The 72,089-nt window shown below is 35.1% G+C and overlaps 3 protein-coding genes and 1 long non-coding RNA gene across 4 annotated transcripts; all 4 read right to left on the bottom strand.

The window, feature by feature from the left end:
- Positions 1–17,117: 17,117 nt before the first annotated feature.
- On the bottom strand, positions 17,118–20,747 carry LOC112766169 (uncharacterized). Its single transcript, XM_025812041.3, has 2 exons — positions 19,860–20,747; positions 17,118–17,672 (listed from the first exon to the last, which is right to left on the bottom strand). Exons 1-2 carry the CDS (start codon positions 20,330–20,332, stop codon positions 17,435–17,437), a joined length of 711 nt encoding a protein of 236 aa, XP_025667826.1. The 5' UTR covers positions 20,333–20,747; the 3' UTR covers positions 17,118–17,434.
- Positions 20,748–22,241: 1,494 nt separating this feature from the next.
- Positions 22,242–29,051, bottom strand: LOC140180491 (uncharacterized). The gene is made up of 6 exons (XM_072221695.1): positions 28,557–29,051; positions 27,691–28,325; positions 27,226–27,577; positions 26,334–26,473; positions 26,179–26,227; positions 22,242–22,634 (listed from the first exon to the last, which is right to left on the bottom strand). The coding sequence occupies exons 1-6, from the start codon at positions 29,049–29,051 to the stop codon at positions 22,242–22,244; spliced, it is 2,064 nt and encodes a 687-aa protein (XP_072077796.1).
- Positions 29,052–34,876: 5,825 nt separating this feature from the next.
- Positions 34,877–35,638, bottom strand: LOC140180884 (uncharacterized). Its single transcript, XR_011874974.1, has 2 exons — positions 35,306–35,638; positions 34,877–35,214 (listed from the first exon to the last, which is right to left on the bottom strand). It is a non-coding gene; the product is annotated as an uncharacterized lncRNA (long non-coding RNA).
- Positions 35,639–43,629: 7,991 nt separating this feature from the next.
- LOC112766210 (transcription factor MYB25) lies at positions 43,630–47,785 on the bottom strand. The gene is made up of 2 exons (XM_025812104.3): positions 47,144–47,785; positions 43,630–45,032 (listed from the first exon to the last, which is right to left on the bottom strand). Exons 1-2 carry the CDS (start codon positions 47,493–47,495, stop codon positions 44,092–44,094), a joined length of 1,293 nt encoding a protein of 430 aa, XP_025667889.1. The 5' UTR covers positions 47,496–47,785; the 3' UTR covers positions 43,630–44,091.
- Positions 47,786–72,089: the final 24,304 nt, after the last annotated feature.

Genomic DNA, 72,089 nt, shown 5'->3' with positions numbered 1-72,089 from the left:
AATTGATTACTAGCTTTGTTAATAGTATGTTTCTTAATAATATGCAGTGATTATTTGAAAATGGAAAAAGATCCAGATATTAAGATGCCGCGAAGAAGTACAACTACAAAAAAATCTGAAACAGGAACTAGAAGAAAAATGCAGCAAAAAACTCTTGAAGAACTAGAATCTCGGGTATGAACCAATTTAAAAAGGGATTTTGCACACTTTACTCAGGACACTTTGCACCCATCTGAATGAAATTTTGCACACATGAATAAGATAGTTTACACCCACTTTAATGAGAATTTGCACACCTTATTCAGCATAGTTTGCACTCAATATAATTGTTTTTGCACACATTTTTTGGGCAGTTTGTACCCACTTTAATTGGATTTTGCACACATCAATTTGACAATTTGCATCCACTTTAGTCAAGTTTTGCACACCTTACTTGCACAGTTTGCAACCAGTTTAATAAGATTTTCCACATATCACTTAGCATAGTTTGCACCCAGTTTAATAAGATTTTTTACTTTATGTTTGCAGAAAGTGATAGAATGTCGTTGTTCTCCCGTTTTGGTTTTAACAACGATAAATTCTCTTACAAAAGAGCAAAAACTTGAAGCTGATAAAATGGGATTCTCATCCATGAAGGCTATTCAAGATTGGAAAATTGATAAGCGGTTATTCCTTGCACTTGCTAAAGCATATAACACAACAACAAGCAAACTGAAATTAGTGGTGGGGGATATCGATGTGACAACAGACAAAATTGGATTAGCTCTAGGATTACCTTCAATTGGTAAAAAATTTTCAGAAGAAGAAGATTGGACTTCAGAACAAAAAAGATTAGTTGCCCCGTTCAAGTCTGTGACAAGCCCATGGTTACAAGAAGTATTACATTCAAGAGAATGTAATGTTTCAACATCCAAATGGAGAGATTATTTTAGGAGAGCATTTACAATGTTCATTATTAGCTCATTTTTGGCACCAACAAGTAGCGCTGTCACATCCCAAAGTACTTACGTGCCATTGTTGATGTAGAGAATATCACAAGATACAATTGTGCAAGATTTGTGCATGATGAGCTTATGAAAGGGGTTCAAAAATTCAAGAAAAAAAAATACATTAAGTATTTATTTGATGGTTGTCTTTATGTTTTGATGGTAATCAATCTAATGTACTTATTCTTTTTTCCTTTTTTGATGATAATCTTTACATTTATTATTTTGCTTGTAGATTATCTATTACCACAAAGACACATTCGGAGATAAGGAAAATTATATGGGGCCTCCACCATCATAGATTGCTTATTGGGATAAAGAAAAACTTGCAAAGAAGTTAACACAAAAGTCATCGAAGCAAAGGCCAACGGTTTGTTTTATTTATTTTATCTTGTTAATTTAATATAGCTTCTTCTTTTTTAAAATTGATGATTGGGGTAAAAAATACAAATAAACCAATGGAGGATAGTTATTACATGAATAAGCCAAATTGAAGATTGATTCACGAATGAGCCAAAGCATACTTATATGTAATTCGAACCTATTTGGTTCGAACTCCAATTGCATATAAATCGAACCTATTTGGTTCGAACTAGACACATATAATTCGAACCTAATTGGTTCGAATTACACACGAATTGGGCTATCACATAATTTGAACCTAATTTGTTCGAATTACTAAGGAATAAGTGTGAATATGTTACGTGCATGGAATTGTAATTGAAATGAAACAAATTTAAAATGTTGTAACATATACAGAAAAATTATTTATTATATAAAGTTTATAAAAAATATCTTTAAAATTAATTCTAAACTTTTTTAAATTATAATTAATGTACTCTTTTAATTTCTAAGATTACTTATATTTTACTTATTATTTATTGTAAAAAAATAAGTTTTTTTTAATATATTAGTATCTGCTTGGGTTTAATTGTATGCCTCGTTAAAAAATACTTCTAAAATCAAATCTTTTTTATTTTTTTTTTAATAATTTGATTACAAATTTTTTAAGAAGAAAATATACTTTATATCTTTAATTGTCTTAGTTTTTTAATCTTAAATTTCATTTCGTTTCAATTTACTTTTACATTTTATTTTGTGTTAATTTTATCCTTACTTCAATTTAATTAAAGAACATTAAATCCTAATAAAATAAAATTAAAATTAAATAAAGTTAAATAAAATAAAATTTAAGAATAAAATTAAAATAATCTTCAAATTGCATATATAAAGTGTATTTTTAATTTAATTCTAATATTTAACTATATAATCTCTAGAAACAGCGATGAGCTAAAGAAATATACACGTAAAAGATAAAAATCAAATTTTTTATTGACATTAAAAAATGTTTGTAATAAATTATATATTCATTGAAATGGAACAAATTTAAAATGGTGTAATATATACGAAAAAATTATTTATTATATAAAGTTTATAAAAAATATCTTTAAGATCAATTATAAACTTCTCTAAATTATAGTTAGTGTACTCTTCTGATTTCTAATATAACTTGTACTTTACTTATCACTTATTGTAATAAAAAAATAGGCTTTTTTTTTAAATATATTAGTCTCTGTTTAGTTTTAATTTTCTGCGTTGTTAAAAAATGTTTCTAAAATCAAATCCTTTTTAACTTGTTTTTAATAATTGGTTTACAAATTTTGTAAAAGAAAAATATACTTTATATCTTTAATTGTCTTAATTTTTTAATGTTAAATTTCATTTCGTTTAGATTTACTTTTAACATTTTATTTTGTGTTAATTTTATCCTTATTTCAATTTAATTAAAGAAAATTAAATCCTAATAAAATAAAATTAAAATTAAATAAAGTTAAATAAAATAAAATTTAAGAATAAAATTAAATAATCCTCAAGTTGCATATATAAAGTGTATTTTTAATTTAATTCCAATTTTCAGTTATACAACATTTTAAATTACAACATTTTAAATTTGTTTCATTTCAATTACAATCTCATACACGTAACATATTCACACTTATTCCTTAGTAATTCGAACCAATTAGGTTCGAATTATGTGATAGCCCAATTTATGTATGTCTAGTTCGAACCAAATAGGTTCAATTTATATGCAATTGGAGTTCGAACCAAATAAGTTCGAATTACATATAAGTATGCTTTGGCTCATTCGTGAATCAATCTTCAATTTGGCTTATTCATATAATAACTATCCTCTATTGGTTTATTTGTGTTTTTTACCCGGATGATTGTTTATAATATCCAGAATTCTTTTCACTTCTAGTTATTAGCTGTGTTTTGTTTATCCAAGAAGAAATATATTAATTAAGTTTGATCCTTTATGTGTTCTTGTGTGATGTGTGTGCTGTTTGAGATACATACAACTGTGCTGAATTGGAAGTTGGAGAAAAAGTTCCATTTGGTGTGTGCTAATTGGACATAATTTAGGTGTGCAAATAGCACTTTTACCAAATAAATAATCAGAAGGAAAGGAGAAAGATCATTTCTAAGTTGAGTCTTGTAACACCCTAAGTTTTTATACTATCGTGGGGGTTTTTAGAATAAGGTGCCACACTTGAGCCAAGAAAAAAGAATGATTTAATCGTTACGCGTGGCAGGAGTAAATACGTGTAGAGCGGAGGACGAGTAGCGCTAAAACGTTGGAATTTGAATTAAAGGGAAATAAACATCCTAACCGTGAGTACGTTTCAAGATAAAATTACTTATAGGAAACTGAAACAGGAAAAGAAGCTAACTACGTCCTAAACTAATCTCGTTGAAGAGGCTCCCCTACTTGCATCCTATCCTATCCTTGATCAGGAGTCTTTATTCACGAATCGAGGTACCAGGGGTCTCCCTCCAACACCCTTTCGCGCAGTGAAGACCTGGTTCCATTGCGTGGGATGGACCAAAACTCGACGGGGTGCCGAAGTGGGGGAATAGGGTACGTATTCCACCTTTGGACTTCCGTAAGGGTTCAACTCCTCCTCTGGATCCTCCTCCATGGTGTCTTCCTTCCGGCCAGGGTCATCGGGTCCCTCTTCCTCGGCTTCGGAGTCGGACTCGAGGTGTACCACCTTAGGTGACTGCTTTCGAGATGTTGAAGCATTCCTGTCTAGGAAAGTTATGACGGGCAGCTGGGGTTCTTCTTCCACGGGATCTCGACCTAAGTAGATAGTCTGAAGCACGGTAGTAGTGGTCGCAACTACCCACGCGTGCTTTGAGGGGTCATACTCAGAAGCTACCCTCGGGGGGCACTGCGTCGTCTCTATCCGCTGTGCCATGTTCCTCTGGAGACAGTATGGGAAAAGAAAGGAAGTGAGAACCTAGTGTCTCAGTAGGAGTGCTATGCAACACCTCCATATCCATCTCCAGCCCACGTGCGGGATTTTAAAAACAAGCGTATAACATGGCATGTAATATGCATCATCTTTTTTTTGTAAAACATGTGTGTAGAAGAAAGGGAAAACATATAGGAAAATAGAAGGATAATCATCAACATAATCATAATTAAATCTAAGGAAAACATGGAACTTAAGCTTTCATTCGTGCCTTCTTTCTTTCTTAATTTATAACTTATATGGAAGGTATTGAGCTCAAACCGGTATAAGTGGGAGTCCCCTTCCCTTACCGAAGGTTCTTATCCCAAACGTTTTGGCGATCACCTTCCCTTACCGAAGGATCATCTCGATCGATCACCTTCCCTTACCGAAGGATCATATCGATATCTTGTCTTTGGGGGTCACCTTCCCTTACCGAAGGATCATTCCCTCAGTTTAATTTACAATCAAGGTTATTTAGACATACACAAGAAGAGAGTCATATAAAAAGATATATTATTATATAAAATTGATGGGATAGTCCCCTTCCCTTACCGAAGGTTCTTATCCCAAATGTTTTTCGATCACCTTCCCTTACCGAAGGATCATCTCGATCGATCACCTTCCCTTACCGAAGGATCATATCGATATCTTGTCTTTGGGGGTCACCTTCCCTTACCGAAGGATCATTCCCTCAGTTCTTTAACAAGTACGGTTATTTAGGCATATACAAGAATGAATCATGCGAGAGGAGAGGCATATATCATGATAAAATAAGCATGTTTGAATAAGATTTTATACGAAAGTAGGTACTCTCGTCCCTAGAGGGGTATAAAATAAATGTACATTATAAAAAATAGGATATTAATTAGCTGAATAAAACAATTATAAGAAAACATATACTCTTGACCCTAAGAAGATATTAATGATATAATGTAAAAAGTATAATCTAAGTGCATATAGTAAGAAAGTGAGTATTTGAAATACTTGGATTAGATATTATAAAAAGTATGTACCCTTGATCTTTAAAATAAAGGAGCAATAATGATATAAGGGTTCATTTAGTTGCATATAATAAAATAGGGTTCCTTGAACAAGATATAAAAAGGAGCATGTACTCTCAATATTAAAGGAATAATAATAATGTAACGGTATCAAAGGTCATGTAAGGGCACATAGTAAAATTAGAGAATGTTAAATAATTTAATAAAACGTTATAAAGGGGCATGTACTCTCAACATAAAAGGAATAGTGATTAAAGGGTCATGTAAATGCACATAGAAAGGATATGGGATACATATTAATGGATTCAAGAGGGTATAATTGACAAAATAGATAATCATGCTCAATGTAGATGAGAGATAAGAAAAGAATAATTCATGCCATAAAATACATGAAAGGTGGTAGCCATGCATGGATGGAAGAAAACAAAATAAAACATACTACATGCCAACATAAGTAAGAAAGGCATAATTCCCTACTCTTTTTCCTAACGCTTCTTCGAGCCTGCCTCTTGTGTGTGCACACAGAATATTATTTCTTTGTAGAGAGAGAAGGGAGAGGATTGATATTGAGAGGAGTGATTTTCTACCTATGGGTGCTCCCCTATTTATATACGTCTGGGGATGGGGTGGTTGGGATATTTTAAATTTCAAACTGAGGGCGGTTACTAGGTTCCTATCCAAAATTTCAAAATTCTAATCTTATCTCCTAACCGATTTTCAAACTTTGAAATTTAAATTTTGTTTCTAGAAGGGCGGTTGTTACATTATCACCCCCATAAAAAAAGAATTTGCCCCCAAATTCTACATTCTAATTTGGTCGATAAAGGTCATTCGTAGGATGCATAGCGATTTAGACATGGGTTAGCTAATCTTACTAGTAGCGGAGAGAGATATGAACAAAAGAGAAGCACCAGAATCATCTAGGATGGTTAAAGGATTCTATTAACTGTGTATTTACCCTCGATTCGATCTTCTGACTCGTGGACTTCTTGGCTGCTGAGGGCAAAGACTCGCCCTTGACGCTGTGGTGGATTGGCAGGGGGTGGGAGGACTGCTGGGCATTCCCTGGCGATATGCCCTGGCTGAAAACACCGGAAGCAGACATTTTGTCCGGCAAGGCACCTACCCCTATGTTGCTTCCCACATGTAGCACACTCCTTGAGTTCGGTGGTCTTTGGTGAGGCATCAGTGGGAGTTTCCTGGCGATCCGTGCCCTGTTGAGGTTGCCTTCCTGTAGGTTTCCCAAGAAAGGCCTTCTTCTGCGGTGGCTGCTGAGATGATTCTTGATTTAGTTGCCTTTTCTTGAAAGCCTCGCTTCTTTCCGACGCTAGTTTTTTGGTGCATTCTTCGATCACCTGGCACTTGCTAACGAGGGAGGAGAACTCCCGGATTTCCAGTGGGGCTATAGCGGTTAGGACTTCTGCCCTGAGTCCTCCTTGATACTTCATACACTTCCACTTTTCATCTGGATTAGCCTTATACATGGCGAAAAATTTGCAGAGTCTCTCAAACTTCTCTGTGTACTCTGCAATACTCATCCTGTCTTGCCTCAGCTGAAGAAACTCCATCTCCTTGGACTCTCGAACAGAAAGGGGAAAGTACTTCTTGTAGAAAGCTTCTTTGAAGGTGACCCAACTGATATCTTTTCCAGCATCCTCCAACAATCGTCTTGCTCCATCCCACCAAAACTCGGCATCAGCCTTGAGCATGAAGGTGGCGTAGTTCACTTGCTGCTCCTCAGTGCATGGAAAAATTGTGAATACCTTTTCCATTTCCGTCAGCCATTCTTCTGCCTTATCAGGGTCGAGGGCTCCACGGAACTCAGGCGGACCAATCTTCTTGAAGTCAGCAAAAGTTGTACGGGTCTGTCCCACCTCCAGCCTGGGAATATTGGGATCCTTGTCCCCAGTGGATAGTTGCTGGGCCATCAAAGTGGTGGCTTGGGCCTGCTCCTTCATTGCCTTGGCCATCTCCTTCATGTGCTTTGCTAGGTTTGATGAGTTCGAGCTCGAGCCACGTGGGCGTCCACGACTTGCCATGGGTCCCCTGTTTATGGATAACCATAGGAAGAGGTTTTATTAGTCATATCTCCTAGGATCGACTTTGCTCTGATACCATTAATGTAACACCCTAAGTTCTTATACTATCGTGGGGGTTTTTAGAATAAGGTGCCACACTTGAGCCAAGAAAAAAGAATGATTTAATCGTTACGCGTGGCAGGAGTAAATACGTGTAGAGCGGAGGACGAGTAGCGCTAAAACGTTGGAATTTGAATTAAAGGGAAATAAACATCCTAACCGTGAGTACGTTTCAAGATAAAATTACTTATAGGAAACTGAAACAGGAAAAGAAGCTAACTACGTCCTAAACTAATCTCGTTGAAGAGGCTCCCCTACTTGCATCCTATCCTATCCTTGATCAGGAGTCTTTATTCACGAATCGAGGTACCAGGGGTCTCCCTCCAACACCCTTTCGCGCAGTGAAGACCTGGTTCCATTGCGTGGGATGGACCAAAACTCGACGGGGTGCCGAAGTGGGGGAATAGGGTACGTATTCCACCTTTGGACTTCCGTAAGGGTTCAACTCCTCCTCTGGATCCTCCTCCATGGTGTCTTCCTTCCGGCCAGGGTCATCGGGTCCCTCTTCCTCGGCTTCGGAGTCGGACTCGAGGTGTACCACCTTAGGTGACTGCTTTCGAGATGTTGAAGCATTCCTGTCTAGGAAAGTTATGACGGGCAGCTGGGGTTCTTCTTCCACGGGATCTCGACCTAAGTAGATAGTCTGAAGCACGGTAGTAGTGGTCGCAACTACCCACGCGTGCTTTGAGGGGTCATACTCAGAAGCTACCCTCGGGGGGCACTGCGTCGTCTCTATCCGCTGTGCCATGTTCCTCTGGAGACAGTATGGGAAAAGAAAGGAAGTGAGAACCTAGTGTCTCAGTAGGAGTGCTATGCAACACCTCCATATCCATCTCCAGCCCACGTGCGGGATTTTAAAAACAAGCGTATAACATGGCATGTAATATGCATCTTCTTTTTTTTGTAAAACATGTGTGTAGAAGAAAGGGAAAACATATAGGAAAATAGAAGGATAATCATCAACATAATCATAATTAAATCTAAGGAAAACATGGAACTTAAGCTTTCATTCGTGCCTTCTTTCTTTCTTAATTTATAACTTATATGGAAGGTATTGAGCTCAAACCGGTATAAGTGGGAGTCCCCTTCCCTTACCGAAGGTTCTTATCCCAAACGTTTTGGCGATCACCTTCCCTTACCGAAGGATCATCTCGATCGATCACCTTCCCTTACCGAAGGATTATATCGATATCTTGTCTTTGGGGGTCACCTTCCCTTACCGAAGGATCATTCCCTCAGTTTAATTTACAATCAAGGTTATTTAGACATACACAAGAAGAGAGTCATATAAAAAGATATATTATTATATAAAATTGATGGGATAGTCCCCTTCCCTTACCGAAGGTTCTTATCCCAAATGTTTTTCGATCACCTTCCCTTACCGAAGGATCATCTCGATCGATCACCTTCCCTTACCGAAGGATCATATCGATATCTTGTCTTTGGGGGTCACCTTCCCTTACCGAAGGATCATTCCCTCAGTTCTTTAACAAGTACGGTTATTTAGGCATATACAAGAATGAATCATGCGAGAGGAGAGACATATATCATGATAAAATAAGCATGTTTGAATAAGATTTTATACGAAAGTAGGTACTCTCGTCCCTAGAGGGGTATAAAATAAATGTACATTATAAAAAATAGGATATTAATTAGCTGAATAAAACAATTATAAGAAAACATATACTCTTGACCCTAAGAAGATATTAATGATATAATGTAAAAAGTATAATCTAAGTGCATATAGTAAGAAAGTGAGTATTTGAAATACTTGGATTAGATATTATAAAAAGTATGTACCCTTGATCTTTAAAATAAAGGAGCAATAATGATATAAGGGTTCATTTAGTTGCATATAATAAAATAGGGTTCCTTGAACAAGATATAAAAAGGAGCATGTACTCTCAATATTAAAGGAATAATAATAATGTAACGGTATCAAAGGTCATGTAAGGGCACATAGTAAAATTAGAGAATGTTAAATAATTTAATAAAACGTTATAAAGGGGCATGTACTCTCAACATAAAAGGAATAGTGATTAAAGGGTCATGTAAATGCACATAGAAAGGATATGGGATACATATTAATGGATTCAAGAGGGTATAATTGACAAAATAGATAATCATGCTCAATGTAGATGAGAGATAAGAAAAGAATAATTCATGCCATAAAATACATGAAAGGTGGTAGCCATGCATGGATGGAAGAAAACAAAATAAAACATACTACATGCCAACATAAGTAAGAAAGGCATAATTCCCTACTCTTTTTCCTAACGCTTCTTCGAGCCTGCCTCTTGTGTGTGCACACAGAATATTATTTCTTTGTAGAGAGAGAAGGGAGAGGATTGATATTGAGAGGAGTGATTTTCTACCTATGGGTGCTCCCCTATTTATATACGTCTGGGGATGGGGTGGTTGGGATATTTTAAATTTCAAACTGAGGGCGGTTACTAGGTTCCTATCCAAAATTTCAAAATTCTAATCTTATCTCCTAACCGATTTTCAAACTTTGAAATTTAAATTTTGTTTCTAGAAGGGCGGTTGTTACATTATCACCCCCATAAAAAAAGAATTTGCCCCCAAATTCTACATTCTAATTTGGTCGATAAAGGTCATTCGTAGGATGCATAGCGATTTAGACATGGGTTAGCTAATCTTACTAGTAGCGGAGAGAGATATGAACAAAAGAGAAGCACCAGAATCATCTAGGATGGTTAAAGGATTCTATTAACTGTGTATTTACCCTCGATTCGATCTTCTGACTCGTGGACTTCTTGGCTGCTGAGGGCAAAGACTCGCCCTTGACGCTGTGGTGGATTGGCAGGGGGTGGGAGGACTGCTGGGCATTCCCTGGCGATATGCCCTGGCTGAAAACACCGGAAGCAGACATTTTGTCCGGCAAGGCACCTACCCCTATGTTGCTTCCCACATGTAGCACACTCCTTGAGTTCGGTGGTCTTTGGTGAGGCATCAGTGGGAGTTTCCTGGCGATCCGTGCCCTGTTGAGGTTGCCTTCCTGTAGGTTTCCCAAGAAAGGCCTTCTTCTGCGGTGGCTGCTGAGATGATTCTTGATTTAGTTGCCTTTTCTTGAAAGCCTCGCTTCTTTCCGACGCTAGTTTTTTGGTGCATTCTTCGATCACCTGGCACTTGCTAACGAGGGAGGAGAACTCCCGGATTTCCAGTGGGGCTATAGCGGTTAGGACTTCTGCCCTGAGTCCTCCTTGATACTTCATACACTTCCACTTTTCATCTGGATTAGCCTTATACATGGCGGAAAATTTGCAGAGTCTCTCAAACTTCTCTGTGTACTCTGCAATACTCATCCTGTCTTGCCTCAGCTGAAGAAACTCCATCTCCTTGGACTCTCGAACAGAAAGGGGAAAGTACTTCTTGTAGAAAGCTTCTTTGAAGGTGACCCAACTGATATCTTTTCCAGCATCCTCCAACAATCGTCTTGCTCCATCCCACCAAAACTCGGCATCAGCCTTGAGCATGAAGGTGGCGTAGTTCACTTGCTGCTCCTCAGTGCATGGAAAAATTGTGAATACCTTTTCCATTTCCGTCAGCCATTCTTCTGCCTTATCAGGGTCGAGGGCTCCACGGAACTCAGGCGGACCAATCTTCTTGAAGTCAGCAAAAGTTGTACGGGTCTGTCCCACCTCCAGCCTGGGAATATTAGGATCCTTGTCCCCAGTGGATAGTTGCTGGGCCATCAAAGTGGTGGCTTGGGCCTGCTCCTTCATTGCCTTGGCCATCTCCTTCATGTGCTTTGCTAGGTTTGATGAGTTCGAGCTCGAGCCACGTGGGCGTCCACGACTTGCCATGGGTCCCCTGTTTATGGATAACCATAGGAAGAGGTTTTATTAGTCATATCTCCTAGGATCGACTTTGCTCTGATACCATTAATGTAACACCCTAAGTTCTTATACTATCGTGGGGGTTTTTAGAATAAGGTGCCACACTTGAGCCAAGAAAAAAGAATGATTTAATCGTTACGCGTGGCAGGAGTAAATACGTGTAGAGCGGAGGACGAGTAGCGCTAAAACGTTGGAATTTGAATTAAAGGGAAATAAACATCCTAACCGTGAGTACGTTTCAAGATAAAATTACTTATAGGAAACTGAAACAGGAAAAGAAGCTAACTACGTCCTAAACTAATCTCGTTGAAGAGGCTCCCCTACTTGCATCCTATCCTATCCTTGATCAGGAGTCTTTATTCACGAATCGAGGTACCAGGGGTCTCCCTCCAACACCCTTTCGCGCAGTGAAGACCTGGTTCCATTGCGTGGGATGGACCAAAACTCGACGGGGTGCCGAAGTGGGGGAATAGGGTACGTATTCCACCTTTGGACTTCCGTAAGGGTTCAACTCCTCCTTTGGATCCTCCTCCATGGTGTCTTCCTTCCGGCCAGGGTCATCGGGTCCCTCTTCCTCGGCTTCGGAGTCGGACTCGAGGTGTACCACCTTAGGTGACTGCTTTCGAGATGTTGAAGCATTCCTGTCTAGGAAAGTTATGACGGGCAGCTGGGGTTCTTCTTCCACGGGATCTCGACCTAAGTAGATAGTCTGAAGCACGGTAGTAGTGGTCGCAACTACCCACGCGTGCTTTGAGGGGTCATACTCAGAAGCTACCCTCGGGGGGCACTGCGTCGTCTCTATCCGCTGTGCCATGTTCCTCTGGAGACAGTATGGGAAAAGAAAGGAAGTGAGAACCTAGTGTCTCAGTAGGAGTGCTATGCAACACCTCCATATCCATCTCCAGCCCACGTGCGGGATTTTAAAAACAAGCGTATAACATGGCATGTAATATGCATCTTCTTTTTTTTGTAAAACATGTGTGTAGAAGAAAGGGAAAACATATAGGAAAATAGAAGGATAATCATCAACATAATCATAATTAAATCTAAGGAAAACATGGAACTTAAGCTTTCATTCGTGCCTTCTTTCTTTCTTAATTTATAACTTATATGGAAGGTATTGAGCTCAAACCGGTATAAGTGGGAGTCCCCTTCCCTTACCGAAGGTTCTTATCCCAAACGTTTTGGCGATCACCTTCCCTTACCGAAGGATCATCTCGATCGATCACCTTCCCTTACCGAAGGATTATATCGATATCTTGTCTTTGGGGGTCACCTTCCCTTACCGAAGGATCATTCCCTCAGTTTAATTTACAATCAAGGTTATTTAGACATACACAAGAAGAGAGTCATATAAAAAGATATATTATTATATAAAATTGATGGGATAGTCCCCTTCCCTTACCGAAGGTTCTTATCCCAAATGTTTTTCGATCACCTTCCCTTACCGAAGGATCATCTCGATCGATCACCTTCCCTTACCGAAGGATCATATCGATATCTTGTCTTTGGGGGTCACCTTCCCTTACCGAAGGATCATTCCCTCAGTTCTTTAACAAGTACGGTTATTTAGGCATATACAAGAATGAATCATGCGAGAGGAGAGGCATATATCATGATAAAATAAGCATGTTTGAATAAGATTTTATACGAAAGTAGGTACTCTCGTCCCTAGAGGGGTATAAAATAAATGTACATTATAAAAAATAGGATATTAATTAGCTGAATAAAACAATTATAAGAAAACATATACTCTTGACCCTAAGAAGATATTAATGATATAATGTAAAAAGTATAATCTAAGTGCATATAGTAAGAAAGTGAGTATTTGAAATACTTGGATTAGATATTATAAAAAGTATGTACCCTTGATCTTTAAAATAAAGGAGCAATAATGATATAAGGGTTCATTTAGTTGCATATAATAAAATAGGGTTCCTTGAACAAGATATAAAAAGGAGCATATACTCTCAATATTAAAGGAATAATAATAATGTAACGGTATCAAAGGTCATGTAAGGGCACATAGTAAAATTAGAGAATGTTAAATAATTTAATAAAACGTTATAAAGGGGCATGTACTCTCAACATAAAAGGAATAGTGATTAAAGGGTCATGTAAATGCACATAGAAAGGATATGGGATACATATTAATGGATTCAAGAGGGTATAATTGACAAAATAGATAATCATGCTCAATGTAGATGAGAGATAAGAAAAGAATAATTCATGCCATAAAATACATGAAAGGTGGTAGCCATGCATGGATGGAAGAAAACAAAATAAAACATACTACATGCCAACATAAGTAAGAAAGGCATAATTCCCTACTCTTTTTCCTAACGCTTCTTCGAGCCTGCCTCTTGTGTGTGCACACAGAATATTATTTCTTTGTAGAGAGAGAAGGGAGAGGATTGATATTGAGAGGAGTGATTTTCTACCTATGGGTGCTCCCCTATTTATATACGTCTGGGGATGGGGTGGTTGGGATATTTTAAATTTCAAACTGAGGGCGGTTACTAGGTTCCTATCCAAAATTTCAAAATTCTAATCTTATCTCCTAACCGATTTTCAAACTTTGAAATTTAAATTTTGTTTCTAGAAGGGCGGTTGTTACAAGTCTTCTAATACCCACCCAAAAAAAAAAACTTCTAATACAAAATTCGGTTCAACTAGGTATCCTTTAAAAATAGTACAACATTCAGCCTTTTATTACAATAATTAAAAAAATTAAAATAAACATAACTAAAAATTATGAATAGATTTACTGTCTTTTTAAAATTAAATACACATTCAAAATACAATCTAAAAAAACTGAAATTTAAAATTTAAATTTTAAATTTCTGTTTCAGATTTAATATATTTAATTATTAATATATTATAATTTAAATACATATCTAAAAATCAAATTATTCAAAATTCAAAATTTTGATTTTAAAATTATAAAATAAACCTTAAACTATCAAATTATTAATTAAACTCGTACAAAACACTCAAAGAAGCAGAGAAGTCACATTTGCGCTATGTCGAAAATCCAGATGCGCACATGGAAAACTTGCACATCGAGAAGTCATCCTCCCCTGTCGTTCATCCTGTCACCTTCCTCTTCCGCGCTCATCCTCAACGCTGCCTTCCTCCTTTTCGGCGCTTATTTACAACGCTGTCTTTTTAATGTTTAAATTTAAATTTTAGATTTATGATTTTGGATGTGTTTTAAAAATATTTTCTGTATAACTTCATAATTTTAGATGTGTTACAATTATTTTTTAATATTTAAATTTAGATTTTAGATTCATGATTTTGGATGTGTTTCAAGAATATTTTCTGTATAACTTCATAATTTTAGATGTGTTACAATTATTTTTTAATGTTTAAATTTAGATTTTAGATTTATAATTTTATATTTTTTGTATAACTTCATAATTTTAGATGTGTTACAATTATTTTTTAATGTTTAAATTTAAATTTTAGATTTATGATTTTAGATGTGTTTTAAAAATATTTTTTGTATAACTTAATATTTTAGATGTGTTACAATTGAAAAAGAAACTACAATTAAAAATATTTTAGTTTATGTATATAATTATATTCGACCATTCATAATTGTATTATTAACATTTATATTGTATTATTAAAGTTGACTGATAGTACTTTATTTGCAACAATTTTATTAATAAAATTAAATAAGATCAACCTTGTTCCAATTAAATCAGCAAAGTGTTTTTATGTTTAAATTAAAATATAATTAAAAATATTGAACATGATATTTCTTAACAAATTACATAAACACATGTGTGAAAAATAATGATACCTTTCACCAATGTAAAATGAGAGAGTGCTTCAGCTGGAAGGTGGTGATGGTCTTCACCAATGAAGATGAGATGGAGAATTCAGCTGGCAGCGTCCTTTTTGATTTGGGATTCACTAATGCGTGTGAATGTCCCGTAGAATAAGGAATTTAAAAAACTGTATTTGTTACGTGAAGTTACGAAAGTAAAGCAAAATCACCGTAACCACCAATGAAGTGGGTGGGTTTTAAAATTTAAATTTAAATTAAAATCTAATTATAGATATGTATCTACAAAATAGGAACATGTTACACTAAAAAATAATTAAATATTATTTAAATATGATTAAAGGCTGATTAGTATTGTACAACTACCATTTCCCTACAAAATTATTGCAACTATATAATATAATTACACACTAGGAGAGCAGCATAAACTTTACAAGCGTTTTTCTCAGAGAGACCCTCCTCGAAGTTGTAATGCAAGAGCTTTTTTTTTCTTTTAAGTGTCTTGTGAGTATAATTGTGCTGTTTTGTGGTGTGCTTATTAGTGAATTAGTGTGTAGTTATTTGCGAGCCTTAAATGAAAGGCCACAGCCAGAAAATAAGGAAAGGATTTTGGGTGGAGAATTTGCACATATCTAAAAGTTTTACATGAAAAGTCGAGTTGAAAGTTCAAAAAGCAGGTTTCTTATTGCTAATTATTAAGAACAAATAGTGGATATGTATATGAGAAGCATGTAAACAATTCACATAATCCTTAGCAAGAATGAAGCTACCTATGGAAATTGACAAATCTAAAAGAAAAGATAAAGATTGTGGTGATGTGATTCAGAATCATGAAAGCAGCAATAATAACATCATATCAGAAATTGATGATGTTAGTAATAATAGTAAGAAGAAAAAAGATGGATCAAGAGTGTTTTATGGTAGCAGGGCATTCTTCTAAAACCATTATTCATTACTCAGAAACAACAAACAAGAAACACTAACATTTTTTATATTTTCTGTCTTAGTCATTTCATCAAACAGTTGGTTTGCGTTAATTGTGGATTGTTGCATTATGAAAATCAAAAGCGAATAAAGTATAATTTGGATTCTGTACATTCAATTTAAACTCTATTATGAAAAAGAAAAACAGCATGCTTTGCGAGCTCATAAATTCATAATCATAATCATCATTGTGTTCATTGCTGCACTATGAAAATCATTACAAAAATCATGAAATTAGAAGAGGGAGAAATTCCTTACTTCAATATTCTGTTCTTCTAACACTGATTCCATCATTGACATGGATAGAGAGAGTGAAAATTCTGAGTTGTTCTACAGCTGAGAAGGAATGAGCGACAGAGAAGAAAATTTTATCCAAAAGTAAAAGGTGAAGCTTCAAGCTTTGTCAACGAAACTGCGATCGTAGAAGAGCGTATCCGGCTAGCGGTGCTCTCCGGCTAGTTCCTTGGAGAGGAGTGTGAGAGAAAGCCGTTTGTGATAGCGCGTGAGAGAAAGCTGTTTGTGATAGTGCGTGAGACAGTCCTAGTATAAAAACGCATGCTAGCTGAATGATGGTTAAATATTGATATATTTCCTGGTCCTGAGAGTTTCCCTATATTTTTTCCCTCCATCTTATAATGATTGAAGTGCATGGTGTCACCCCCTATTTACGTTTTTACCCCTATGCCAAATAATTAGGGCCAAGTATAATGCTTTGATTGATTTTTAATTGTTAGTTCTTTGGTCTCCAAATCTAGTTTACTTGTTTTCTTTCTCCCCTTCAATTTCTCTCAGGTCTAAAGTGGCCCATGAAAGTGGCAATGTCAATCAGTTCAACAATGAAAGTTCCTAATTCAAGATCCTTGGTTTTAGTGTTGCTACAAAACAGTTGAAATGAAACCATACTTGATATATTGATATAAATACATACAGGTATTAGTTTAATTTATTTTTAATATATATTTTGTACGGATAGTTAATTTAGTAGCTGATTTTTTGTGTATACCTAACGAGATTGATAGTAATGATGGGTTAATATAGACATCCAACACACACTGAAGACAATCTCAAATAAAAGTATGTTATACCAGGAAAAAAATGTGAATTGAAATGTCCAATACAATTTCTACAATGATATACAAATTCGGGTAATGAAAATAAACTTAACTTTCCATAATACTCTTGAAGGTATCAACAACAATACTACATCAAAAAATACACATAATGAACATCATTCATATATGTAAAAAGCAAAAACACAGCCTCCAAAATCAACAATTTGAGAATGACACAGGTAAATGAGTTTGCTACCTGTGATAATAAGATCCATAGATTGGTTTGATTACACCCTCAATCATCTTAACCTGCTTCATTCATGAGGGCACATTGAAGTGAAAAAGCCAGGATATGACAAATGCAAAGACCATACAAGCTAGTAGGAAATTCAAAAAACGATGTCCCTGCCAGAAGTTTCGAGTTTCGCTGGCCGGGGGTGCAGGCCCGGTTGGTGGAGCAATGGAAGCATCATTGGAGTCATTCCACTGTTCTGTCATTTGAACTTCGATTGTGCCGGCTACATTGTGTGCAATTGATCCACAAATTTCACAAGTTCTGATACAATCATACAAGTCAAATTGTTAATGCAGGGAAGTTCCAATAGTGTGTAAAACACAACCAGAAGTAAATCAACCTGAGTAAAGCTTCCCTTTAATCGTTGATTTTGCGAGCATGATTCATTTTAGTCCTTAACATTCCAAAATGAGAATTTTGATCCCAAAATCGGTTTGTCATTTTAGTCTCATCTAACCAATTAGTTGGGGACAGAAGTATTAACTTTAAAATGTTAAGGACTAAAATGAATCATGCTTACCAAGTCGATGGTCAAAGTGAATCTTTACTCAAATCAAATGCATCATCAATTAACAGGCTGCATAAACAATATGGATCCATCAAAGTGCCTTCAACCATCCCACCCCACAATGAAAAATATTGATCTTGAGAAATATTTTACTGATAAATACATCATATGAACCACAACCATCTCCAAGAATTTCAGAGACACTTTGCACCACTAGGTCTAAGTTTTAGAGTATATTATATCCGAAATTAGAGCAGCCGATCATTCACTTTCTAAGCTGCTGCAAATATTCACTGTTCCGTGTAACGGCTTACAAAGATACGAATATGGCTAAAAGTACATATATATGAATGCTTATGGTATGAAACACCAAAAAATTATCCTGGAAAATATGGACGTGCAGTTCAAGGATCCTGAATTCCCTTTCTACAAAAGTGACAATGCTTAACTTTCTTCTGCGAATTCGTGACTTTAGAACTTTGGATTTTGGAACATAAAGATGGATATAAAGCAGAATAACCAACTCATTGCAAATAATGCCTTACAAGAAAACAAAAAGTGATCTAGAATGCACTAGAAAAGGGCAAGAGATCCAAAACATGATGTTCTTAGCTGACGATATAGTTAAGGAAAACCAAGAAAGTTCAACACTAAGGAATATTCAAGAAAGCCAGAACACATAAAGATCAACTATACATCAGATGAAAGTAACCAACAGATTATTAATCGAAAAACACCACCAAAGCAACTAAAGTCCAGCAAAAGTTCAAAGCTTAGTTATCAGGAGCACTACAATTATCTTCTATAACTGCAAGCCTTATTAAAAGGGGTCAATTTTCAATTTTCCAATGCATTGGAAACTTAAAAAGTTTGTTCTTTCTTATAAAAGTTTACCACTTTTGAAACCTTAACAAGTGTTAGCACAGCACTTGTTAGCAAAAACTATTCCCAAAAATTGCATAGGATGATACTTATTTTTGGGCTTCTGGTTACAAATATCAGAGCAGAGTGTACAACTAGAAACCAAACTGGAATGAACATCACTTTATATTCAGATATTATTTTCTATTGGCCTTTAATTGTCTTTATTCAAACTTGCTCATATGGTATTTATGTTTTCCTTGTTTGTTAATATGAAAACTTCAATTATATGACTCAGTTGGCTTATGAATTTGAGAATGGACAAGCTCATATACTGTGGAAGATGAGAAACGGGTGAAACTACAACTTTTGACATGAAAATGAACGTAGCACACAACTCCTAAGTAAATGGTATTAATACATCTATGCATGATTTTATTTAGTTATTTACCTAACAAGAAGAAAAAGCATAAAGGAACCATAGACAACCTAGTCAATTTAAACACTTTGTGGAAGGTGGAAGTTGACAACAAACACCACTAAGGTTGACTTTCAGTAGTAAAAGTCCAATTTGGTGAGAAAAAACATATCCCTCATATAGAAACAAATATATAGGAACCTTACTTAAAAGTGTATTGATATCTAATCCCTTTTTGCAACAATGTAGCTTAGTTTAGTTTTCCCAACATCCTTCATAAGAAGAATTCTATTTATATATGTTATAGTTGAGTCTCCACTCTCCACTATAAAGTCATTTCATCAAGCACTACCCTTTAGCTTACATTATCACAAGCATAATACAAAAAGGGTAAGCAAGAAATAGACAAGTCAAACATCTCTAGATTTGGCAATGGAGTATCTATCTAATCCTCAAAGAAAACCATAACCACCCAAGTGGCCCTTTCTTTATTTTTTTCTCTCTGAACTTATCCAAAATTTCACAGATTCAGTGTGACACCAAGGAGAATCAAGATCAACACATTGTTCATCAAGAAAGACATAATAACCATTTCAAGAAACAAGGTAATTTTTTTTTCTTTTTTTCTCCCTTTAATTCAGCAATGTACTTAGTTACTTACTTGTTGCCTTTGATCTTGAACCAAGCCTCAGCACATTGTTTATGTGCAGCAGCCAAATCATCCTTACAAGAACAACCAAGTTCAATGGGGGACCCACCAGATTCATGGTTGGTCATATCCATGCTTAGGTGACAAATCCTGCAATCCCTCTCCACCTTATTATTATTATTATTGTTATCATGATCTAAGTGCCGTACCTTATCCACATCACTCTCCAGATCCACAAGCTCCACAGAACACTGATCTGATGAAACTGAAGACCCTCTCTCTTTCTCAATTGCTCCAGCAACAATCTCGGAACCAGAATCATGGGAATTACTTTGTTGTTGTTCCTCACTTGTCTCAGAAGAAGCACAACCTTCATTGCCGACACAGCTACTAGTACTACCTTGAGAGACATTATTGTCTACGTCAACAACAACATGAGGCTTATTATTGTTGTTGTTGTTGTCCTCAGTAACCAACATTGACATTGTAAATTCCCAAGTTGAGAATCTTCATGTAATGGCTCAGGGAGGCAAAGATCATTAATACCCACCAAGCTTTCAAGAAAAAAGTTGGATTTTTTCCCCCTCTCTCTCTCTCTCTGAACCTCCGAGAAGACTGAACAAGAGAGGGTAAGAGTGATGTGAATTGTGTTTAAGGTATTAAGCAACAACTTAACTATGGTGAGGTTGGTTGGTAGGTAATCTCTCTCTGTCTCTCTCTTCTGAGTACTTGAGAGAGAAAGAGACAAGGAGTGTGAAGCAAAGAAGATATGTAATAAGAGAAACAGCAATATCATAATTATCATTATGCCTAGTTGCTTATGCAGTGTTCTGATGAGAAATTTTCTTTTAGGGTAAAAAAAAAATTACCCCATTTTTTCTTTTTGATAAAAGAAAAAGAAAAAATAGTTCTTTGAATTTGGAGATTAGCTGTTTCTCAAAGTTGAGTTTTTTGTTTTCTGATAAGTAAAAGGAACCTTAAACCAGGTGAGATTCTTCAAACAAGGGTCATAGCTACATTAGTCTAATCAGATAAGTTGGACCCACATTTCTTTTTCTTTTGATGAGTTAGCGGAAAAGATATGGTGCTTCTCAAGTTTGCTTCTACCATAGGGCACCAAATAATAATTATGACTTCCATTACTAAAGAGTTGAAAATGGAGCAAAGTTAGCATTAAAAAAAATGTTTACCATCATATGTATGTATATACTAAAAAAATACCAGTTATCAAATCATTTATAAGAATAAATACATATTAAAATATAAAATATATATTAAAATAATTTTAATATAAGATACATATTAATAATTATCATTAAAATAATTTTAAAGACATTTTTATTGTTAAAATACATAAAATAATTTAAATAAATAAAATAAGTAGATCGTAAATTTACAGAAATTGTTCTAAAAAAAATTGCTCTACATATTTATTCTCAAATTTATTATGTAAATCATGAAATTTTGTCATATTTTATATTTTCTTGTAATATTTGAAGAAAAATATCGATTTAGTATAGAGGACATGCAACACTAAAAAATAGGATTTGATGATGATTTAGGTTGAAAGCATAATAGTGTAAATCATGAGTATGTAAACTCTGATTTAAATCCGATGCAAATGAAAGAGATGTCACAAATACTACAGGAGCTGCAATCATAAAAGTTGAGCTCGAAGCTCTCCTAGTACCAATAGAATGAGGTTTTGGAGTAAATTCTCCAAAACTTGCAACCACATCTTCAAAATTTGATATTACTTGCAATTTATCATTGTTATAGAACTCAAAAGAATCATATTTCACAAATCCTTATCTAATTGGAATAGGGATCTTGTACAATAACTAAGTCATTTGTTTTTTTTTTTTTAACACACAAATTTTCTATAAAGTATTATTTGGATAAAATACTATTTTAATTCTTAACGTTTGAGTCAAATTATAATTTGATTCTTATCGGTTTAAACATTTTATTTCTGTTTTAAAAAATTTTAACAAATTTAATATTGTCCTACTGTTAAATTTACACAAATAACTAATAGAGTGAATAATGTAGACATTAACATTTTTTTAGGCAAAGTGGTATTTATTTATTAAAATAAATAAATAAAAGTTGTGGGTCCACATTAGACAACCATACGACAATGTAAGAAAGGGATTTTCAAACAATTAACATATCTTTAACGAAACATGACTAAACATACATATTAAGTCTCATTTCTCTTCTGGACCTCCTCCATGAATTCATGCGCTAAAGTGATAATCAAATTTGGTGAAGTGTTTTTGTTCTCAAAGATAAGAAGGTTTCTCGCGGTCCAAATTTTTCATAGAATAATTGTTGCCAGTGCTGAATTTTTTCTCCAATGATATCTTCGTCATGCTTTTCCATGAACCGGCTCTATCGCACCCAAAATTCTTCTGAGCTGTTTTGTGCCAGGTAAGCTCCCAGGTCTGACTGCTGCCAAACTTCTTGTGACTTTGGACAATCAATTAAGCAGTGATTTACGTTTTTTCCCAAAATTGTTACATCTAGGACAGATTTTTGGGATTGCTGGTAGCTTTTCATGAAGTCGACGACAAACTGGGATGCCATCATGAAGGGTTTTCCACAGGAATATCTTAATCTTCGGCAGACATTGGAGTTCCCACAATGAATTCCAGAGTCTCTTTTCTCTGCACAGATAGAGTAATTGGCTAATCGAAGAATGTACCATTTGAAAAGCTGTTTTGTAGTCAGAAGCCACCATGAACCTGTCGTCCCTCTCACTTCTCCAGGTAAGCCGATCTTCTCCTACTTCCATAATAGCAGTTTGTAAGATTTCTGATGCAATTTCTGAATTAAAATTATTTCTGATTATATCCTCCTTCCACTGTCTATTATGAATGAGTTGATTAACTCAAATCAAATTTAGGTCTGTAACTATTTGTTGTTGTTCGGATATTAACTTCACATTTTTGAGCCACCAATCCTCCGTAATTCCAATCTGACTGCCTCGCCCCACTTACCAACGGATACCTCGTTTGATAATTTTCCTTCCTTCTAGCAGGCTTCTTCAGGCCCAAGAAGGGTTCCGGCCTGTGTCAGCTCGTAGAGAAGAAGAAAATTTAAAATATTTGCTTCTGTAAATTCTGTTGATTAGAGAATTAGGTTTCATGATGATTCTCCAGCCTTGTTTAGCCAACATGGCTAAATTAAAGACTTTCAAGTCTTTAAAACTTAAGCCTCGATACTTCTTTTTTCTGCAAATTATATCCCACCTGATCCATTGTAATCTTTTTTTCGAGTCCCTTTGTGCCACCAAAAATTTATCATCTTTCTCTGAATCTTGTCTAACAGTGTGTCCGGGAGCTTAAAATAGCTCAAAGTGTAGATCGGAACTATCGTAACCACTGCTTTAATTAATACCTCTCTCCCACTGACCGATAATAATGATTGCTTCCAAATCTACAGTTTCTTATCAATTTTCTCCTTTATAAAATTAAAGGTCAAAGTTTTTGATCTATTAACCACTGCTGGCAGTCCCAAATACTTATTTTGTCTGCCTATATGTAGAATCTGAAGTAAATGAGACAAAAATTCTCTGGTCGAACTAGGAGTGTTTTTGTTGTAGAAAATAGATGACTTAGAGAAATTAATTGTATGTCCACTAACATCACCATAGCACTCCAGTATCTTCATCAACTTGTGATATTCTACCTCATTTGCTTTGCAAAAGAGAATAGAATCATCTGCAAAGAATAAGTGGCTGACTATAGGGCATCTACCATTGAATCTTAAACCTGAGATTTTTCTCCTCTGTTCTCCTCTGTGGAGCAGATGGAAAAGTCCTTCTGCACAAAGTAGAAAAAGGTAGGGAGAGAGGGGATCATCTTGTCGCAATCCTTACATGGTTTGAAAAAATCATATGGTTGTCCATCCACGGTAACAGAATAGGACACTGTGGTAACACACTTCTTAATCCAGTTCACTTATTTATTGCAAAAATCAAGCTTCTTCATAATAAAAATTTTTTTGTAACACTTCTTCTCAATCTCCTTATAAAAAAAATCTCAAATCCTATCAATTAATCATCAACATTCCAGAGTCAAAAAAATTTTTTTTACATTAGTGATCATTGGGGAGTTGATTTTACTTATATACTAAAATCAAATGTTATTGGCTCTTAAATATATTAATTGTTCATACCAAATTTAATAACGAGACAATATTGAATTCATTTAAAATATTTTTGAATTGAAATAAAATATTTAAATTTTTTAAAGATTAAAATAAAATATTAAAAATATTATAGACAGAACTAGAATTTGATCCAAATATTAAAGATTAAAATAATAGTTTATCCATATTATTTTGTAACTCTACAAATGTCATAAATGACTATAAAGACATCAGATAACTTTTTTTTACCGATGAAAGTTATCCTTGGTAGCTTCTTTAATTTCTCTCTTGTAATGTACAAGTACTAAAAATTATTGCCCATTTTTCTTGACACGCTACTCTACTCTTATGATAAAACTATTACGCTACTTTGTTATTTATAGAGGCGTAAGATGCTTTAGGATTCCATTAAATAGTGAGAATTTTCCAGGAATTACCAATCATCCTACAAAATCGTTGGCTTCAGCCATTTATTATGTCTCTCCATTGTAAATGGTTGTCTTTCTCCATAATTTACACAATTTCTGCTTTTGAACCTAAATCCTGGATGGAATCTAGGATTTACTAGATTGTGAATATAAATCATGATCAAAGCCCACAAATTACTGTTGCATGCTTCTCAACCTAAATCATCATGAAATCTCATAATTTGGTATTGCATGTCCACCATACTAAATTGTTGGTTTTTGTCCCATTTTATGAGCAAACGAAAAATATGACAATCTCACGATTTACATAATAAATTTGAAGACATTTTGTGTAGGAAAATTTCTTTTAGTACATCTATGAAATTTTGTGATATACTTAATTTTATAATAAGAAGAAGAAGGTGAATTCTATTTTATTATTTTTATGATATACTTATTTTTTATGATATGCCAACTTTTAATTAGATTATATTTTAATCTAATTACTTACTAACTTACTATGTTAATAACTTGTGTTATTTCAATTTAATTAAAATTAACAGTTTAACCATAATAAGACTATTTTGTAATTAAATTATTATTTAAAACGGATGATTATATAATTTTTTAAAATATTAATAACAAATTTTTTTTTCTCAAATCATTTTTTCTTAAAAAAATATTTTTTGTTTTTGTTACTTCAAGCATTCTGTCACTCCTCATTTTGTTGTTTTTATCGTTTCACCGTCGTCCCAAGTATCACCGTTGTCGTCATGACAAGAAGCATCGACATTGTCGCTATCTTTTATTCTCTTACTCGATCTCTCTTCTGCCGTAGATCAATCCTTAACAATGTCGTTAAAATCCCATGTCAATTGTTGTTGTTATCATGGTTTTCCCTGAAACTTCTTTACTTTTTGAGATTAAATTTTGGTTCTATCAATTTTTTTTTATCATCTTGTATATATATTTTAAAGTAATTTTTTAGATGACTTAACAAAAAATTGGATCAAAGACATGCATTATTTGTTATCTATCCATAAAATATGTATTTTGTGAGACTAAAATTAATTAAATTATTATTTCATTTTTTTTTTTGTTATTTTACATTATATTATCACTAATTTAATATGTTTATTTTAATTTTTTTTTAATTTATAATACTATTCTAAAACTATTAGGTTGGTTGGACTTCAATAATAATGGTAACCGATCCTCCAAACCTGGAGCACGAACTTATCTTTATTTTTTAAATTATAAAAATCATCCTTCACTCTATAATGTAGTATAACCATTACTATTTTCCTGTGGTAATAGTTGAAAGATTTAGATATCACTTTATCTATTCTTTTATTTTTTTTAAGATATTTTTACAAAATTATAAATAATGTGAACTTTTAAATTTTTAAATAAATCTAACTATTAATATTAAAATTTTAATTTTTTTTAAGTAAAAAAGTTCAATACAACAAGGTGGAGCAAAAAAAAAGAAACAAAAATTCATAACACTAAAAATAACAATCCGTAGCCATCTCCGACATTACCATCAACAACCATAGGGTTTATCACCAATCCACTCATCGTAACTTATAAAGGATCTGTTAATAATATCCACCACACATGAACCTTGATTTTTGAAGATTCTATCATTTCTTTCTAGCCAAATTGTCAAAATGACCGCAAAAAAAAAAAATCAACCAACCACCGCTTCCGTTCTATCTTTCTCGCTGATATATCCGTCCAACTTTCATAGTGTTGCTTGAGCATACCTGGAATAGTCCATATCCTTCCAAGAGCGAACAACTAAGTACACCACACCTGACAAGTGAGCTCACAACCAATGAACAAGTGAAAAGCAGTTTCAACAGATTTATGACATAAAACACACATGTTATCGTTCTAGCCAATAACACCTAATCTATACAGTCTTTCCCTTGTATTCACCTTACCAACCAGTGCAAACCAAGTAAACAACTCAACCCTTGGTGGGACGAATCCTCTCCAAATAGTACTAGTGAAGCTATAGCTTGTGATTTCCACAGGAAGTACCTCTGCCTGCAATACCTGTACAAATGAGTTAGTAGAATAAACACATTTTTTTATCAAATTTTCAGATCACTCTGTCCTCTCTCTCAGTTGTCAGTTTCACTAATTGCAGAACCGCATGAAGCTGGTTTACTAGTTCTAGCTCCCATTGAAATAACTCTCGTTCTCACTAGAAATTCCAAATCTACTCTAACCCATCCCAGAACCCACAATCCCCTATGACAGATCCTTAAAGATTTGAGACCGAGAAAAGTCTTGGAAAAGTAACTTTCAGAATACCACAAGGTAACTAGCTATCCTCCCAGAAGCGGATTATCCTACCATCCCCTAGAACCATAGCCAAGCCTCTAATCATCTTCTTTCTCACTTGTGGCTCCCTGATTTGTAATTGACAAATATCCTTCGAAGGACCCCCTCTTGTAGGTACAAGTTGATCACAAATCATCTCAGAAGAATTCATGTTATTATAGGAACATACAATTTTCTTCCAAAGTGGACAATCCTCTTTCGAAAATCTCCACCACCACTTGAACAGGAGCGTTGTATTCCGAATTACCACATAACCAACTCCCAAACCTTCTGCCTTTCCCGTCCTCCTTACTCCACAAAAAGCGTCTTTGTAAGAATATTATTTTGTCTGCTACTACCTTCGACATTTTGTATAAGTTGAGATAGTAAATAGGTAGGCTATTAATAACAGATTTAATGAGAACCAGCTTACTCGCTTTATTCAGAGACTTTACTTTCCATAGACTTAGCTTTTCCTATACCTTATCAATCACTGGTTTCTGTGTCTTGACCAGCCTTGGATTCGCCCCCAGAGAAATGCCAAGATATCTGACAGGTAAATACGCCTCTTTACACCCTAACAGTCGACACATCTGTTGTGCCCAACTTTGCTCACAATTAACCGGAATCAAGTTGGACTTGTCAAAATTGATACTTAGCCCTGACATCATCTCAAAGCAGCGCAGCAACCGCTTATAGTTTCTGATCGTCTCTTCTTCAGAAGGACAAAAAAGTATAGTATCATCCGCAAACTGCAAATGTGACAACTCAATGTTATCCCTTCCAACCAACACTGGAGTAATACATCCATTCCGCACCGCCTCTCTAATCATCCTATGTAGAACATCCAGAACAAGCACAAATAGAAAGGGAGAAAGAGGATCTCTTGTCGTAGACCCCTTTCCATTTTGAAGAGCTTAGAGGGAGAGGCATTTATTAGGACCGACATAAACGCAGAACACACACACTCCTTTATCCACTCCCTCCATCTACGGCCAAACCCCATCTTTTGCAAAACAATATCCACAAAACTCCACTTGACTCGATCATAAGCCTTTTGGAAGTCTAGTTTAATAATTGTCGAGCTCTTTTTCCTCAACTTCAGCCACTGCACAGTTTCACATGCAATCAAAATCCCATCATGTATCTTCCTACCCTGCACAAACGCACTATGTGTTTCTCCTACCAACCCTGGCATTATCTTATGCATCTTCTGAACCAGGATCTTTGATATAACCTTATAAATACAACCCACCATACTAATTGGCTTAAAGTCCTTGATTTCTTTAGCTCTGACAAACTTTGGCGCCAAAGCCACCCAAGTAACATTCGCATCCGTAGGTAAAATAGCTGACTGAAAGAATCCCATCACGGCTGCAGTGAACTCCCCACTAACATCCTCCCAACACTTCTTAATGAAATTCATATTATACCCATCACTGCCTGGTGCCTTAGTTGACTCACAATCCCAAACTGCATCCTTAATTTTCTCATTAGACGGCATCCATTCCAACTCTGTTGCCTCCTCCTCCGTTATCCGGATAACCAGTCCATCACGGAACCCTATTATTGGCGAGGTCTCCTGATGATATAAATTCTTATAAAAGTCTCTGATAGCAACTTTAATCCTTACTTGATTTCTCACTATCCTCCCATAAATAAGTAAGGACTCAATCCAATTGTTTCTCCTTCGAGCTGAGGCTAGATTGTGAAAATAGCGGGTGTTCTTATCCATCTCCTTGGCATGCCTAGATCGCGACATCTGCTTCTAATGTAACTCTTTTCTGATATACCATTTCTTACAAGAGCTCACCAGCACCCTCCTTCTTGCTTCCACAGTTCCATCAACAACCCCATTGCTAACCATATCATCTACTTTCTTTATCTCTTCTTCAAACTTCATAATTTTCATATCCATGTCCCTGAAATTCTCCTTATGCCATTTACCCAGCGGGATCGTCAAAGCCTTCAGCTTGTCAATGAATTGTACGTCGCCCAAATTCCTCCACTCCCCCTTCACCATCCGCAAGAAACCCTCATGAGTAAACCAAGCATCCAGACTCCGAAAAGGTCTCGGCCCCCCTCCCAATCTTGTGATATCCACAATCAATGGATAGTGGTATGATAAACCTCTTGGACCTCCTCTAAGCCTTGTTTCAGGAAACTCTTCTAACCACTCCAAACTAACCAGAACTCTATCAATGCGGCTACACGACTGACCCCTAAACCATGTGAACATACGATTAGCAAGTGCAACGTCCAAAAACTCCATATCTTGAATCCAAAGTTTAAATTCAGCTGTAGTCATTGTCAAAGTGGTAGCTCCTTTCCTCTCTTCCACTTGAACAACCTCGTTAAAGTCCCCCAAATAACAAAAAGGTACTTGACAAAGCCCATATAAAAAGCTCAGCTCTTCCTACATGACAAACTTCTCTTCCCTTTGGTGCGTACCATACACTAAACAGAAAGCACACTTAAAATTATATTTTAGCACAACGTCATCCACACACAACCATCTCTTCCCTTTATAACCGTTGCTCCTCTAAAAAATCGTTTCATCCCACATCAACAATAGCCCACCGGAAGCACCTTCTGACCCCACGTACTCCCATCCTACCACATTATTTCCCCACAATTGCACTACATCATATTTGGTTACTACCTCTTTCTTTGTCTCTATTAAACCTAACATATTCAACTAAAATTTTCTCCTAAAACGCTTTACCATACTCAATTTTCCAACTCCCCCCAAACCCCTAACATTCCAAGAACCAAAAATCATTTTAAACTAATTGTACACACCTTTTTGTGATTTTTCGGCCGACTTCTTCTTGCCTTTTCCTTCTATTCAGCTTGCTTTTTCTTCTGCGCAATTTTCTTATTCTGTGCTTGGAGTATAGCCATAATATCATCTTCCTCATTATACTAAACTACTCCAGATTCCACTGCCAACTCCCATGCTTTCTTGTTTTCCTGCATTTCATCATCCCATTTGGTTTCAGAGGATTCAGTCTCAGCTTCGCTGCCTTCAGATATTCTTGCATCTTCCAAGTTCTCTGCAACCCTCCGAGTCTCACCAGTCCCTCTGTCCTCCCTATCAAGTCGTCCTTGTGTCGCATCTACCTCTTGGCCATCATCTTTTATCTCATTAGCCAATTCAACGTTTTTTGAACAACAACCTGGACAACTTTTCTTCGAATGTTCATCCCCATTAATCCTTGCCCGAACTCCTGCACGACACCCTTCTTCCCTATGCCTTCCTTCAATAGCATCATAAGCATCGTACTCAGCTGCAAAACCCACTCCCAATCTGTCTTCTACCAAAACTCTGATTGTCCACAGAGAATTAGCGTCAGTAGCCCCGAGTCCGCCCTTCCTACTATTGCTATTAATTTCCACCCCAGCCACCATCCCGGTCCTACTATAATTCCAGGATTCAGTTCTATCCGAATTAGCATCTTCATTACTTGCTGCAAAATCCGATTGATCAGCCCTCAGCACACCAGAATTGATTGACCTAACTGTTATTCTTGCTGTTTTCAAATTTAAAAAATGATTTCTCCACTCATTCAAATCCTCATGTTGAATAACAACTTTTTTTTGTCGTTGATCCTCCTCCCTAACCGTCGTCACCATCAAATCTGCTGCTGCATCCCATTCCGACAGCTGCGTATTACTGCTATTACCACCCTGGTGATTTCCAGGATCTCCTATAGCACATTTTTCTCCCATAGAGAACCCATCAGTGCCTTCTAACACATCCTTCATCACACAAGGCAGTAAGCCATCGACTTCAGTTCCCGCTTCCTTTACGAACACATCGAATCCAACCATCCCTACAGTAATGTGTACCCATTCATGAATGACCTCGAACATACATGTGTCAATCTGCACTCGTCCAACACTAAAGGACTGGCATGATTTTGTTGCATCGTCACAATTCACCACCTTACCCCACTGTTCACCGATTGTACGGAACGCAGCTTCCGACCAGCATGTAGCGGTACTCCGAAGCACTCGAGTCACACCCTTCTAGTTTCGCATCAGTCATTCTCCTCCCACCTCCATACCCTATGGAAAAACTTCAACAGGCCGTTCCCGTTAAGTGCGAGCGCCGCTTCCATACTGCGAATGCTATCAAAGGTTAGTAAGGCTTTGTATGCCCCCATCTCACAAACCTTGACCACGTGAGGCCACTCCTTACGAGCTGTCGCGTTCAACAAACCAAAGTCTATAACTGTCATCATGGTACCAATAACACTCTTCTGTAACAGCCCAATTTAGGCTATGCCACCAAGACGTCTATCTACTTCGTCCCACACTTTCCATGCATATCTTTACCAGTGTCCATGTTTTTCCGTTCTTCCGATTGTTCCCCTCCCAGAACACTAGTTTTTCGACGTTCCACAACCCCATCATCAGTCCGCCGAATCATAGTGTCCACAACCACTGCCTTCTTCCCCTGGTCAGTATCCCGTCTATACCTCGCCTCTCCCACAAAAATTTCCTGACCTCGCAATCGCATTCGATTCATTTCTGAAATTGCTTTCAAAGCTCCTCCCTTTGTGGTGTATCGTACAAACGCAAAAAAGTATACCGCACCATTTCTCATCTTCCTTGATAGATATATGTCAATGATCCGCCCTGTCCACGAAAAAAAGCCAAACAATTCATGTTTTGATATATCTTCTGGTAGCCCATCCACAAAAATACTAAAGGATTCCTTCTCCAAACAGACGTACTCTTTTCGGTTCCAAATCCTTAGATCCTTGACTTTGGATCGTGACTGCCTAGACCTACCCAATTTGTATTTCTCCAACCCACTCTCTCTCGCTCTCTTTCTTACTTTCTCATGATCGGAGTTAAAAAGTACTATAACATTGTCAAACTATTGTTGAATGTTTAATTATGAAAAAAAAAATTCATAATGACTTATGCAAAGAAAGGTCATCGTGACCAAACCACTTAACAAACAAATTAACAATAAAGTAGAAAGCTAATACACAGCCTTTAACAAAAAAAGGTTTTTTTTCTGTGTTTGAAGAGGAATGATCTCGAAAAAAAAATTAAATATTAATATTTTAAAAAATTATAAAATTACTTATTTTAAATGATAATTTAATTATAAAATAATTTTATTATAGTTAAGATATTAATTTTAATTAAATTGAAGTAATTTAAATTATATAATTAATAATTAGATCCAGATATTATTTAATTAAAAATTAATATATTATAAAAAATAAATTATACGTTAATATAGAAAAGATTGAGTAGAATTTATTTGTGTTAATAATTTCCGTGACGTAGTTACGGTGTTGGTGAATATGGCCCCATATACACTAGGGACAAAAGAAATTCATTATTGAAACTTGAAAGTTTGAAACAGGGTACACGTGACTTCTCTTAATACAAAAGAAATTCATTATTATTGTAAAAATTTATTGTCATTATTATTATTATTATTATTATCTTCTTATTTGACTTCAATTTTTTAAAGAAAGATTTGATATCTCATGACTATTTGGAAACTACTGGTATGATGATAATATTTGGTGAGCTAATTGTTGGGTTAAAAAAATACAAAAAATTTAAAGAGAAAGTAGAATTTTTTCATTTATTGCTAGTTTTTTTAGTCATTAATTTAATTCTTCTATCTTAATAATTTAACAATATATATTTAATTCATATTTTTAAATAGGGTCACTCTATGGTATAGATGTAAATTAGTACAGATTTACAGATATTCTCTTTGCATAAATATGAGATCGACACCTGACTGTTTGGTTGCAGGGCTTATCTCCTGCTTTATCTTATGGGTGGCTGAGCTAGTTAGCCAAAATTGCTTAAGTATAATGTTGGCTGGTGGACCTATTGAAGTGGGCTTTGGCAGTAGTGGATTGGATTTCAAAAAGAGTTAGAATTTATTTATTTATTTTGTGAATAGGAGAAAAAAAAGTGAAACACAGTTCACCAGTATCTATGGAGGGTGAAGTATTGACGAAGATCTTCTCCCCAAAAATGAAACTCTGGGTTGCAGGGAGAGGGATACAGCCGCCGTCGTGGTGCCATGGCGGAGGTTCACGTCTGGAAACCGACTCCGATCGAAGTCACAGATTCATCTCGTAGCCCGCGTTGCCTGCGTCTGCCGTCCACGTTTCCGTTGCCGACACGATCAGAAGTTGCTGCTGTTCTGGTTTGGTCCTCATCGCAGGTATGAATTTCATTATTTTTTCTCTATTCGATTTTATAGTATTCAAATGGTGTCTTGCTTTAGAGGTTTGGAGCATTGGGTAAATTGAATTGAATCTATAAATTTCTTTTGAATTTTCCTTTCAATGTTTCTGGTTTTGAAACTCGCTTTGGAGCATGAGTAGTTGCTTTATCTTTCTCTGTATTTGTCAACTTTGCTTTTCTCTTCACACCACTTTTAATGAGACTTGTGTGCCGACTTTTCTTGAACATTTTACTTCCTTCTTACTTTCCTCCATTTGAATGCCTACTCTCGACTAACCTTAAGCCATGGTAGTAATAGACTTATAGGGTTTATTTTTACTTGATAAGTCTGACTCAAATTTCTTATCCCTCTTTCTCTTTTTATGTTTAACGTTAAACTCTTCCTTCCATATTTAGTTGCTTCCACATCTTTATCTTGTTTGATGATGAAAATAATGGTGTCTTGCTTGCAGTTGTCAGGAAAATCACTACGAACACCAGCTGATGTTGTTGAACAATGTGAAGAAATTCAACCTACTGTGACATCACTTTACAAGTATGGTCTCTTTTACTATTATTATGGCATCAATTTAAGCTACATAGCTACATTTTGACATTTTTCTTGTAATTTAAGCATTTCATTATAATTTGGGACAACGGATTGGTTACTCTGGTTACTCCCTCTCTTATGTGGGAGTAACATTAACTAACGAAAATATTTATAACTTGAACCCTGCATTTTTATTTTTGAAAAAATTGGTAATTAAAAATTTGCCCCTCTGCTTTTTTTATTTTAACATATTCACCTCAAATAGCCTCAATTTTTCACTTCAATTTCTTCAAGAATAACCAAAACTCATTTTGGGAACTCTTTCATTATTGTTCTAACTAAATACAACTTTCAAAAAATATTACAAATAACGAAGGTTCTAATGCACCATGCATTAACTTACCAGCATATATGACAATCTTTGGCAGTCGCATATTTATTTAACTAGGTTAATTTCTGGCAGTGCCCTTCCTTCCATATAATATGTAGTCTTTCTTCATTCCCCATGACTGCATGATTAGTGCTGTAAAAAAATAAAACACAAAAAAAAAGAGGTGTGCCACTACATTTTTAATGCTAGAATCTTAATTGACTGTGCATATAACAGCAAGTTGATGATAATGCTCCGAGAAAGAGCCAATGATAAGGTATGAGTATTGCTTGTGTTTAGAATTAAACAAAAAAAAAAAACGCCTTATATCATCATTTTGGGCACTTGAGACAAACATCGGCTTAAAGGAAAAGACGTCTACTACGTATCATGTATTTCACAGAAACACAATTTTAAACCACGAAAAGTAATAGTTCCAAGAACAAAGTTACATACAAAAGGGAAAAAAAAGATAGCATAACAAATTCTAGTAAATGGTCAAAGTTATACTATTCATTCTTCTTAATGAAAGCACAAGTCTTGACCACATGCTAGTACAGTAACAATTTTAAAAAATGTATATGAATGAATTTTGCATATATATGTAGTCCTTTTCCCAAGAATAATGCTACAAGGACTAGGAAAAAGGATAACGAATTTATCCCCTTTCAAGTTATATAGAGAAGAGATAAAAATTCAACTCCCTCTAAAGAAAGACCAATCTATAAACGAAACAGTAAATTATATTTTTTACCATTCACAATACAGTTCACATAGTTAAATAACATGTGACGATTTAGGTTAAGACAAATTGATTAATTTTGATTTAAAAGATGAGAAGTGAAGAAGGAAGAGGCACAGAGGGAGTATTGAGAAGAGACTTATAATCTGTCAAACCTAGATGGAGGCACAAACGAGGTTCATGATTGATCCACCTCCATCTTTCAATTCATACCCTCCATACTGCAATTCACACTCTGTTAGGAACAGTCCAGGAAAAAAACCACAAACCACATAGATAAGTCCTCAAAATCATAGTTACATGATACACAATATGTTTCAATACCGATACACAGTAAGCCAAAATGTAAAATAATTTATATGAAAAGTATAGTTATGGCGTTCTAGTACACATATAAATTATGAATTAGTATGCAATATGTTAGCTAATTGGCGAATTCATGTAACTATATGCCCAAAATTACTACACTTAATTAACAATTAGCAAAGCATCCATTCGATGTGTGACCTTATCTATAGTCTATACCCTAAAAATGCCCTGAACTTGTTTCCGTTGAAGAGTGACTTGTTATTCTGAGCTCTCTGCTCCTGTATCTACACAACCAAAAAGCGATAACAATTAAACAAGGAATCAAATCAAAATAAAGAAGAGTGTATGATGGACAGAACGCCAAGCAGAGCAGACCAGAGGTTTTAGCACGGCGTGAGCAGAAGAACACGGCGGAGCAGAGCAGAACAAGTCGCGAACTCCAGCAGTGAGGAACACGACGCCGGTGAGCAGAGAAGAGGGATTACAGCAGTGCTCTGTTCCATAAAATCCTGAAGCATGGTAGAAGATGTATAAGCCCAATTAGGAGTAAAGGAGTCCACCACTGATGACCCAAATGAAAAAACATAAACAATGGAGCAGCCCACCTCCATAAACCCAATTGGAGATTTGCAACCTTGGCTCCTTATTTCATTAGCCGGCTTCATTCAATAGGCAAGCCCGACAAGGTGAAAAAATTCTGCCAAGCCTGTTCTCTATTATGCCACTTGTCACAATATTCTTCAATCTGTATGAATAAATCTATATGTTATAAATGGCCTTTTAAATATTATTGACTAACTGCTAATGAAAATAATAAATTTTATTTTCATCTTTTTAAAAAGATATATGTGTAAACTTATTAGAAAATAAAGGATCTAAGAGCATCTCCAACGGGTTAAATTTTGGAGCCCGGTTACTATTTTGTCAGAGAGAAAAGAGAATTGGAGTGTTGGAGTGGAACTCAAGTGAGTTCCTTCACTCATTTCAAGACGAGGGAGTCCCTCTGAATGAGGATTCCCATTAGCTAATCCACACTTGCCAAATGTCAAGTTAGGTAAAAAATAAATAATTGTATAAAATATTAATTAATTACATAATTATGTTAATTAATTAAATAATTATATTAAATATTGATATTTTTATTTAATTAATAATTTATATTAATTATTTAACTAATAATTAATTAAGTAATTAAATTATAATTAATTTATATTAATTATTTATCACAACCTCAACTGGGAGAAGAAGATTTTGCATCATACCATCAATTTCTCCTAGACAACTGAAAGAGGACTTGATTGAACACATATGGTAATTTCACAATGCTTGTCGTCAACTATAGAGCTTAATTATGTTTTTCTTTGTATTAAGTAATTTTACAAATTTACTGTAACCCCAAATTATATATTGTGTATTATTGTTATATATGAATTTATTTAATATTAATATCTTTTAATAGTGAATTATTTTTAAATTTATAAATTTAAATTACATTATTGAAAAAAATTAATTACATTAATTTCAAGTATTTTAATTAATTAATTAAGTGGGACCACAACAGGGACTAAAGTTAGTTCCTCCTAATGAAAAAGAGAGAGATGTTTTGAGTTCCTATTTACTGTTTATGACGCAAAAGCTGATGTGGAGTTATTTTTTATGACAGGTGGGTCATAAACAGAAACTGGGATGAATTTCCTACTGGAGATGGTCTAATAACAACATTTTTTTCCAAAGATATAAGCTTTCATTAATAGAAAAGAAAGTACAGCTGTCCATTACTACTAGGACAAAATGAAAGAAGATAGGGTCATAACCCAACCAAGCCTTCAGTAAATGAAGGTAAAGACTAGCGTTTTTTTAAACAAGAAATAGATACCAAAATTATCAAAGCTAGGTAAGAAGGGAGCTTGGAGGTCACAGCAGTTCATCATGGTGCTTGCAAACTGAAGAGAGGATTTCACTGGGGGATCTCCGTTTGTGTTCAAAAATCCATGAATTTCATTCCTTCCACAAGAACCAGAGAAGAATAGCCAGAAAATGGGAGTGGGTCTGTCGATTGGGGCTAGATTTGAGGACTTCCATTGATGATATCCACCATTGGATAAAGGTACCAGAAGGGGGGGGGGTTGCTAGCAAGTAAGTTAGTGGGCTTTGATTCCAAACTTCTTTAGCATATTTGCATGTCACCAAGCAGTAAAGCACTGTTTTATCTTCTTCTGAACAACACGGGCAGATTCCAGATATTGATGGGAAGCGATGGTGAAGGAGGTGGCAGACCGGGAGACGTTGGTGGATGCTCTTCCAAAGGAAAATCTTAATTTTGTGGGGGAGAGCTAGCTTCCACAAGGTAACCCATACATCCCTTTGTCTCAGCAATTGGGGGCAAAACTCAATTGGGTCGTGATTGAATTGGTATGCCACCGAATAGCCTGATGCAGTGTCATATTTTCCACCCTTGTTCAATACCCACTGAAGTTCATCAGCTCCAGGTTCAATCTTCAGAGTCAATATTTTGTTAGCAATATCTGTCGGAAAGTTTTCATGGATCAATGTCTGATTCTACTGTTGGTTCTCTGTGAACAGGTCTTTTACCCAGAAAAGAGGTCGTCCTAGGTTTGGATGGTGCGGGCTGCGCGTGATAGTGAACGGATACGGAGGAGGAAGCCAAGGGTCTTCATAGATACGCAGCTGAGAGGCCGAGCCAATTCGCCAAGTGATTCCTTTTTCAACTACAGAGCGTCCCTCTAAAAGGCTTCTCCAGCCCCATGAAGGTGAGCTTCCTATCTCTGCCTTTAGTACCTCTGTATATTTGTAGTATTTTCCTTTGAGTATTTTGGCTACAAGAGAATTAGGTTGTGTTAGGATCCTCCAAAATTGCTTTCCCAGTAAGGCTAGATTTTGTGCTTTAAGGTCTTTAAAACTCAATCCACCTTCCCTCTTCGGTCTAGTCATCGTATTCCAGCTTATCCAAGCCATACGTCGTTGACTCCCTTTTTGTCCCCACCAAAACTGTGTGAGAATGCTGTAAATATCTGAGATTAGGCTATCCAAAAGTCTGAAACAGGATAGAGTATAGATTGGAATGGCTTCGCCCACCGCTTTTAGAAGGACTTGTCTTCCCCCTGCCGAGAGGAGGCTGCGCTTCCACCCTTGAACCTTGTTTCGAACTTTTTCTTTAACAAAACTGAATGTTTCCTTTTTAGATTTAGACACAATAGAGGGTAAACCAAGATACTTGTCCTGAGCCTCGATGTGGTTAATGTTCAATGCCTCTGCCAATTGAATTCGAATTGGGTTCGGGGTGTTGTTACTAAAAAATATTGCCGACTTGGCCAAATTAACTTGCTGCCTGCTGAAGCTCTGATAGGATGCTAGTAAATTAAGAATATTATCACAACTATCCATAGAAGCTTTACAAAATAGAATAGAGTCGTCAGCAAATAATAAATGGTTTACTCTAGGACATCGCCTAGTGACTTGAATTCCTTGAATAGTACTGTTTTGTTCTGCCTTGTGTAGCAAGAAGGAGAGTCCTTCTGCACAAAATAAAAAAAGATAGGGGGATAGAGGGTCTCCTTGGAGGATACCTCTATTTGGCTTGAAAAAGCCAAAAGGTTGGCCTTCCACAACGACGGAATAAGAAACAGTAGTTACTAGTTTGCGAACCTAGTTAATCCAAGTATCATCAAATCCCAGCTTGTTTAGCATAAACCATAGAAAATGCCACTCTATCTTATCATAGGCTTTACTCATATCAAGTTTGACGGCCATTTCTGCTGCCACACCCTTTCGCTTAGTTTTCAGATAGTGCATGTATTCATGGGAAATAAGAATATTATCGGATATAAGTCGACCTTTAATAAAAGCACTCTGGTTAAGGCTTATTAGTTTAGGCATCATTCCTTGAAGTCTATGCACCATGACTTTAGAGATAATTTTATAGATAACTGAAGAAAGACTTATAGGTCACACCTGATTCATAGTATTGGCATCTGGAACCTTTGGAATCAAATAGATTTGGGTGTGATTAAGGCTTCTTAGCATTCTTCTATTTACAAAAAAACTTCGAACCGCTCTAAAGACATCTCCATTAACAATGTCCCAGAAATTCTGAAAAAATTTAGCCGTCATACCGTCTTCACCAGGCGCACTCTGAGGGTGAATGCTGAATGTAGCTCTCTTGACCTCCTCTATAGTGATCGGTCTTCGAAGCCGACGGTTCATGGAAGCTGTAACCTTTGGCTCGAAGTCTGTAAAATACGGCTCAGGATTAGCTTGGCAGTTAGAAGTAAATAGGCCCCTGAAATAACTCTCTGCCACCTCGGCTATTCCTGCATTAGTGGTTGCAACTTCACCATTATCTCCTTCTAGTTTCCAGATCTTGTTCCTCCTGGTTCTATTTCTGAATTTTTGATGGAAAAATTGCGTGTTCTGATCACCCGCTTGTAACCATTTGATCCTGGACTTGGCTTTCCAATACATTTTCTCATCATGAAATGCTATTTCTAGCTGCCTTTCTAATTCAATTAATTCTTGTCCCCCGAATTTACCCTCTGTTCGAAGAGCTTCAATCTGACCCTGGATTTATTCAATTATTCTTTTGGAGTTTGTGTTGCTTATTTGCTGCCACTGAACCAGTTTATAGCGGCATTTTTTAATTTTTTGTGCCAACACAAACATGGCTGAACCTTCAACTCTTTCCTTCCAAGCTTCATTGATTATTTGTCGAACTTCTGGACTAGAGCACCATCTCTCTTGGAATTTAAATCTCTTTTTCGATTTTTCCCTGGCTGGATTAGTATCAAGTAGGATAGGAGCATGATCTGAACCGGTTTCTGACAATCTTAAAACAGTAGCATGCAGATAGTTAGCCACCCAACTAACTCCCCCAAGCATACGGTCTAATCTTTCCTGAATGAGAGGCTCTCCTCTGCGCCTGTTAGTCCAGGTAAAAGGCCTACCCACCATACCCAAATCAGCAAGAGAGTGAGCATCTATAAAGGAATTAAAAGCATTAATTACCGATTGGGGTTTGAAATTCCCTCCTGATTTTTCATTCTGGGATGAAATAGCATTAAAATCTCCCATTATTGTTACTACCCCCTGAAATTGTTGAATAACTGAGCTAAGTTCTTCAAATTGATGAAGTCGGATTTGATCGTTTGTGCTTAGGTAAACTCCAATCACCCCCCACTCTATATTTATGCTTGAATCCACTACTTTTGCAGCAATGAAGTAGTATGAATGTTGTAGTACCTGAAAGAATGAGTTGGTGTGTCAAAAAACTAACACTAGAAAAAAGAAGAGAAAAAAAATAAAAAATTGGAATAAAAACGTTTTTAAAAATAATAACTGAAAATTTTGGAAAAAAAATTTATATTTACAAAATATTCAATCAATTATATTTTAATATTTTATTTTTATTTTTATTAAAAATAAAAATAAAAAACTCAAATCATTCATCACCTTAATTTGTAAAGTATTTTCACTTTGATTTTGATTTGATATAAAGTGATATATCAGTTTGCCGATGACACTAAACCAATGAAATTTGAGAAATAACAGTACCACTTTTTTTTTCTTTAGATAGTTGCGCATAAAATCTAAAAAAAAAAATTATGTCATTCTAATAAAATTTGCATAAAATTTTAAAAATAATACACGAGGGAATAGAAAAAAAAATGACATCCCAACTAAAGTTTATGTTTTTGTTATGCTAATCTATCTGTACAAGTATTCGCTTTTTGAAATCTTGATGGATCAATGTTTTAATTATTAGGGTTGGCAATATGTACTCTATCCGCGAGTATACTCAACCCGACCCCATCTGATCTGCAGCGGGTAGGGTAGGGTGTGGGTAGGGTTCTCGTGCGGGTTGAGTTTTAACCCTACCCGACCAATCCGCACTCTATATATGTTTATATTATATACTTATATACTATGATGCACGGACACTGACACGGACACGAGACACGACACGACACGAGACACGCCGACACGCACATTTTAAAATCTTATAAGACACGGGGACACGCATACATATAAAATATAAAGTATTTTTTTAGATAAATGGTAATGATATTTTAATATTTTATTGATATTAAAATATAAATTAATTTTTTAATGATTTTTAATGTCTTATTTTAATTATATCAAGTATTAAAATATCTTTTTATTTTAATAAATAATAATATATACTATATCTAAATTTATTTCAAGAATATATAATAAGAATAAGAGTGGACACGCTGACACGTGATGGTATTTAGGTGTGTCCAAGTGTGTTCGGAGAAGAATTTTTTATTTTTTATTAAGACAAGATTGGACACAGCAGACACGCGTGTCGGACGAGTGTCGGTGAGTGTCGTGTCCGAAATGTGTCCAACACACGGACACGGCAATTCAGCGAAGTGTCCGTACTTCATAGCTTATATAAAAATATGTTTTAAGTAGATGTTGAATCAAAAATCTCTCATTAAATGCAAAAGATCCTAAAAGAAAATCATTAATTGATAATTTAATAATTTTTTTTTACATAAAAATCAGTTCTATTTTAAATTATCATCCAATTATATAATAATGTTGTATATTTTTTGTAACCCGCGGGTAGGGTTGGGTACCCGCAAGTTAAGAGCGGGTAGGGTTAGGGTTGGGATATTCTCAACCAGCGGGTAGGGTTAAGGTTGGATCCAAACCCTACCCTACCCTACCCATTGCCACCCCTACTAATTACTAGTCTATTACAACGTTTTTTAATAGCCAAAACTAACGCTCTTGTAGAGTGCAACTCAATAATTTTTTGAAGGCAGAAACTTATTGCTATTTTAGAATCCACTTATATGCAAATATTCATGTATCCAAGATTTAGAATCAAGTCTAAACCTAACAGAATACTCCCGAACTCTGCTAGAGTCACCGTAGCGTCCTTTATGACAGAATTATCAGAATTCAGCTTAATGAATGGAGAGTTTGAAAAGATCTAACATATTTGGTTTTTAGTAAAACACCCAATTCTTTTCTTTACCTGAGCTATTTCCTCATCCGCTATGTTATACTCTTTAGCTAAGTGCGTCGCCAAATCATGAATCTTACCTTCATCTACTACATTCCCTCTCAAAAATATGTTTGTTACAATAATACCAAGAGAGTATAGGGTACTAGTTAACAACAAGGGTCAAAGAACGCCTTTGTAATGGGATTGAAATGATAAGTTCTTTAACAACCAGAAAAGGAATGGTTGACTAAAGAACGTATTGGAACTCAATGAAACATCCATGTTCTTTCATGTATTTTTTGCGACTTTGCAGTCGCGAAGGATATGGAGCAAAGACTCCCAAGAACCACAAACCGGATCTTCTTGAGTCATGTGTCTACAACCGCAGGGACAGACTCAAGGGGAGCAAGTAGTGGCCTTGGCCCCCCCAACAAATTTTAAACTCATATACTATTATAATAGATGTATTGTATAGAGTAAAATTTAATAGTGTAGTAATAATAAAAAGAGTTGGTATTCTTTATATATTAAGGTTTAAATTTTTCTACATGCATTTATATTATTTGTATTTTTTTATTTGATTTAGAATTTTTCTTTTACATTTGTTTAAAAATTAATTTTAACATCTATAATCATATAAAAGATATTTTAATATTATTTATAATAATATTGTTTTTTTTCTAATTTTATTTAGTTGTTTCTTTTTTATTATTTTTCATTAATTTTTACTTTACTCCTATTATTATATAAAAATACTTTAATATATTTTAAATTCACAGAATAAAATTATTTGTGCAATTAATTTATATTATTTTATGTCATATATTTTAATGATATAAAACATAAAAATATAACTCACTGTCATATAAATATTTAATAAAATAAATTAATTAACAAAATATTTAAAAATAAATAATTTTATATTTTATTAGATGTAAAACTATAAAAAAAAAAGATAAAGATTGAGATGATTTTTTTATTTGATAAATATTTATTAATTTTTTAATTAAAAGTTATAATTATATCTATTATCAAATATATAACATTATATTTGATTATACAAGATTTTAATTTTCAGTCCCTCTACTTTTAAATTCTTGGATCCGTCCCTACCTACGAGATTGAATCTCATTTATCAAAAGGACTTTATTAACAATGAACCAAAGAAAGATGCACAACCTTTAGAACTTTGGGGCTTCAACTTTCTAAATTCTTAAAAATAAATCAACCTTAGAGTTTTCATGGGCATTTAAATAGAGGAAACACACTCACTTAATGCTAAACTTATCATTGAAATTAAGAAGCTACGCTATCTATTCATCCCCTAAGTTTGCTTCTAAAGCCTTCATGGATGAGAAAATAAAGACCCAATCCTCTCCTAAAACCTCTTGAATTTTACCTAAATTCCAATTTATTTTAAAGATATTTTGAAAATTAAAAATATTATTTACACACTAAAATCGATTACTATGTTGTATATTTTAATCCATTTTTATTATGTATTTTAAATTCTAATATATATTCTACTCTAATGACTAATTTTAATGTCCACCTAATATGATTCATTAAAAATATAGATATGGCTACACAAGAAATGACAAGAGCATTGATCCACAACTTTTACGTTTAAAATGAATTGTGGGTGAACTCAAGTCTGAGCTAAACATTCATAATTTTTTGTCCAAGATAAATTGTTAAGATTACATTTTTATAAAAATTGTAAATTTATATATAATTGAAGGAATAATTGTTCATGGATGTCCTCAACAAAACTATTTTGAACTACATCTCAACAAAATGTCAAAAACTGATGCTCACTTAACAAAATAGCAGATGGTATGTTTGTCTGACAAATTGAGAGAATGGAATCTTCAGTTTTCCATCGCTTTCTCTAAATCTCAACTCATAAATACCGTAGTTCGTAAAATGTTTTTACATTTCTGAAAATTTTACATTGAGAAGATCATTTTAAAGTGATATCTCTATTGTAAAATTTTCAATAATATAAAAATATTGTGTGAACTATATGCTCTCTAGAAATAATACCCTCCACAGGGAGATTGATTGTGGTAATGCAGACTTATATATCATGTATGCTCTATCCACTCACCAACAAAGTACCACGAGATAAATAACCAAAATCCATAAGAGGAAGCCAAGGTTAGTATCAAACTTCTGCAGGCATTGCGAAATGTTGCCGAGGCATCTTCGATGATAACATTTCTTTCATTGTATTTGTACCCAGAAACCTGACCTTTCCTGGTCCCTCCTCATATTGCATTTGCATGAAGTCATTCTTTTGGCCTTGGCCTAAGAAGCCCGTTTGTGAAGCAGTAGCAGCCCCCTGTGTTCCTGTCAAGTTTGCGGCATTATCGGTTACTTTGGCACCTCCATGGTTCTCAAGGCCACTCTTGATCCATGCAATGTTATTTAGGTCTGTAGCTATGGAAATCAGTTCATGACTTAAGAAAGGGGGAGAATCCAAATAGTCAACAAACTCGGGACCTAATAGCGAAGAACCATGAGAATGGCTTCCCCCTGATTCTGGTGCACAGCATCCATGACCACATTCCAATGGAACCATTGGTTCACATTCAATACCATCAAATAATTTGCAGGCTCCTTCAACTACTTTGGGTAGTTGGATCAAAGGGCTTTGCAATGGCAGAATCTTTGAACTTGATGATCCATTTGTTGGCCTGCTTGTAGGATTATAAACACTAAATGCACTAATACGTGCTACTGGTCGATGAAGGGTAGGATTTTGCTCCACTTCGGAAACATCATTTCTTGTAGTTGGAGGTTTATCTTCGTGCTGTTTAATCTCAGTATTCATAACGACATTTCTAACTTGTGTAGGATATGAATTCATATCCCCAACTGACAGGGTTTCTTCAGAGGATGCCTTTGTTTTCTCAATGCTACCATCTTCCATCGCTTCAACACGCGGAGGAACATATCTTCCCTGTTCCATACACCTGCGCTTTAGGGTAGAGTTCCAGTGGTTCTTGATCGCATTATCTGTTCTACCTGGAAGAAGCCTTGCAATAGCTGCCCACTTGTTTCCATGGATTGTATGGGCTGATACGATAATGCAATCTTCTTCCTCTGCAGAAATTAACTTTAGTTAGACTTTGATAATGGATATGCGAATTATTCAATGCCAGTGGCTAATATCTTCTTAACTGAGATATGCATAAAAATAACAATCCAATGTCTGAGATCAACTTTCATGAAGTAGATTGGCAAGAAACTAAAGATTTTAGCATCTTCTCATTCAACTCAAGCAAATATAAAGCACACCAGACTAAAGACCATGAATCTTATAATGTTATTCATGTTTCATTTAAATTCTGAACTAATTTCTTAACCAAGCATTTTTTTAACCAAGCATCGATTCTCTCACACCCCAAACTATGGTTTATGTTTCCCTCTTAACATCTAAGATGTGAATTAATTTCTATTTTTGCTCCTGTACTCACACATTTCCTTCATTCCCGAGACTAGACATATGGAGCATGAAGTTATCTTAGTCAAATACTGAATCAATGTGAAACTTAAATAGATGACTACATGACATATTTTAGAACTGGTGTCTAATACAAATTATAATAAAGAATAACCGAATGGTGTTCATACTTAAAGTGACACACACAAGGATACCAAGGATTTACGAACCTATCCCCTAAGAAAATCAACAGCAATGAAATGAGTGGTAACTGCAACAATTAGTTACAAAGATCAGTTCATCAACTAATTATTGTGTTCATGATCAAATAAAAAAGACTCAACATATGAAATGATTATTTAGCATGTTAACAACTAAGAATCACATAACAACCCTTTAGAAAAACTGCTAGTTTTTCCAATATATTCATTCAATAAGAATTCTATATGCTCTGAAAAAAAGAGAAGGTTGTTGCTTTATGGGCTGTGTTCAGTTGATGTGCTAGTAGTAGAAGTGGCTAGTTGCAAGCTCCACAACACAAAAGCATGTCTAATTTCACAAATAAACTTCAGTTATACTTTGCCAATTACCACCAGTTATTTGGTAACTTTCGTGTTTCACCATATAATAATTGTGTAGTGAGAAGACTTAGTGTAACTGCATTGGTTATAAAAAATTTCAAATAAATGATCAATTAGCAGGTTGATGGTCAAAGAAACACCAGAAATGAAAGTAGCGATTAATTAGCTCCCAAAAAAAACAAATTCTGGGTACACTACATGTATACTTCACATGGAAAATCCAGAACGAAAAAATTTGTTCCACTCTAATAAAGTATCCACTAATGCATATCAGTGAATCACAAACAGAGTCAGTTTAATTACTTTCATAGATAAAGCAGGATATGCATATCTCCATCCACTCTAGCACATTGTGTTTCTGTGTTTAAAAAATAGCATGGTTTTTTAGCAAGCAGGGTTCAAATAGTATGATCTTTCATTTTTTATTTTTTTCCCATTTCAAATGCCAATAGTCTTAGGCATTTAGTAAAACTTTTACTTTTCAAAAGTAGCTTATAAAAGTTATAGCATCTATGTTTGATAAATCAAATTAAAAATAGTTTTCAATAAGCACAAGCAACAACAAGTGCATTTGGTAGAATAGTTTTTAAGAATTAAAAATATCATACTAGACATAAATGTAAGAATTAAATTTGGAAATTAATTAATATATGAAGTTATATTAGACTTTTTAATTTTAATAAGCACAAACCATTATTGAAAAGCTCCACCTTAGGTGCTTTCAAAAGCACTCCTATCTTTTTAAAAACTGCAAGCACAAGCATATGGTCGGTAAATACAAAATGAGGAGCCTCTTTAAAAAGTTTTTTCAAACCTAGCCTTAATAAGTTAAACTGTTATCTTTTCATGAATCAACACTCAACTTTAGTCAAAACAGTCTCTCTGAACTAGAACTTGCTGCTATGATCATTCATTAACAAGTCACACAAAATACCATAAAAGCCATAAACATTGCTTCAATGGATGAATAAATGAGCACAACAAAAATAAAACAGTCGAATGCAGCAGATTCTGCTCCAGCCAATTCAGCCTAAAATGAACAATCAAAGGCATTATATGTGCAACAATAATAGTTATTTGTAAGCATTCAACCCCAAACACACCACACAAAAAAAAAATAACTACAGTTAAGATAATCTAACCTAATTCTACATACATCCAATCTAAAACACAGCGGCAATGGAAATTACCAGTGAAAGGCTTGCGTTTAACACAAGGATCCAGCTGGTTACACCATCGGAGCCGGCATGACTTCCCTGACCTGCCTGGAACTCCCCGCGCGATCATGCTCCAATTCCTCGCTCCGAACTGCGCCACCAATCGGCTCAGTACCGCATCCTCTTCCGGAGACCACGGTCCCTTTACTTTTCCCGCGGCAGCACCACCACCACTATTGCCGTCACCAACTACAGTCACCTCCGCATCGCGTCCCGCTGGCTCCGTCTCGGCCGTACCTCCTCCTCCTCCAACGAGCTCTTGCGGAAGAGAGACGCCATTGCCGGCGATTGGTTCAACAGATGCTCGGTCTTCTTCTTCGGTCATTGGCGGTTGTTGGTTTACTTTGGTGAGTGTGTCAGTTTTTCAGTTTTTCTCTCTCTAAAAAGTTTCTCTCTCTACAAACTAACTGCTATCCCCTCTCTCTCTAATCTCTATACACACGCGCATAATGTTTCGCCCTTTTTTCTACCTTCATTGCTTAAAATTACTGGTTTGTCCCCTTGGCGTCAACGACAAAACGACGCAGTTTTGGGGAATTGGTGACGTTTCCGCAGCGCTAGTTCCCGTTTTGGTTGACTGGAGTGTCTTGACTCGTGACACATCATCGTAAAGTTACCTATAACCGCCTTCGGGATTGAATATTTAAAAATTGAAACCCTTTTTTTTTTTTATTCAACTATTCAGAGCCGAGCTTTTTTCCTCAACTGGGCTCATAAATTTCAAAAACTTTTCAAGCCTGTTCATTTGAGCTTAGTAATTTTCATCATAGGAACAAAAGCCCAAATACCGAAGGCAAAAAAAAAAAACGTAGGCTTGGCCTACTCAACATTCAGCAACACGAAGTCTAGTCTATATATATTTCCAAACAAAATACAAAAATTGTATTGACCAACAACAAAGAGTAAAGTATCAATCCGGTGTTTCCCGAATGACAACACGATCCTTAACCAAAGACACGATCTATTTTGGTCCTTGACTCTGTGTCCGTTTGTCAACGCGGTCCTTCTATCACTTTTACGGCAAAAACTTGACGGAAATTACTGACGTGTTAGGTTCAAAAATGGACAAAAACCTAATTGTCTCTAAATTTAAATTGGTTAGGGGTTTATTTGTCCTTATTATTCTTTAAACAATATTTTTTAATTATTTTTTTATTCATTATATTAATATTTTTTAATAAATTATTAAATATATGGTATAATAAGTACAAACTAATTAATAAATTATTCAAATTTAAAACTATCATTTATTATGAAACCAAATAAATAAATTTCAAATATAATTTTTAAATATATAAATAATAAACATTAAAATTCAGTTAATACATTAATAATAATAACCGTATGATATACTATTAGTATTATAACTAATGAACGCATTATTTGATATATGGTAAATTTTTTTTACTAATAACAAATTTAATTTTTTATCTCTTTAAATTAAATTAATAATTCTATTATGTTTTATTTCATTTAGTATTAGTAGCCTACTCATAGTGTATTTTAGTACAAAGATATCAAATAGAATTATTAATTTAGTTTAAAGAGATAAAAAATTAAATTTGTTATTAGTCAAAAAAAGTTTACTATATATCAAATAATATGTTCATTAGTTTTCACTTTATTGTGAAAATTAGCTATTTCATAATACTAATAGTATATCGTAGAGTTATTATTCAACTAGGTCCATGTCCATTTTTAAACCTGAGATGTCAGCAATTTCCATCAAATTTTCGCCGTGAAAGTGATAGAAGGACCGCGTTGGCAGATGGAACACAGGATTCAGAACCGAAATGGATCGTGTTTTTGGTTAATGATCGCATTGTCATTCGGAAGAATGGACAGGGACCGGATTGGTACTTTACTCAACAATAAACCTATAAATGAAATTATGATTCACGACAAATTAGTCGTTAGCTTACCAGATTAAAAAATATCGTGAAAAAAATTCCTATCAGCCCACATATTTTTTAGTGCCTTTTTTAGAATAACATTTTTTTCTTATAAATAATCATATTGAAGGATGAGAGATCTTGATGTTAGTTGTTAGAGGATTGGTTCAAGTGGTACATCATGTACCTCCCAAAGAACCACATCAAGGATTTGAATCTGGCTCTAGCCAAAGATGGAGAAAAGAACCCATTTAGTGTGTAGTGTGGTGTGAGTATGTTATGATCACAATTAAAAAAACAAAAACAAAAACAGTACTCTAATCTTCAACATGTAGATTCAATATTATGGACAAATTACATTTTAGCAAAAAACTTAATTATTCCAACAAAAATTGCTTTTAAGTGCCACTTATTATTTGCCAATTCCATGCTATAAAATAAATAAAAGTGGACGTGTTATAAAAAGATGCACAACATTCACAACTATTATTGCATTATTATTTAAAACTTAGTTTTTTTAAAAAGAAAAAAATAATTATCTCTTCTTCGTGACTTCTCATTCAACTAACTAAAGATCCTAAGTATGCTTATTAAATATACTGAAAAGGACATTTATTGCAGGTCCAGAAACTCTTTAATTATTTAATTCCATTCATGCATATTGTTCTTCTTCTCAAAGTTAAAGGGTTTTCCTCAATTCGCATATGGTTTATGAGATAAGATGGGGTTTTAGGATAAGCATGTGTTCCTTTCATGAAATGCATGTTGGGGATAGATGCACAATATAAGAATATATCTATTCATCAATAATGTTTAGGGGAAGTCTCTGATGTATAAGGTGCTGCACTTTCTATATGTGAAGATATGGTGTGGCCGCTAACAGCTTGTGACAAGTGTGTGAGTTGAGAAGATGTGATATGTTATAGTGTTGGTTTTCTCCCATGTTTGAGGTTGCTGCTAACATCAAGTGACATGAAAATGTTGTTGGCTTCTGTAATTACATTAACGGTAGTTTTTTTTTTTTTTGACATGACATTAACGGTAGTTTTTTTTTTATATTAGACATTAACAGTAATTAATTAGTGTGAGATGGAGCTGAGTCTAGTTTTGTTGGGATTTTTTTTTATTTTTGGAATGACTAGGAAAAATTAGTAGGATTCAATTTGCTGGGCTGTATAGTAGTGAAAGATTGGAATAAAGAAACATGGCAAGTTTATTAACCAACTGAACATTAGTGAATTTAGAAAGCAAATTAGATGATACAATAATAATGATAAAAATAAAATTATTTTGATAATTTAAGTCTGCTAATAAACTTGCCATGTTTCTTTTTTTTTTTTTTTTGTATTAACTTGCAATGTTTTTTTATTCCAATGTTTCACTATCATACAGCCCAGCAAATTGAGTCCCACTAGTTTTTCCTAGTCATTCCAAAAATAAAAAAATTAGGCCCAACTCCGTTCACACTAATTAACTACCGTTAGTCATATCCAAAAAAAAAAAAACTACTGTTAATGTAATCTTTTTTTTTTTTGTGACTAAACAAAACAAGGAAAATAAGCTAAATTAAATGGCTGATATTATATCTAAGTTAAGCAAATATTGGAGATCTCTCCAAGATTGAAATCACATTAAATAAGACTTTGCGTCGAAAATACCTGCTTTGGCCATACAATCTGTTGTATTATTTGCATCTCTTTAAATTAAGATAATAGTGATTTTCTAGTTCTAATTTATGATATCCTAAATATGTTTTGCCAAATTTTACTCTGGAATATCATTATTGGGTCTTTTGTCTATTTATTAATGAAAGAGTATCCAAACAATCAATTTCGCATAGCACCTCTCGAAACCCACCTTTCCAAACTAAAAGTAAGCCCCTCCAAATTGCATACAGTTCAGCGAAAAGGACATTACAAGCTTCAAAATTTTTAGTACAACCCTTTAACCAACAACCATTAGAATCATGGAGAAGTTACCTAAAATTGGCTAAATCATTAGAACTAAACAGGCTAGCTTCACAACTCAATTTAATGGACTCGGTAGAAGGAGGAGTCCAATGCAAGTAGAGGGAGGGAGGGGACAAAGCTTGATGCATTGAGAAGACGGTATGCAAGTCCCTTGCAGAGTTACGAATTAATTAACGACTCTACTAGTACTCTAGGGAGCATTTGGCCTAAATAAGTCATTATTCCTGCTTCTCCAAATCTACCAGATAGTCGAGTGGAAAATAAAAGCATCCACATGACTAAGACCTCTGTACAGCCAGTGTCGTAATTCCAAGTGATTAGAATATAATCCAAGCATAGCCTAAATCTCTTCGGAACTTGGGCAATCCCATAGACAATGAAGAACAGTTTTAGGACTAAGTTGACATCGATGACAAGTATTGGACTGAGTTAAACCACGCTTAAATCTAAACTCCATTGTAGGGAGAGCTTTATGAAGACTAAGCCAAATCAATAACTTGAAGTTTTCTGGAATGGGAAACCGCCAGACCTACAATCAATTATCATGTTCATCCCAAACAAACTTTCTCTTTGCTAACCAACTGTATTCACTACTAGTTGAATAAAGTCTAGAGGTTATTGGGTGCCAAATCCAACCAGGTATCTCCCCAACTTGTAAGTCAGGATTACACCCGTCTAAACGCCATCTGACCTCCTTTAGAATAAGAGGAAATATCTTAAAAGTTCCATTGGCCACCCCGCCAAATATCTTTAATTGTCAAATCAGAAATATGCATAAAGGGAAGATCCTTAGTAATTAGACCCTTAAGAAACCACTTATCAAACAAAAGGATTGATCAAAAAGGTCGATACACCAAGAAAAACTATCCTTGAAGACTCCAAAAGCCTTAGAAATACTTTTCCAAACATGAGAGGCATTACTTGGGAGAGACACGTCTAAAGGTCCATCACTCCTCAAGTACTTTGCCCTCATAAGAGCAACCTAGGGTTTGTCTTTATAGTTAAACAATTGCCAAACAAGCTTTCCAAGTAAGAATATATTAGCACAAGAAGGATCTCTAACACCTAGGCCACCAAATTTCTTAGGGGTGACCACTTTTTTTCAGTTAACTAAAGAAAGACTTCCATCATCCACTTTACCCTTCCAGAAAAACTATCACATCATAGAGGATAATTTCTCACAAATCCAGTTTGGGAAGAAAGATACCTGCATATGATAAATTGGGATGGATGCCACGATTGAATTGATTAAGCAAAGTTTGCCAGCTTTGTTGAGAAGTCTACCTTTTCAATTAGCTAATTTGCCTCTAACATTCTCAATCACTGAATGAAAAGAGACCCTGCTAACACGAAAGGATTGAAATTCACACTCAAATATCTACCTAAGTCCAGAATGAATCGGATGGAAGAAACCTACAGTAAAGACATCTCTTCTACGGACAAACATATTCTTGGAGCATAAGGCTTTGGACTTCTCAAGGTTGATTTTCATTCTTGAGACCTTACAAAAAATGTTTAGAGAATGCATCACCATTTGAACCTGAGTCTTAGAAGCCTGACAAAAAAGGAACAAATCATCTGCAAACATCAACTGAGAGAATTTCAGGCCACCCCTAGAAACAGAGATCGCCTTCCACACACCCTCCTTCACCTTATGAGAAATATAGCAAGTAAGTCTCTCCATGTAAAGCACAAATAAATAGAGAGACATTGGATCACTCTATCTCAATCTCTTTTTAGGGGGCAAAACTCTCTAATCTATTACTATTCCACTGTATAGAGAGAGAAGAAGCATGAACACAAGACATAATCAAACTAACAGTGCTCATAGAAAAATCAAAAGCAATAAGAGTACTTTCTAGAAACTTCCAATGCATCCTGTCATAAGTTTTTTTAAGATCAATTTTCAAAGCAAGAGTACCTTTCTTGGATTTTATATGCTTCATGAAGCGAATGACTTCTTGTGCCACAATGATATTCTTAGGAGCACGTTAACCTAGAATGAAACTACCTTGAAGTGGGCTAACAATATCTGTCAAAAAAGATTGTAGTCGATTAATCAAAACTTTGGTGATAATTTTATAAATAACATTACACAAGCTAATAGGCCTAAAATTCTTCATGGAAGTTGGAACCTCCACTTTAGGAATAAGAACAGTAAGAGTTTCCATGATACTAGGGTTCAAAAGATTACCCGAAAAAGCCCTCCTAATAATATTCCAAATCTCACTGCCCACTATCTCCTAATACTCTTAGAAAAAAAAACTTGAAAATCATTCGGACCAGGAGCCTTAAAAGGACTCATACTGAAGACTTCTGACTTTACCTCTGCAAATGAGACCAGCACAGTAAGCATAGCCCTAGCCTTAGCACTCAGAGAGGGCATAGGGACGTCTCCAAGACAATCAACCTCAACCTCCTCAATTGTGCCAAAAGAGGTCTTTATAAAATGTGAGAGCCTCATGCTGGAGAATCAGTAGACTAAGAACCATCCCTAACATAAAGACTAAGAATTTTGTTGTGACTTCTATATACCAAAGTCTAATGAAAAATTTTTGTGTTTATATCCCCATGCTTAACCTACTACTCTCTAGACTTCTGATACCAAAAGAGCTCCTCTTGTAACAACAATCTGTTATAATCTTCTCTTAATTCAGCTTCTTTGAATTTCAAAGACATAATATCAATAACCTCCAATTATCTTTGAATATGATTAATCTATCCTTCCAACTTCCTCTTCCTTACAAAAATATTACCAAAGACTTTAGAATTGAAATCCAAAGAAACCTGTTGCACTAGATTCAATCTCTCAGTGACCTCACCAACTTCCTGATTCCAAGCTTTGTTGACAACTTGCTTGTAAAGAGGATAGGTTTGTCCATGTAGCCTGAAACCTAAAGGGACGAGAACCCTTCACTTTAGACCCTCTATTAAAGCAAACTATAACAGGACAATGGTCTGAGTGCAGTCTGCTCAAGATCTCAGAATAACTCTCAGGAAACATAGATAGCCAAGCCTTATTGGCAACTCCCCTATCCAATCTCTTCGCCAAATCCCTTTCATTCTGAAATCTTCTGTACCAAGTAAATCTTCTACCAGTAGTTTTAATATGGTTAAATTACACAGTTAGTCCCTACACTTTCAGTGAAATTGCAAATTGGTCCCTACAGTTTAAAAGTTTGTAATTGGGTCCCTGAAGTAAATTGAAATTTGTAATTGGGTCCCTACCGTTCAAATTCCGTTTGAGTTAACGGAATATTCGACAGCATATTCGCCGTTGAGCATGTGAGTTACACATGTAAAAGCTTGACTGAGAAAAAACTTGTTATTTCTTAGTTCCAAAGTTTTGTAATGACCAAAAACCCCACTGAGACCCTTCATTATCGTTACGCTTCATCTCCAAAAAAATTTGTCTCTGCTCATGCTTCCCTTCCATCGTTGGAATTGATCGTCGAGTGTGGTTCGGACTGTGTGGAGTTGCTTTATGGTTGACATTGTTGGCAGCTGAAGAGTGAAGTGTGCAAGAGAGCAACACTAAATCAGGTAAGGGTTCATAACCCTCAGTCCCTTCACAGGTGTGAGTTATATGTTATGGTTTGATTTGGTTCTTTTTTTTTTCAGTGGATGTTAGAGTATCTAATGTAGTTAGGGTTTCTCTAATGAATCTATTTTTTTATTTTTTTTGGTAGTGATGGGAGATTCTGTGTTTACTCTCGATCTCTACCATGGTGGTCAGATGGTTAGCAGGAACGGAAGGAAAGAATACCTTGGTGGGATGGTAGTGGAAGGGTTGCAGTTTGAGTTAGATGAGTGGTCGTTAAAAGAAATTGTTGCAGCGCTGAAAGAAGTTGGATACACAGGCAATGCTAAAATCTGGTGGAACGGACCTGGAGTTGCATTGAAGGATGGTCTTAGGGAGTTGAAGTCTGATGGAGATGCAATGAGAATGGGTAAGTATGTAGTGGAACAAGAGATTCAACACTGCCATGTGTATGCGGTTAGTGGATGTAGACAAGGAAATGGGGTTGAGATAACCTCAAATGATGAGGACTATATACCCTCTGATGGTGAGTACAGTGCTAATGATTTAGTTGAAGTAGAAGTGGTAAGTCAGTCAGAGTCTTCAAGTGAAGATAACAGATTTGATGACAGTGCTGACGATGGTGATCATGAGGATCATTTTGGCTTTAATGTTGAAGAAGAAAACCAACAAGGTCAGCATCCAAATGCCTTCGGAGGTAACAGTGGCTCATTAGGAACAGATGATAATAATGTTGATGTGGGAGTTGGTGTTGAAAATAACACAGGAGGTGTTACTGAAGATGGAGCAGAAATTGATGTTGGTGATATTTCTTCGGGTTATGATACAGAGTCATTGGACAGCTATGATAGAGATTCTGATGAGCCCGTAAGAAAAAAGAGGTATCCTAGATATAATGAAGCTGACATGAGTGTTGATTATGAGTTTCGGCTGGGGACTGAGTTTAAATCTATTGCTGAGTTTAAGGAGGCTATTAAGGAACATGCATTGTTGAATGGGAGGGACATTAGATATGTCAAGAACGATCAGGTTAGATGCAGAGTCAAATGCAAGGGTTTAGGCGGAGAGTGTCCATGGATGGCATTTGCAAGTAAAGTAGGAAAATCTGGATGTGTTAGGCTGAAGACATTGAAGAGTAAGCACACTTGTGGGAGGAACTACAGTGGCCGTCTTGCGTCCAGCAATTGGATTGCTAAAAAAATTACTAATAACATAAGTAGAGGAGAAGATATGAAGCTGGGGACTGTAATTCAAACTATTCAAAAAAAATACATGGCAAATATATCTGTGTGGAAAGCTTACTGGGCAAGAAGAAAGGCAAGGGAAGTGGTGCATGGGAAGGCAGTGCAGCAATATGGGAGGATCAGAGACTATTGTGCAGAGGTCTTAAGAGCAAACCCAGGATCGACATTGAAGCTGAAGTTGGATAGACCCTATCCAACAATCCTACCAAGGTTTGTACGAATGTACATGTGTCTCGATGCTGTGAAGAAAGGATTCCTGGCTGCTTGTAGGCCTATTATTGGACTTGATGGTTGCCATCTGAAGGGTGATCATGGACAACAATTGTTGGTTGCTGTGGGTAGAGATCCTAATGATAACTATTTTTCCCTAGCAGTTGCAGCAGTAGAGGCAGAGACGAAAGATTCATGGGCCTGGTTCTTGGACTTGCTACTTCAGGACATTGGAGAGTTGACAAATAAGAAATGGGTCTTTATGTCAGACCAGCAAAAGGCAAGATATTAATTGTAGTTTTTTATGAACTCAGTTTTATAATTTTCTGTGAATTTCAATCTGACTTTAGCTGACCATTGATCACTTGGCAGGGGTTGCTTCAAGTATTCCATGAATTGCTTCCGGGAGTGGAGCATCGGTTTTGCCTTCGACATCTCTATGCCAACTGTAAGAAGGCTTTTGGTGGGGGAACAGTTTTAAGGGACTTGATACTTTCTACTGCTAAAGCAACTTATGTGGAGGAGTGGAATAGAAAGATGGATCGTTTGAAAGAGGTAAATAAAGAGTGTTATGACAAGTTGGCAGCCCTGGATCCTAAGGTATGGACTAAATCTCACTTCACTCCATATGCCAAGAGTGATATGCTAATGAACAACATATCTGAGGCTTTTAATGGACGAATTGTGGAAGCTCGCGACAAGCCCATTTTAACCATGTTTGAGTGGATTAGATGTTATTGGATGGGGAGGTTTGCTGAGAAGAAGAAAAAGGGAGCTAAGTTCATGGGAAAAATACTGCCTAAGCCTAGAAAGAGGTTAGACATCATATGTAGAAGGTCCATGGAATGGCAACCTAGGTGGGCTGGGGATTTAAAGTATGAGGTTTCACATAAAAATAGGATGATTCAAGAGAGGTTTGTTGTAGATTTACTGGCTGGTTCATGTAGTTGTAGGTTCTGGGGGCTGGCTGGCATGCCTTGTATGCATGCTTGTTCTGCAATATTCATGAAAGGAGACAACCCTGAGGACTACTGCAGTAACTATTACACACCATCAGCATATATGGCATGCTATGGGACAACACTCAATCCAATTAATGGTGAAAATATGTGGCCAAAGGTCGAACTTGAGACAATTAGACCTCCAATTTTCAGAATCAAGCCTGGAAGACCTAGGAGAGTAAGAATTAGAGAGCACGATGAGGATATATCACAAACAAAACTAAGAAGGAGTGGAACATCAGTTACCTGCAGCAACTGTGGCCAATATGGACACAATAGGAGACATTGTCCCAATCCAGACATAACAGGTATCTGCCTTTATATTTTGGCTTCCTCATAGTTGGTAGTTTTGTACTCTATCACTAAGCATGTGTGTTCTTGTCTTCAGGAAACAACCCTGGATCTGAAACTGTTGCTTCTCAGGGTAGTGCCCCTGCTCCTCATGGTAGTGCCCCTGCTCCTACTACTGCTGCAACTTCCACCACTAGATCTGCTAGTGTTAGCCAAAGAGGAAGGGGAAGGGGACGTGGCAGAGGAGGATCCAGGCCTGGAAAATCTAGATCTGCTACTCCTTCTGCTCCACCAGTGACTGCACCGGCTCCACCACTGCCTCCACCAGTGACTGCACTAGATCCACCACTGCCTCCATCAGTGACTGCACTAGATCCACCACTGCCTCCACCAGTGACTGCACCAGCTCCACTAGTGACTGCACCAGCTCCACCACTACCTCCACCAGACCCAAGAAATTCCACAGCTCCACCAGTGCCTCTTCCAGCAGATCCACCACAACCTGCACCAGCTCCAACAAGGTCCACAGCTCCACCACTGCCTAAGACAAAAAAATTTGGTGTGAGGCGCAGTGGAAGACTTAAGATAGGTGTGAGGAAGGCAAAATCTGGACCAACTGAAACAGTAGACCTCACAGCAGATTAATTTTTTTAAGTAATTAGGATTTGGTGGTATTAGTTTTTTGGTTGTGGCTGTGAACTTTATTGTATCCTATGTCCATGTACTGTCAGTGGATTATGAACCACTTTTGTTTTGTTTTGTTGCTTTTGTTATATTGGGCATGTGGCTAGCTATTTTGGAGGGACCACATTGACTATTAATTAATATGAATATTAACTACTTTACTCTATATTATGTCTACTAGAGCTTTCTGCTATGGGACCAAATGAATGCAAATAATTTTTCAGATTCACTTGTCATTGATAAAAAATAGATGATTACATTCAGCACTAAACACTATTCAAATGCACTGCAGATACACTTTTTCTCCTATCTCATCAAACTTAGTTAAACCAATACACTGCAAATATTACAACCAACACACAACTCAATATCATCTTCTGCAATTGTTTCTGCTTCTTCATGTCACTCTCCACTCTGCCAATTTGTTGTTGGAGCAATGTAAAATCAGAACGCAATCTTCCTAGACTTGCTTCCATGCGTCCTATCTCTATATTTAATCTATCTATCTTTCTTTCTTGTGCCTTTAGTAGTGCAGCATTCATAGATTCATCCAACCTTACAAAATCTCCACCATGCTTTGAGCATCCCTCCGTTTGAGATCTGTGTTGGGTGCATTGAGATTGAGCCCCAGCCATGTCTTCTTCATCAATCCATTCAAAAAACTTGCATCTTCTAGTGGGACACGATATAAATCTTCTATTTGGGTTCATCACAGTACTGGAGGTTCGGAGTGTCAGCAGATCTCCACAAAAGCAGTAAGTCCTTCTCCCATTTCCCATCACCTCTTCCTCTCTATCAATCCACTCAAAAAAATTACACTTTGGTAATTTACAACAAGCAACAAATCTCCTACCTGGGCTGTTCATAGACGACGACGAGAACACCACCATCTCTTCCCCACAGAAGCATCGATGTCTTCTCTTGTTCATACTCCTAGATGTTGATCTTCCTTCGGACAACTGGGTTGAGTCCATCACAGCTCGAAGAAACCCTTCACCCCTAACAAAGGGATACAGATACTGGAGGAACGCTGTGAGAGATCGTCATCTTCTCTTTCACTCTGACTCTTAAGAACATTATGAGAGATAAGGGCATTCTGGTAAAATAACAACATTTAACGTCTCTATTCACGCTAAACGTTAGTGGGGACCCAATTACAAATTTTAATTTACTTCAGGGACCCAATTACAAACTTTTAAACTGTAGGGACCAATTTGCAATTTCACTGAAACTGTAGGGACTAATTGTGTAATTTAACCTTTTAATATTAAAGAGTTTACAATTATCCAGAGTAGACATTAGAAGATCATCTCACTGAGAGGAAAATAAATTACCTGTACTTTCATCTGATGATACAATCTCATTGAAATCACCTAAAGTCAACCAAAAACCTTCACGACATAAATTAAGAGAACGTAGATACTCCCAGAGTCGAATTCTCTTTTCAAACTGTGGACTTCCATAAACAGTAGTACAATACCAAAGCAGATTATCCACACTTACTGCCACTGTAACACATTGATCTGTTTACTCAATAAGAACACAACAAGAATTAGAAATAGCCGACAAAAATCAAATACCACCCCTGTGTCCCACCATTTTTTAATACCAACACTGTAAAAACCAAGCTTCTTACAAAAGGACTTTAAATTATTTAACGCAGTATGAGTTTCAAACGGCAAGAAAAAGGCAGGTTTATATATTTTCATCAAAATTTTATAATGAACACGGGCCATCTTATTAAAAGCACCGCTCATATTCAAAGCAATTATATTGAAACTATCCATAAAAAAATAATTAAATGGAATAAATAAAAGCAAGTATATTATGCTATTAATATTATGTCTCTGCCTTCGAAGAAGATGCTTTTGGTGACTCTCCAATATGTGTCGTCGATGCTACCTTCGTCCTGTGGTCCATACCCATTATCGGCACTCCATTTTCCTTTATCGATGCTCCATTTTTTTTCCACTGGTTAGTTTCACAATGAATTTAGTCTGGGGTGCTTACAAATAGAGTAGTTTGAAGCCTTCCCTTGCTTTGCATTTTTATCATTGTAGCGGGATCCAGTAGCTGGAACCAAAATTGGTTTCCCAAGATTAATGCTTCGGTTCATCTTTACTTTGGATCCATTAGAAGGAGCTCCATGTTAAGTGGACCTACTCTTTGCATGCATATGCTTGGTTGGTATGCACAAGTGCTTCATACAAGCCTGCTGATGATATAAAGATGGATTTTGGCCCACTTTATATTTTTTTTCTCAAGACTTGGGTCCAACCCTCCATATTATCACTATGTGCATGTTGTACGTACCACTTCCCACCAAATTTGGCATAGCAGCTGTTACGCTACTTTCTCCATTATTTTTGCCAAATTCAAATATTTCCATTTTAACATTCACTGGCTTTTTTGAATTTGAAATCTCCGATGGTTAAACTTCCACATCCTCCACCGTTACCTTAACCCCTTCTCCTATTTTCAAATTACCACCATTCTTGCAAGTTTTGGCATAATGCCCAAACCTAGAACAATAGTTACAAATAAGATGGAGGCTCCATATTCAACTTCATGTTCATCCTCAACAATGATTGTTTTAGTCACTGGCAATCCTAAGTCGATTTGGACATATGCACGAGCATAGCGCCCTCTTCTACTAACTTGGTTGCCAAATCAACCTTGATCGGAATACCTACTGCCGCCGCAATACAAAGCAACGACTCTTCCTGGTAACACCATATAAATAAGCATAAGATTCGGAGCTACACTAATGTTAAACCAAAGTATTTCTCACTTAATCTAAAATATTGATCCCAAGACTTTACGGTCACATAATGTCCTTCGATCATCCACGGGCCACCTAAAGTGACCTTTTCTCGATCCTCAGCTAAATTGAATTTCACAAAAAAATAATCAAAACCAACATCTAGCAAATCAAAACCTCTCTGTCATACCGCACGGAGCTTATAAGACAAAACGGTGTAACTATAGTGTTTACCCAACACTTTAATCACTATAGACTCTCTATAGGGTTTTGCCAAGCACATCTTAGCTTCCTTGGTAAAAGTGACGCTTGGTGGAAAGATATCACCTTATTTGCCAGAAACTACTGCTATCTTATCTTCTGAAAGAGATTCCGCTAAAGCAAAAGTCTTAGCAGTTTTAGCACCCACTACCTTATCTCTAAAGGACACCTTTACAGGACTAGAAGCCTCCCTTGTCATGATCCTCCTTTTCTCCTGATGTAAACCCTCCTTTGTTCTCCCCCTTATTTTTTCTGCCAGTATTACTGGCTTTCTCACCATGTTTCTCCCTCAATCCCTCGAGCCCGCTCTCACCGCCAATCATTCTCACAGTAATTTTTTTTTTGAGAGAGTTACTGTTAATGTAATTACAGAAGCTAACATTTTTATGTCACGTGATATCACTTTTTTAATTTTGATATTGGGATGGGAGTTATGTATAGCATGGTTATTGGAGTGCAGGGAGAATCATGAGGTTGTGACGGCTGCGTGGAACAAATCGGACGGTCCGATTAAAGGGAGCGTAATCGGACAGTTTGATTCCACAAATTGGTAGGTACACAAATCGGACCGTCCAATTTGTGTATTGTCAGCCACGCGTCCTCCATGCAGCGCTCCCTGACCCCAGATTGTTGATCCTCCCTCCTTGTATCTCTGTAACACACACACACACACTCCCCCAACCATCCCTTTCACTCTCACTCGTGCCTCGCTCACTCTCCATACCACTCCCAATCCCACCTTTCTCTTCTATTCTTCCATTGTTGCTGCACAAATTCAGCAGAAGAAGAAAAAATTGCCACAATCAAAATTTTAACAATGTCAAGAAGACGAAAAATAAAAGAAGTTAATCGTCCAAAACTTCACATTGCTAATTATCTTGATCATCTTAATTATATAAATTTTTATTATCAAATATTTTGATGTAATAAAAATAATAATGATAATGTTAAAAATTAGTAGAAATATTGTAGTAATAATTATTAAGATTTTATATATATAATATTATTAATTGTTAGAAATAGTCAGTAAAATAAAAAAATTTAGAAGATATTTGAAAAATTATTGAATTAATTATTATTATGAGTATATTATGTAGATATTTAATTAAGGATTAACAAATTGCTGTGTGTTGTTATTAGTTAAATATTTACTTGATATGTTTATTTGTTTGTTGTGCTGTATTAGAAGCGAGAATTTTAAAATTATTTAAATATAATAATTAATCATTCTTGATTCTTAGTTAGTGAATTAATTAAGGTATATTATTATTGTTGTTATAGTACCATGAAAAATAAAAACAGAATAAATTTAGTGTAATTTAGATAATGAATTATGTTAGTAACATTAAATTTTAAATATGAATTTAATAAATTATTTATGATTATTGATAAATTTAGTGATATATATATATATATAATAATAATAATAATAATAATAATAATAATAATAATAATAATAATAATAATAATAATATTGAGGTGTTTAATACTTTTTAAAATTATTCTGGTTATATAAATAGAAAATAATGAATAAGAATTATTATTATTATAAAATAAATAGATTTTAGACGTTAGAAAATATAGTTTTAATGTATCTGAATGCTTTAATAAAGGGTAATAACTCTAGAAGACTCGATGTAGTACACAGATATTAGGAACTAAGTCATCTCTTTGGTACGCATGCATTGTGTCAAAATGAACAACTGCTGATGGCTCCTTGTGACACATGGCCTCAAACTATATGGACAAAGCTTCGTAAAAAGCTTCCCAACCTCTAAAAATTGACTCCACTGTCTTCTGCTTTGCTAACCATGCTTTGCAATAATTTATGGTGTAGTTAAACTTCGACTGTACTTCTGCAATCACTGATTTCACCTTTATAGATGGGTCAACTCTACCAACGGCTTTATTGCTTCTGCAATTGTGTTGGAATCTAGCTTCGAATGATCTTGAAAAATAGTGACCCTAGTACAATTGTGACTACCATTGTACCTCCTTATGTCTCAGCAGTACTTCTTCCACATTTTGCTAACCCTGATCAGCCAATTACAACCTGCGCCGTATTGGGTACATTTAGCATAGAATGTTGTTAGTTCTGACTCATACATCCGATAATCTAAACATTTTTGAATGGTATAATCTTTCATCGCCTTAATCACTGTCTCTCTATAACTAAATTCCATTCCCGGCGAATTCAACATCTGTCACAACAGAAAACTTTGCTACAATCACACCACAAAATTTATATTTTGATGCATAATTATTAAATGTGTTTTAATAGTAAAATCTATTTATGATCCGTAAATCAAGTTTAAATCATTCAAAAATTAATAAATTAATAAATTAAGTCATCAAATACTATTTAATAACTTAGTAAAATTAAGTCATCAAATGCTTTTTAATAAATTAATAACCATACAAAAATACAAAATAATAAATTCCTCAACATACATAAATACTTAATAAATAAATATTAAACAAGTAATTATATGCTATATTTTACCTATTTAAATAACTATTAAATATTTGTCTCAAAGTTCAAATTTTATTAAATCATAAATTATAATTATTACATATCTGCATTTATATATTGAGAAAATTTCGGTGCATGCATGGCTTTCAAATCCAACGACCGCATAAAAATCGACTCCTCAAATGGATACTGGTTTGCTAGTGCATTTGCCACATCAGCCACATCTGCCTCTATAGTTATTTTCAAACTCTTCTTCGCTGTCACTATTATAATCTTCCAATTCAATATCTCAGTCCGTTTCAGATTGTTCAAATTCAATTTACAACTCGATGAACGATACTTAAGACCGAATTTCAATATATACTGAAGACATTTCTTGCATGCTTGCTTCATCAGTTACGTATTTGGTTTGAAATTGAACGAATCACCAAACACAGATATAGGATATTTATACAAAATACACGACACTCTCCTAGATATTTGAGAATCCATCTTCTCATAAATAACACATTTTAGTTCTTCAAATGACAATGTGAATAGAATAATAATATCTAATGGATTTTCACATACGAATTTCACTCATTCAGATGTTTGTAATAAAATCTGTCCATGATAATATAATTTTAACATAACTCTATCATTCATAATAATATACTCATGTTGAACACTCTAAACTTCAATTTTTTTTTTTTTTTGAAACAATGGAGAGAAAGAACAAAAGGAGTGGAGAGGAGTTTCAGAAGATTGAGAGGAGGAGAAAAAGAAGTGGAGAATTTAGTTAAGTTTGGGTATATATAAATATTGAAATCGGACGATCCAACAGCCTTTTTACCATTTCAATTTTATTTTGCAGAACTTAAATCAGGCCGTCCGATTTGAGTTCTATCAACATAAAAAAATTTACATGCATAAAATCGGTAGGTCCGATTTCTATACCTAAAATATTTTTGCCCCACACAAATCGAACGGTTCGATTTGTGTTCCTCTCTCTCCGTAAAAAAATTCGACCGTCCAATTTTTCTCCATTAATTCACCGCCGTTACAACAGAATATAATTCCTCTAACATCCATAACCCAACATTATACACATCTAAATTTCATATAAAAAAATTAGCTTTGCTAATATTTGCAGCAGCCTCAAATATAAAAGGAGACCAACACTACAACATATCATATCTGTTCTCTAACTCACACACTTGTGCCATGTTTACACTTGTAGAAAGCGCAGCACCTTCTACACTAATGTTTAATGTGTATGCTTTCAATCACTATTAGGTATTGAAGCTTATTATTAAGATTGAGGAATTGGCATCTTCATATTCATATAAATTCTCTTAAAGTCGCTCCCTTCCTCTAGACTTTGTCCATTCTCATTGATGACACATGGTCCCCTCACCACTCCTTAACCGGTCTAACCATATTTGGTCATACCCGCTGCCAAACCTTACCAACTTACCCAACTTTCCTTTTCAAATTAAACCCCAATTTTTAATATTTAATTTACAATCATGCTATTAGTATAAAAACAATCCATCCCCAAATTAATTATTCGTTAAAAAATATATTATAATATAAAATATATATTAAAATAATATAATAATTAATTTTTGTTTATATTTAACATATTGTAAAGTATCCTACTTATTTATTTAGCTGTAAATTAACTGATATTTTTTGTTAAAGACAATTTTATTTGAAATATTGAATTTTTCAAAAAATCATGACTCTTAGTGCCAATTTTTTATCTTGAAAATTCGAATTCAAATTCAAGATCTTCAATTAATTTTAAAAAAAAAAGTAACAACATTACGTGAAAGGCTAAAAGGGTTAATAATCAAATTAGTTTCTGAAAGATAGGACATTTTTCAAATTCAGTTCTAAAAGATTTTTTAATCAAATTGGTCCTTCAAAAATTGTGAATTAATCATATTTATCCTTCGGTCACTCTATTAACAATTTTTTTTCAAAAATTGATGTTGTAAAATGTTAATTGATAACATATATAATATCTGATATGTCTAATTGGATATTAACCAAATATCTTTATGAAAATTTATTAATTTAGTCTTTTTTTTTTCAATTACAAAAATCTTATTCCTAATATGACTTAGTGACTAAATTGATAGATTTTCGTAAACATATTTAGTCAACGTCTAATTAAACATGTTATGTGTCATGTGTGCTATCAGTTAATATTTTACATCATCAATCGTCGATGAAAATTGTGAGTGGAGTAACTGAAGGACAGATATGATTAATTCGTAATCTTTAAAGGATCAATTTAATTGAAAAAATCTTTCAAAGACGAATTTAAAAAATACCTTATCTTTCAAGAACGAATTTAACTATTAATGCAGAAAAATTTGCTATCATGCTATGGATCATTGATTACTATGATAGTATGGCTGAAGAAGGAGGAAGGACGGAAAAAGCATGAAAAGATGAAGGATGAGCTTACACTTGGAACCAACCATAGTGCATGGACCCTCGTACAAGCTTGCTTAAGGTTTTTTTTTTTTTTTTTTGGCAAAATTTGCAATCTAAGAGGACCACAAATGAAAGCAGATGCAACGCAACAACTGATTGGCCTTTTTCCTTTTTCAAGACAGACACAAGTGCCGTTTGATTTTGGTTTTTAAAATCTTATGGTGTATTCAGGGGATTGAAAATTGAAATTTTGTTGTACAACAAGATCTCGATGACGTGACTTGATTTTCATCAATCCAACTAAGTGAAACATTAAGTTGTATTTTATAGTGTCTTTTATTAAGGTTGTTATCTTGGTTTATTAAATTTAAGAATATGTTTATATTTGAAAATATTTTTTAAATATTGTCAAAGTTATATTGTCATAATAGCTATCATAATAAGACACTTATTCTAATAAAAATATCAAAAATATTTTTTTATAAAAATATTTGTTTAGTCACATTTTAAAAGTATAACTTATAGAAAAAAGTAATGATTTAAAGAGAATAATAACGTTTTTAAATAAATATAACACTTTTATAACATACTAAAATCAAATCCTACAATTCATTAAGTTAAAAAAAATTATCTTATAAAAAGATAATTATAGAATATTTGAAGTACTCATTTCGTAGTAATAATGGTAATCAAATACCATTGTATAAGTGTTTCGAACCTGATCTCCGAGTCCTTTCTCGGAACGATTATCGAACCCGACAATCTCAAGATTAGACAATTTTCATAGCCAAAAGACGGATCAATAACTTCCAATATTCTGACTCAACATTCAAATTTAAATTCATCCCTTATCTTAGCTAAACAAAGATAAGATAAGATAACTACCACAAGCTATATAAAGGGGAGCTAGAGGCCCCCTCAAGTACTCACTCATTCCTCACACACACACCTCTTAGATCCATTTTGATTTGAGCGTCGAAGTGTCTTTGCAGGTGCTACCCATGCTACTTCAGAGCTCGGATCGTGCCATCATCAAGACCCGCAAGTTTCCAATCTCTTACTCAACTCGTATGGATAACCTCCTGTACATTGGCGCCGTCTGTGGATGCTTGCAGAACTTGGTGGTTTGGCGGACGAACGCGGGGAGCAACTTTCAAGCCACAATGACCACCCAAACTTACTAGAGGTGAACCGCAGAATGACGGTAATCCCACCTCACGAGAGGATAGCCAGCGTCGCCCACACCAAACCAAATCACAATCATAAAAAAAACAACCACCGTGAGAAGGAGACTACAGCTCTAACAAAAGTAGAATGCTCGATGGTCTGGGAGAGCAAGCGAATTGGATCATCCAAGAGCTCCAAGATCGGATGCAGACCTTGGAGGATCAGATCACCTCTAAGGAACACTACCAACTGAAGTGCACGAGTGAAGCAATCTCTTGGATCATATCGCGAAAAGAGCAAAGAAACAAGAGATCGCCAAACTGACATCACGGTAGGCGCCGGAACAGCAGTAGATCGCGAGAATCTGAGCGCCAAAGAAATTCCAAACGAAGAAGGAATGAACCTGTGTTAATGGGAGTCACCCTATTCATCGAAAAAGTTCTAAAGGTCAAGCTGTCAAAGGGTTTCAACAAACCAACTAACATGAAATATGACGACACAATGGACCCTTAGGAACACTTAATGACCTTCAAAGACAAGATGAACCTAGAGGGAGCAGCTGACGCAGTCCGGTGTAGACCCTTCCCGGTAACATTAGCTGGACCGGCGATCAAGTGGTTCAACGCCCTTTCAAACAGCTCGATATCCTGCTTTGACGACGTCTCCAAGAAATTTGTGACGCAATTCACCACACGGATTGCGAAAGCAAAACACCTGATCAGCCTGCTCGGAGTCACACAAAGACAAGACGAACCCACAAGAAAATACCTTGACAGGTTCAACGACGAGTGCTTGACAGTCGATGGGCTCACAGAATCCGCGGCCAGTCTCTGCCTAACCAACATACTAATGAACAAGGACTTCAGGAAGCACCTCACAAACAAACCGATCTGGACGATGCACGGAATTCAGATCATGGCAAGGGAGTACATAAACGATGAAGAGGTAAGTCAGGTCGTAGCAGCCAATAAATAGTACCATGGCAAGACTGTCGCATAAAACAATCCACCAACTAAAGAAGCCTTAAAGTAATGACATCGGCCACCCTCCCTGTGAGGGAAAGCTAACCCTCAATTGGGAAGGACCCAACCAAGTTGGTAAACTTTCTTTTCTTTGTTATTTTACATTCTTTCTACTTTATTTTAAGGGCACTCTTTCCTACCCAAAAACAACGGGAGGTTTTAACTAGGCCCCAATTTGTTCAAGTTTCAATAAAGCAAGTTATCAATTCAGAAAACATCCTTTTCTCTTTTACGTTCATACCAACACAACAAACGGTACGAACAAAAAGGCCACTCTGGAGACTGATCATCCCTGAGGCCAACAAAATGGATATCCAAATAATAAAATGGATATCCAAATAAGTAACGGCTAGCCGAAGATCGATCACCCCGAGACCAACAAAACAGATATCCAAATAAGTAAATGGCTACTCGGAAATTGATCACCCCAAGGCCAACAAAATGGATATCCAAATAAGTAAACGGATACTCGGAAATCAATCACCCTGAGGCTATATCCAAATAACAAAAAACGGCAACCCAGGAATCGATCACCCCGAGGTCAACAAAACGGATATCCAATAAGTAAACGGCTACCCGGGGATTGATCACCCCCGAGGCCAACAGAACGGATATCCAAATAACAAAACGGATATCCAATAAGTAAACAGCTATCCGGGGATCGATCACCCTGAGGCCAACAAACGGATATCCAAATAACAAAACAAATATTCATATAAGTCAAACGGCTACCCAGGGATCGATCACCCCCGAGGCCAACAAAACGAATATCCAAATAACAAAAAACGGTGACCCGAGGATCGATCACCTGCGAAGCCAACAAAGCGGATATCCAAATAAGTTAAACGACTACCCCTATAAACCGATCACCTCCGAGGCCAACAAAACGGATATCCAAATAAGCTAAATAAGCAAAGTATTAAAACCGGCCCACCAAGCAGCCTAAAATAAGTTCACAATAACGACCCAAAAAGGCCACACAAAATAAGCATGAGCTAATGCTCTTCCAACTCGCGGAAAGCCAAACTTACCAAAATCCTGCCAATTGGCGTAGGATGACGTCACGCCCTTTTTCAGGTCCCTCACAGTCTCCCGAACTACGGAGAACCGGACTCTCCAATAACTCAGCACTGAGACCAAGCAAGCATGTTCTCATTCTCCGGGGGCAACTGTTCCGGACCTGATCTCCGGATCCTTCTTCAAAATGGTCACCGAATTCGTCAATGATGGCCCAAAGACAAATCAATAACTTCCAATATCCTGACCCAACATTCAAACTTAAATCCATCCCTTATCTTAGTTAAACAAAGATAAGATAAGATAATTACCACAAGTTATATAAAGAGGAGCCAGAGCCCCCCTCAGATACTCACTCATTCCTCACACACATCTCTTAGATCCATTCTGACTTGAGCGTCGGAGTGTCTTTGCAGATATCACCCCCATTGCTCAGAGCTCGGATCGCACCATCATTAAGACCCACAAGTTTCCGATCTCTTACTCAACTCGTACGGATAACCTCCTGTGCACTGGCACTGTCTGTGAAAACTTGCAGAATTTGATGGCATGGCGGACGAACGCGAAAAGCAGCTTTCAAGCCACAATAAGTATACTTTTAAGTGGAACATTGTATATAAGTTTATAGTAGATTGACAACAAAAATTTGTGAAACAAGAATTTCCACATTCAACAATTCAAGCCTCAATTACAAATTAACTATTTTTAGTTAATATTAACTAATTTTTTAAAATTATTTTTTACTTAAAATTTTAAATCCTAATTTAAAAAAGATAAAAAAAAATCATCTTATAATTAAAATCCAAAATTTACGCATTTAGAATTTATATTAATTTAAATTATGGTGAACATTCATCTACAGTTATTTTTATAAGAAGTTAATAGTTGAAAACAATTAAATAATAATTTAATTAAATATATTAAATTATCTAATAATTTTCAACTAGTAACTTCATATAAAAATAATACATGTAAATTTTTACCTTAAATTATATATTATATTTAGTTATGATGACTATCCCTTCAAAAACAATGAAAACCAATTTTTTTTTAAAAAAAAAAATTTAAGTGACTAAACACTTTTTCTTGATTTTGCCTTATATTTAATTTAAATCAATACTAACCATTTTTTTTCTTTTTTTTTTACGCTAAAAATGTTTAGTTCCCTAAACATTACCCTATATTTCATTTATAAAATTTTAAAAACAGAAAAAATAAAAATAAAAATAAAAATAAAAATAATAAATGACAATGATAATGAATCTGGCTCAATATTCTTATCAAATAGATGTCTAGTGCTATAACCTTTCTAAAGAACCTATTTTCATAATAATAAAAAAAAAGAAGAAAATAGAAAACTAAGAAGGTTTAGATAGAATTTAACGTTATTAGGTTCATATTATTATTGAAATTAAAGCATGTCTCTAAATTTTTAAAACATTTACTTACTAGTTATTTATTAAAGTAATTCTCACATTTTCAAATTCAAATTATTGTACAATACAAACGCATTCCTTACTATGTCAATAGTATTATAATCTTTGAAAAACAAATCTATAAATTAAATAAGAACACAACATATAAAAGTAAAACTAAGATTTTTGTTTTTCTTCTTGCATTGTTGGTGTCATTAAGAAAAGCAATGTTTATATTGAAAGGATTAAGCAAAGGAATAATTATCGAAGGGAATGAAAGGTGTAATAATCTGATAGAAAACAGGAGCATATTCTTTTGTTATGATTATTAGTTGAGTTGTGACCCCATCATCCATGATGAAATTAAAAGATTCCCGAACTCCTCAAATTAGAGAGATTAAGAATCTAATTAAGGCCACCAAATCGAGCAAACTATTAATTAATAAATATAGGTGAAGCTGCTAGTGCTAGCTAATAGACATAGATTCTCGAATTATGCCGGGAACTGAAAAAGAAATTGGATCTTTTAGAAACTTTCAGCAATGATGAGATTGATGATGAGCACCTAATAATGTTAATTAAATAAAAATACGTATATTTCTAGGTTGTTCTATTAAAGCCGAAAGTATAGCAAGTAGAGCCGATTTTCCAAACTTATATTAATTAATTAATAAATAGTATGGGCCGAATTGAATGAGGATCCAATGTGCCAACATAGTCATACATAAAAGTTCCCAACCCATGTTGCTGAACTAGCTAGGGAAAGAAAAATGAAAACAGCAGTGTGCTATATATATACACTAAGAATATTTTAGTTATTAGAATATTTGTCAAAAATAATGAATGAAGGTAGTTCAACGATATAAAGTGGCCGGTGGGATTCGTTTTATTCATGTATTCCATTAAAAAAAAATAATTATTAGCATTTTCTAGTGAATAAAACGGGAGAAATGATAAGAAGAAAGATCAATGCATATTGCTTGAGAATGAATATATTAGGTTCACACTCAAATACATATTACAAGTGTACATAGCATATAGAAATATATGTGTTGATTTTTTTTTTTTAAAAAAAAAGAGAAATCTACATAAATATTATAGAGAAACACTAAAGTTTAAAGCTGTTTTGCGTTTCATATATGTTGAGACACTAACCAGTGCTTATTATTGGGACGCTAGCTAGTTTTTGCACAATAACCCTCTCTCTTTTGATAATGTGTTGAGAGATCACAATAAAAATGTTATGTAAAATAAAATTAGTTACAGTTATTATATATTTATGTATAAATATATATGTTATTTATTTTATTTTAATATATATTTTATACTAATAACTTATTTTGATATATATTTAACATGATTTAATCATCATTCATACAATTATCATAATATTCACTCTTAACCGAATATCTTTGGATTAGACTATTAAAATTATATCAAAATAATTAACATTAGAACATCTTTTGATTATTTTTTTTAGTAAAAAAAATTCAATGAAAAATGTATGATATATATAATACACATGTTTTTATAAATTTAATAA

Source organism: Arachis hypogaea, chromosome 17 (genome assembly GCF_003086295.3).
Source record: "Arachis hypogaea cultivar Tifrunner chromosome 17, arahy.Tifrunner.gnm2.J5K5, whole genome shotgun sequence".
NCBI classification, from domain to species: Eukaryota; Viridiplantae; Streptophyta; class Magnoliopsida; order Fabales; family Fabaceae; genus Arachis; species Arachis hypogaea.
Note: the sequence above shows the minus strand (reverse complement) of the source record. Positions and strands in the feature narration are given on the sequence as shown.

Bases quoted from the DNA above. Each gene is read 5' to 3' on its own strand.
- LOC112766210 (XM_025812104.3), bottom strand. From the start codon at position 47,495: ATGACCGAAGAAGAAGACCGAGCATCTGTTGAACCAATCGCCGGCAAT. The intron at 45,033-47,143 runs GTAATTTCCATT...TAATTTCTGCAG, and splicing joins TAAACGCAAGCCTTTCACTG to AGGAAGAAGATTGCATTATC.
- LOC140180491 (XM_072221695.1), bottom strand. From the start codon at position 29,051: ATGACTACAGCTGAATTTAAACTTTGGATTCAAGATATGGAGTTTTTG. The intron at 26,228-26,333 runs GTATAGATTAGG...CTCACTTGTCAG, and splicing joins GTGAATACAAGGGAAAGACT to GTGTGGTGTACTTAGTTGTT. The intron at 22,635-26,178 runs GTATGCTCAAGC...TTATGGAAGTAG, and splicing joins AAGGATATGGACTATTCCAG to GAGAAGATCGGCTTACCTGG.
- LOC112766169 (XM_025812041.3), bottom strand. From the start codon at position 20,332: ATGTCAATGTTGGTTACTGAGGACAACAACAACAACAATAATAAGCCT. The intron at 17,673-19,859 runs GTAAGTAACTAA...TGATTGTATCAG, and splicing joins TTCAAGATCAAAGGCAACAA to AACTTGTGAAATTTGTGGAT.